Here is a 72089-nt window from a genome sequence, read left to right as displayed (position 1 = left end):
TTCTGGTTCCCAAGAGAGTGATGGCACAAGACTTAGAAAGCAACAAAAAGGCACTTAAAACAACCGCATTAATAACGTGTTAAGATAGGCAGAATTATAAATGCATGACAACCCAAAATGTGATAACATGACAATTCCCACTCCCTCTTAGCCTATGCCTTCAGGATACTTTTCTGCTGAGGTTGGCAAAAATGAAAGCCCTAAAAAGCCTCCTCGTGCTTTCTCCCAGTCTTCCCAGTCAGACTACAGGATCTAAGAGGTGTTCCCAAGCCATGTCATTCTCACTTTGCTCCCCATCTTCCTCCATAGCCACCCGATATATACTTGCGGTAGCCTTATCAATTTGACCTCATCTTGAGGTAACTCAACACTGTGTAGTCGTTTTAATATCAATGCCCCAACAATATATCCCAACAATATCAAAAAAGTAACCCTTGCTATTACTAACACTGCTCCTGACACATATCTCACAACACCCATCATTTGTGCCGTAGTCCAGTTCTATGCTGTTACTATAGCATCCTTCACTGCTACTACTACTGCTCCTTCAGTTACTGTCCCTACAGCGACTGCCGGGAGAATAGCGATTGCCTGGAATCTGTCTCCTGCTCTTTGTGGTGGTTCATTTCTTTACTATCAAATGAGGGGAGACAAACTTATCACACAACTCAGAGTTCTACTTAAACTAAGTCTAATCACGTATTAATAATGGAGCAGGTCAATACAACGCACACATATAAAGTGAATTGATTGAGTGCCCTACAATAATGATGGCTGGTCGACGAATCGCCCTCAGATGATTCGTTGAGAGCCCAGAGACAAAAGTACAACGATCCTTTTTATAGCTAAAATTGCACCCCTTTCAACCTACATGATGAACAGATGTAAAGAATGGGTCACAAGGTTAAGATTTGTATGAAAGATACTTATAATTCACAGCAGACAGTCTCTACTGTAAAAACAGTTCTCTCTCCCTGGTACCATATAGAACAGAAACATTAACTCAAGCACTGGAATGGGGGTCTCTATAGGTTTTATCACCCAAAAGACATTGTAAATCTCCTGTTAGTGTTATCTCCCAGAGGCCCATACTCAGTAGAACACACACAGAGATGAGTGATCTTAACAACTCCCTTTTCTGTTGCATGAAACAACCATTTGATGCAATAATAGCAGTATAACAATCTTGTAACTTCCACCGTATCTTTGATTATCTTCGCTTCACTTAGGACTGAACCTTTCAGAGACTCCCTACCTGTCTCCCAGTTCATTCCCTGGTCCTTAGCCACCAACATCTCCAATGACCTCATGTGTTCTGCTACAGTTGGTACCTGTGGATAGTACTTTCCTGTGCATAAGTTAGGTACTCATCCCAAGGCCAATCTACACTCTACCAGTTTGTGAACACCCTTGTTACGGTGTAGAATTTGGGTCCCAACGGTTGATAAGCAGCCACCTTCTGACACTTTGCGTTTACCGTCACTCGGTCCCAAGGTATGTCAAGTATTTACTATCTGTCAGAAATGGGGGAGAAATTAGTGGCGTTGGAAGAGTATCCAGCCGGACAGCATCCAGCCGAAAACTCTGAGTCACATGTTTCTTAATCACACTCTGCAGGAGATGTGACGCTATTATTACAGCAAACCGTGGCCTCCTGTATACAGGGATCTGTGGCTATTCTTTCAAGTGTTATGCCTTTTGTGACAAACTCAATACTAAAAGTTGACAACAGTGTATGAAATGACAACACTGTCTCTACTACTTTCACCATGATCTGGGTATGTGTAACGTTCAATTCATCTTCATAATAGTCCCTATATTGTACACAACTAGCTGTCCTCCCTTTCCTACGAGCTATTTCCTGTAACAATATACATAGAGGAGTTATCGTTCCCCAGAGACTCTAGTACCCACTTCCTTAATTTACTTGACACACAAACTTCCGCCCCAGTCATATTAAATTCTGCTCTCCCAATTCTGCTCTCCATTAATGCCTTGGTTTTGGGGACTCCATAGAATGCACTGATATCGGTCCTGCCAGAATTTGCAACTAAAACTCTGTAGGTCTGACCCTTGACCCCTCCACCTACACTGATGGATGTTGGTCTTTGTCACTAGTTCTGCCCCTAAATGAGTCTATAAGTATGCCTTCATCTGCTCATACGCATCTTCTTCCCCTTACACTTAACAGTAAGAGTAGTTTGGTTCCCATATTCCCCCTTAGGATGTTGTCCAGAGTATAATTACCCCAACAAACTCTTTCCCCAGGTTCGTGGTCTACTGGTGTCTAAAACTTTCCCTGACACTTCACTCCCCTATTTTCTGTACTAAAGGGCATTACTGGTGAATAAAACCTCATTTTACGAGAGAGCACTTCCCCCTCACTATCCTTTGCTACTCCATCGTCAGCAATGCTATAAACCTCCTGAAATGTTTTGAGTTCTGGTAACATTAGTTAGTTATCGACTGAGCTTCAGCTGATCTAGAACCCTGGCACATGACTTCCATCTGTGGCAACAGAGAAAATCTAGTTTTGTTCTTAAAACTCTCAGTATTATTATGTTCCTTCCACACTCCTGTCTGTAATAAAACCACACCTCGTTCAGAACAATCTACGTCCAATGTACTAGTTCTGTTATCAAGTGGCTCCACCCATATCACCATACCTTTGTGATGAGTGACCTGTCTAGTATCCGTAGCGTTAGTACCGACTTTACCCCAATGCATTCTCGTGTCTTCATATTTAGCAACCCATTCTATGCTAATAGATTGACTACCTTCTTTACAAGGTTAAGTAACCATCAAAGCAACAGACACCAAAACTTCGGTTAAAATTAGCTCCCAGACCCAATCCAACTGCTTGTCTACAGTTGACTCTTCCTCTCTCACTTTAGCTCCGCTTCAACTATCATGGCGACTTCTACCTCACCCATTATGCTGTGGGATATCGTTTCACGTGAGAAGTGTGAACCCAACTAGGAGAGGTTGTGGTCTTTACCGCTGCGGGTGCATGGTCCTGACCAACACCGTCCCAGCACCCCCGCCTGGTGGATCTTGATGCACACTCGCTCTCCAGGAGTCAGCCTGTGCTCTCGGTTATTTCCTGGCGACCTGCTCCTCGTGTGCTGATTTCACCTGGGATGCAACACATGGGTCATTTTCTAACAGCAGGATAACATACATTTCCCCATTATTGCCAAATCCCTAATTTGTGACTTTACTAATACCGGTAATCCCCGCCGCTTGCGGCCTATACGGGCAATGAAAAGCATGGGAGATTCCCAAAGCCTTATACGTACCACTTGTAGCACTTTAGAAGTGAAATGCGTTCCTTGATCAGAATCTAATGTCCGAAATAAGCCCCGTCTCGGTATCACTTCCCTTAACAAAGTTTGTGCCACAAAGTTCGCTGAAGTTGCAAATACTTCTGTCCATCTTGAAAATCTGTCCACCACCACCATGCATGGGTCTTCCCCTGATCCGACGGAGTGGCCCAATAAAGTCTATCTGCAATGATGTAAGGGGCGGCAGGGTAGCCTAGTGGTTAGAGCGTTGGACTAGTAACCGGAAGGTTGCAAGTTCAACCCCCAAGCTGACAAGGTACAAATCTGTCGTTCTGCCCCCGAACAGGCAGTTCGGCCTAGGCCGTCATTGAAAATAAGAATTTGTTCTTAACTGACTTGCCTGGTTAAATAAAGGTAAAATAAAAACATTTTTAAAAAATGGTCCTTCTGGCAGGGGTTGCTGTCGGGTAGGAGTAGGCAATATTATGTTGTGCACATATCACACCTTTTAACCCAGTCCCGAAATGTTCCTAACACGCCCTTTCCCCACCATGTCGTCTTGAACTGAGAGGACATATTCACTGCCGATTGATGGGTTGGTCCATGATATATTCCAGGAAGAGTAACCTGTATCCCGCTTGGAGCCATGGGTCTTCCAGTGGTAGTGTTTATACCACAACCCTTCAGTGTCTACTTGGCACCTGTATCCCGCTTGGAGCCACGGGCCTTCCAGTGGTAGTGTTATACCACAACCCTTCAGTGTCTACTAACCACTCCCACATTTTTTTCTTGTTAGTTTGCTGCTGTAAATCTTTTAGACTTAAAATCCCAGCCTTCGTATTCACAATATTTACATGTGGTTCTTGAACACTTTCTCTCACCAAGGCTGCCTGCCGCCTTAGCCATTTCGTCTGCTCTACGATTACCTATGGCGATTTCATCTGTACGACTACTGTGAGCTTCACATTTCACTACTAATTTACTGGGTAACTGACATGCTTCTAATAATGCCTCAACCTCCAGTCCATTTTTTTTATTGGTGTTCCCTTCGCTGTTAACATGCGCCGTTGTGACCACAATGTACCGACATCATGAACTACCACAAATGCATGTCGAGTCTGTGTATATTGTAATTCTCCCCTTCCGACAATCTACAGGCCTCGGCCAATGCTTGTAACTCTGTTGGCCAGCCTTCACCATTCCCCTTTCATCACACACAGCGTACCCCGTTACTCTCTTCCCTTCCGTGGTCATGTAACTAGAGCCATCTGTATACAATACTTGTCCCGATTCCAATACTGTCTTGCAAATCAGGCCTAGGTTTTGGAGTAATTTGATCTGGGTCACATGTATGCGATTCACCCTCCCCAGGCAATGGCATTAACGAAGCTGGATTCAAAGCACCAATCTTGTGAAATTGTAGATTTTTCCCATTTAACGTTAACTCTCATTTTGTCCATCTTGTACTAGTAACATGCTGTGCTTTTGTGCTGTTCACTATGGTTGCTACTGAATGTGGAACATACAAAATCTACTTTTTTTTGGACCCATTTTGTAATCGAAGCCGTGTTATGCAATACAATTTCTGTCGCCTGTACTGACCCAAGGCACGGTGAAATTCCTCGTCCCACCGAGTCCAGCGATTTACTCCAGTACATTACCGGTCTTTCCCTACCCCCATGATTTTGCATAACCACCGCGCTAAAATGTCCTTCCTGTTCATGAAAAAAATTGTTTGGTAATCCCAATGCTGGCGCTTGACACAATTGCTACTTAGGCTCGACAAATGCCTCACACTCTTGACTCCACTCTATCCTTTCATGGCGGCCCTTCCCCCCTTTCGTCAACTCTGTGTCTCAGCAATTTCAGAGAATGGCAGAATAAAATGTGTAACAAAATTCAAAACTCCTAAAGTTTTCCTGAGTGTGTGAGGAGTGTTTGGCCATGCCAAACAATGTGTTGTTTCTACCCGATTCCGGGTAATGTGTTTCGTGCCTTTAGAAATCGAAACCCCCAAATATGTTACCTCTTGCTTTGCTAGTTGTGCTTTCTTATATGATGCTTTATGAACCTGCTCTGCCAAATAGCCTACCAATGTGGTGAGGTCTCTCATATGAGGTTCATCTTTTGACGCTAATAACAAATAATTTATGTATTGTACTAACACAGAACCTTCATATCGACACCCTTTTAATGATGGTTTCAATGCAGAATGATACCAAGTGGGACTATTTGTAAATCCCATCGGCGCCCTTGCCCACGTATATTGCTCCCCCTGGCAACAGAACCCGAACCAGTGTTGTGACTCCTCAGCCACCGGCACAGACCAAAATCATTTTTTTATGTATAACACACTGTAGCATTCTGAGTGAGGGAATGGATGCCAAATCTGCTACCACCGGTGTGCTTTTCACTGCATGTTTATGCTGCGAAAATCCACAGTAATTCTTCATTTTTAGTCCTTTTTCACTGGGTGTAAAGGGCTGTTACATCGAGCTGGTCCACGGATCACTATGCCACATTCAAGTAATAGTGGAAGGTCTTCTGTCACCGATTTCTCCGCCTCTGGTTTAGTAGGGTATTGCTTCATTGGTTCTTTCCTCAACCACAACAGGCTTGCAACTTTTGAGTAGACCACAATCTCATGCCTCTTTTGCCGCGATTGGATGGTCCTGAAACAACAATTGTTCGGCTTTCGCCGTTCTTACTGCCAATTTTAATTTGGTAACTTTCAAAATCTATTCTCCCGGGCACCTTGCAAAGATTATCCAAACCCAAAATCGTTTCTATTCCCGTAGCCATGTAAAATGATCCTGGTATTGTTATTGGTCCTAGGTTTAATGACATAGGTAATAGCTGTATCGCCTTAGATGGTGCCCCTGTTAACCCACTGAATGTGATACTTTTCCCTGTCGTAAATTTAGACAATCTTTTCAGCTTAAGGAATCAGTGATATTTGAGTGCCTGTATCTATTAGAAAGTTGTGTGAGACGTGACCTCCTACGGCTCCTTTCACATAAAAAAACGTAACCTCTATGAACCACTATTGATCGAACGGAGGCCATGCACTGCTATGTAAAATGTTCCTGTCCGGCTGCCTTCAAGACAGACGCAAAGACTTGTATACTGGCATTTCCAGGTTCCAGTACCACCAACACTCATTTTTCCTATGTCCGATAGCACCACACATAAAACCGGGAGCTAACCCCTGTGCCCTACCATAGGTTCCATAGGTTCGCTACCCTTTCCTGTTTCCTTATCTTTCCTTGGCCATCGAACCCACTGTTAGTGACTTTCACTGTGGCAGCATTAACCACTCATACAGCTGCAGAGTAAACTGAATTAGACTCTACTCTCAACACTGCTTGTACTATTTCATCCCAATGAGAATGCTGGTCTACTACCCTTGCAATAGCCGCTTTGATAACAGGTTTCAAACCTGCCGTCAAAGCTGGTGTATCAATTCCTACATTTTGATCATATCTATCCCCCATTGTCAGGTTAGTACGCAAACCATCATCCATCCGATCCACATAATCGCATGTTTTCTGCACAAAACTATGCACAATATTGGCATGTTGGAAACTTTAACTCCTTACTACATCGCACAGTTCATGCTTGATCTGATTTATCTCTACAGAAACTGCACATCGAGCTCAGGAAAAAAAACAGAATGAAAATTAATTCAAATAACTGACATAGTTCAATTAGTTGTTAAATTTTTTTTTTCAAAAGCTCAGCACTACCTAGAAGGCTAAATAAACCCTTGATCACCAGAATAGAGTAGATATTAATGCTCCAATCTAATGTTAGATGACATCAGTAAAGTTTTTTTTTTTTTTCCATCTCTGCTTCTCTCGCTCAGCATAGACGTTTGGGGATCGGGGAGAAATGCAATAATAGATTTTTTTAAACAGGAACGGTTTTCTGTGCAAAATGTCCAAATTACATCAGTTTGACTGGTTTTAAGGAAAATAAAATCTGTTAACAATTTTTTAAATAAGATTTCAGTTCAGCTTGGATGCATATTTTATGTAGTTGAAATACTATTAGCTTTTATGATGCTGATAAAGATGGCACCGCCAACTCTGCTGACGGTCCCTAACTGCGCATTCATTCTCTCAAGATACTGAAAGAAAATAAATCCCAATTCCCCACTCCTGTTACCGAGTCAAAATGTAAATTTTGTGTTTAATTTTACTGCAAAAAAATGCTGAATTCTGCAGGAGTTAATTTTTAAAATTTATTTCACCTTTATTTAACCAGGTAGGCAAGTTGAGGACAAGTTCTCATTTACAATTGCGACCTGGCCAAGATAAAGCAAAGCAGTTCGACACATACAATGACACAGAGTTACACATGGGATAAAACAAACATACAGTCAATAATACAGTAGAAACCAGTCTATATACGATGTGAGCAAATGAGGTGAGATAAGGGAGGTAAAGGCAAAAAAAAGGCCATGGTGGCAAAGTAAATACAATATTGCAAGTAAAACACTGGAATGGTAGATTTGCAGTGGAAGAAGTTAACATTGAACTTAGGGTATGTGAGAGGTTATAGACCTACAGTCAGTATCCATATTTCAGGAGGCATGAGGACTGCAGATGTGACCAGGGCAATAAATTGCAATGTCCGTACTGTGAGACGCCTAAGACAGCGCTACAGGGAGACAGGACGGACAGCTGATCGTTCTTGCAGTGGCAGACCATGTGTAACACCTGCACAGGATCGGTACATCCGAACATTATACCTGCAGGACAGGTACAGGATGGCAACAACTTCCCGAGTCAGGAAACCACAATCCCTTCATCAGTGCTCAGACTGTCCGCACTAGGCTGAGAGAGGCTGGACTGAGGGCTTGTAGGCCTGTTGTAAGGAAGGTCCCTCACTAGACATCACCGGCAACAACGTCGCCTATGGGCACAAACCCACCATCGCTGGACCACACAGGACTGGCAAAAAGTGCTCTTCACTGACGAGTCACGGATTTGTCTCACCAGGGGTGATGGTCAGATTCACATTTATCGTCGAAGGAATAAGCGTTACACCGAGGCCTGTACTCTGGAACGGGATCGATTTTGAGGTGGAGGGTCCGTCATGGTCTGGGGCGGTGTGTCACAGCATCATCGGACTGAGCTTGTTGTCATTGCAGTTAATTTAAATGCTGTGCGTTATGGTGAAGACATCCTCCTCCCTCATGTGGTACCCTTCCTGCAGGCTCATCCTGACATGACCCTCCAGCACGACAATGCCACCAGCCATACTGCTCGCTCTGTGCATGATTTCCTGCAAGACAGGAATGTCAGTGTTCTGCCATGGCCAGTGAAGAGCCCGGATCTCAATCCCATTGAGCACGTCTGGGACCTGTTGGATCAGAGGGTGAGGGCTAGGGCCATTCCCCTCCCCCAGAAATGTCTAGGAACTTGCAGGGACTTGGGCCTTGGAGGAAGAGTGGGGTAACATCTTACAGGAAGAACTGGCAAATCTGGTGCTGTTCATGAGGAGGAGATGCACTGCAGTACTTAATGCAGCTGGTGGCCACACCAGACACTGACTGTTACTTTTGACTCCCCCTTTGTTCATGGACCCATTATTCAATTTGTTAGTCACATGTCTGTGAAACTTGTTCAGTTTGTCTCAGTTGTTGAATCTTATGTTCATACAAATGGTTTATGTCTGTTTTTTATATTTGCCAAAAAAGTTTTGCTTTGTCATTATGGGGTATTTTGTGTGTGTGTGTGTGTGTGTGGAAGATAAGGCTGTAACAAAATGTGTAGAAAGTCTAGAGGTCTGAACACTTTCCGAAAGCACTTTAGATGTGAATTGCACAAGAGTTATAAGTCTATGGAATATTTATTTTTTTGTTATTTTTGTTTTCTCATCCACACTGACTGTTTGTTCTTTTACGTTCTACAGAGTGAAGACACAGAACAACAAATCATCAGAGAAACATTTCATCTGGTATCTAAAAGGGATGAGAACGTCTGCAATTTCCTAGAAGGTGGAATGTAAGAGATTTAAGAAGTCATAAACTGTCCACAAGTACTGAAAACAATATATGTTGGGCTTTGTCTTAACATTTCCTGCTCATGTAACAATGAAATGCATAACCTTTCAATGTCATGTACATATGTACAACTGATACAAACCAACGATTTGATCTTACGATGTGGGCTGCTCAACAAAACGCTCCACGAGTTGAATCAGCTTTTCATGATGCAACATCCACATGACATTGCACTGCATGGGAGAGCTAAGGGGTAGAGGGAGAGGGGTATCAGATGGTGGCCAGCTGTGGGGGGAGAGAAATTGGATCATCATGAATAGTTAAATATTATTTAATTATTCATGAAGCAGGCTATTGCATTATGGAACCTCCTCTCACATAACAGAATAATACAATTGGGGTGTGATCATTGGTGCACACTAGCAAAATGTTTTGCATCGAGAATGAGCCTGTCTTATTGGACAAGTTCAGGTTAGTCTGTTTTGGCCTGTGCTTTTTTCTTTTGGGTTCCTAGTAAATAAACCCCTGGGATCCCTGGTATATGATTGTTGCTACTGTTTATGCTCATCAGCAAGTATGATGTCGCTCAAGCAGATCCAGGTCAACATGTTTTTACCAGGCCTTACAACGATTGTTCAAGGCTTCTGCACTTGGCCTGGACTCAACTTGCGCTAGACACGTGACCCTTTTACTTGTTCATCATACCAGCATGTTTGGCTGTGTTTCACATCATGGAATGTGTGTGTTGAGTAATTAACATGACACTGGACTATCCCATGCATTGATTGGTGCCGTGTGAGTGTGTGCCCCTTGTCGTGTGGACTGTTGTTCCGATGTAGAGGTGAAGTACTAAGTCTCTGTTAACCAACCTTGGCTCACTTCCACATGCATGCCAGTCTTCACAGATCCCAGGCAACCACACACCAACTGGGGTTTATTTACTAGGCTCCAAACTCATGCAAACGGGTTGGACAGGACCTACCTGAATTTGCCCAATAAGAAACAAGTTTTCATTGCGAAGGTTTTGTTACGGTTTGCACTAATGAGTACACCCCTGTTCAGAGTTTTGATTGTCCCTTCATTTTACTTTTGTTTCATTAGGTTGATCGGTGGGTCAGAGAACAAGCTCATCTACAGACACTATGCTACGCTCTACTTCGTATTCTGCGTCGATTCCTCGGAGAGTGAGCTTGGCATCCTTGACCTTATCCAGGTAATGTTTCCAAAGTCTTAGGGGAATTGTATTTGAAAAAAAGGATATTGTTCAACTACGACCATTTGGTACCACAATTGTAGATAGTCTACCGTCCACTGGAAACAATTACACTGTTCAGTGAATGTGATCGTCTCTCCACAGGTGTTTGTGGAAACTCTGGACAAATGCTTTGAGAATGTTTGTGAACTTGACTTAATTTTCCACGTGGACAAGGTAGAGAATTATTTTATCAACTATATCCTATTATTTCATCCATCCTTTTTATATTCACTATACCAAGGATGTAAGTCAACCTTGCCCCAAACAGCAGCATTAAATGCTCACAATGAATGTCTGACTTCCCATAGAAACTCACTGTTATAGTGTCATTTGTTTTACTATAAGGCTGTCTGAATTCATCTCCCGTCAAATCAAAGTTGGTCGCGTACACAGTCCAGCGAAATGCTTGTATGCCGCAAAATCCTTGTAGAAACAGGGCGGCTGTGTCCATCAGCGTCATCTTAATGATAACCCTGTGACAATGCTTCAGCCCTGATGGCACTTGTCACAAGAAAATCTATTGTGATTGTCTAGCCAAGTCTGTGGCAGCGAAGCAGGATATTACACTACTTTCTGCACAGGTTGCATTATTTCACACACAGAGATGCCATTGATATTCATGTGTACAGAGGACCGCGTTTGTGTAAACCTTTTCTCTACAACGGGTTACAAAAATGTGAACGGCACAGAAAATAACCCCCTAAAACATCTCTAAATGGGTGAAAGCAATAGGATGTTATCTCAGTCTGAGAAGAGACTATAAATAGAACATTTTGGATTGAACCTGTAGGTACACACAATATACTGGCAGAGATGGTGATGGGAGGAATGGTGCTGAAGTTAACATGAATGAGATCATCACACAGGTGGACGCCCAAAACAAAATGGAGAAATCGGAGGTAAGAGTGGCAGTAATTCGTTCTGACTTCTCATACTCAGGTATGTGTAGGCATGTGCGTATGCTGGAACCTGCATGCCCCTCCAGTGCCCTTGTGATGCTCTTGACTCTTGAGTGTTTGTGCTCTCTTGGCCCTCCGCTACTGCACTGCTGAACCACACAGAATTACATTTATCTTCCTTCCTTCCCCTAAGTTATAATCATCATCACAGACACGATGGTCTTCTCTGGAATCTAAATTTACACATTGTCAAACGCATCTGCGGAATCTTGATCCTTAACAATCACACACTCATGAGATGCATTGCTCATCCCACTCTACAGGCTGGATATCTCGTGTTGACGTATTTGTAAACGGGGAGATGGTGGAAATGTTTTTATGGTTCGTTGTGGTCAGAGAGCGATGTTGAATTAACGACATTCGATGTTCAAGTTTAGATATTAAGGCCTAGACATTTATTTTTTCTCAGATCTCTTTGAATACAATTTCTAAATTTCATCATTCATGAAAACCGATGTTACAGCCATAGATAATTTTATGGAGTTGTTGCCATTTACCAATTCCAGAACAATGCCATTATGACTGACTGGGTGTATTCTGATCCATCTAAATACAAGACCCCTGTGTATTTTGAAATTGACACACAAAATATTCCAGTTAAATAAATGGATATGAAGCCAAATATTTAAAAGCCACAAATGTTTATCAAAGTTATTTTGAGGAGTTCTTTTAGGTTTTGTTTTGCTTACTGCTAAATGTAAAGTTACATGGTGTGACTCAAAGTCCCTACGGATGTGTAACTTGCTGTTAACATCAGATGTGCTCCGTCTTTTCCTTCTTGGACCCTACCCTAGACCGCAGTGTGTTTATAGTCACGATCATTCAAACTTCAACGCTAATTCAGAGCCATAAATAATGACGTAAACAAAATAAATTCCTAGTAGAGTGTAAAGAAAAAAAATGATAAAAGTCCATACAAATTGGTGAAGAATGATCGGCTGTATTTAGTTCACTTTCACATGCTCATCAATATGAAACATCAGAGAGTGTTGCTATGCCTTTGGAGGTGTTGAGGCCTCTCTCAGTGCAGTCTATCAATGCCGGTCTACGGCAGGTCTTATCCTTTCTATTTATATAAACTGTAATTTCTTTGATCTGCTTTAACAACATTCCTCATTCCTCTTTTCCCCTGACCCTTTCTAGTTCTTTCCATTCTTCTCTCTTTACAGACATTTATCTTTCAGTCTCCCAGGCAGGACAGGTAGACACAGGTACTGCTAAATTTCCAACAAGTACTGTAACCCAAATTTATTTACACTATCCGTAGTTCTCCATAGGCTGACCACTTAATAACAAAATGACATCACTAACATCTAAATCTTTTTACAGCATACCCTAAAATATATCAATGGTACTTAAAGGAGCATTGACACCACAAATGACTTGGCTATTTCGGTTAACATGTTTCAATTATCATTTGAAACTTCCATGTATTTCATTGCGATGTTTTTAATTAAAGGCCCAATGCAACTGTTTTATCTCAATATTAAACCATTTCTGGGTAACATAAGTACCTTACTGTGATTTTAAAAAAAAATATATATATTTCATATATATTAAAATGGTCAAAAAATAAATGGGTTCTTAGTAAAAGAGCAATTTATCAAGAATTTTATGGGGGAGGGAAAACCTGAAAAATAACTTATTGGTGGAGGTTTGGCCTTTTTCTTATTGGTCTATCAATTAATTTACCAAACCGCAAAGGGCAGTATCATAATTTTCACCATTTCACAGTATTATTCTAACCTCAAAGAAATATAATATACACTACCGGTCAAAGTTTTAGAACACCTACTCATTCAAGGGTTTTCTTTATTTGTACTATTTTTCTACATAGCAGAATAATAGTGAATAAAATCAAAACTATGAAATGACACATGGAATCATGTAAGGAACCAAAAAGTGTTCAATAAATCCAAAAATATTTGAGGTTCTTCAAAGTAGCCACCCTTCGCCTTGATGACAGCTTTGCACTCTCTTGGCATTCTCTCAACCAGCTTCACCTGGAATGCTTTTCCAACAGTCTTGAAGGAGTTCAACATATGCGGAGCACTTGTTGGCTGCTTTTCCTTCCTCTGTGGTCCGACTCATCCCAAACCCATCAGTTTGGTTGAGGTCGGGGATTGTGGAGGCCAGGTCATCTGATGCAGCACTCCACGTCACTCTCCTCCATGGAAAAATAGCTTTACACAGCCTGGAGGTGTGTTGGGTCATTGTCCTGTTGAAAAACAAATGATAATCCCACTAAGCGCAAACCAGATGGGATGGTGTATCACTGCAGATATGCTGTGGTAGCCATGCTGGTTAAGTGAGATGGTCCTGTGATGCAGTATTACATCAATTCCCCCACATGAATGTCATTAGGTTATACTATGGAAATAATTCTCACATTGAATAGCTGTCGCTATACACTTCTGTACATTTTAATAATCAAACATTAGATTGAACATTGTCATATTTTACAAACACTGAACCTTGTCACCCCCCATTACCAACAAGTAAGTCCTGTTAACCTTGTCACCCCCGATACAACTAGTAGTCCTTATCTCAGCATGTTTCCACTGTGTTGTTACAATTCGAATATATTACAGTGCAGTGCTTTCGGAAAGTATTCAAACCACTTTTCACTTTTTGCTACATTGCAGCCTTTTTCTAAAACATACTTTAAAAAAAAATCCTCAATCTACACACTATCGCATAATTACAAAGCAAAAACAGGTGTTTAGAAAAATTCAGCAAATTTATTACTTTTTTTTTTAAAGAAAAATGTACTATTTCAGTTAACTGTTCAGACTCTAGTTTGTTAAAGCACTTTTGGCAGTGATTACAGGCTTGTCGTCTTGGCACACCTGTATTTGGGGGTTTCTCCCATTCTTCTCTGAAGATCTACTCAAGCTCTGTCAAGTTGGATGGGGAGCGTCGATGCACAGCCACTGGGTCTCTCCATAGACGTTAGATCGGGTTCAAGTCCGGGCTCTGGCTGGGCCCACACAAGGACATTCAGACTTGTCCCTTCGCCCCAGTCTGAGGTCCAGAGCGCTCTGGAGCGGGTTTTCATCAACAATCTCTCTGTACTTTGCTCTGTTCATCTTTCCCTCGATCCTGACTAGTCTCCCAGTCCCCGCCGCTGAAAGACATCCCCACAGCTTGATGCTGCCACCCCAATGCTTCACCATAGGGATGTTACCAGGTTTCTCCAAGCGTGACGTTTGGCATTCAGGCCAAGAAGTTCAATCTTGGTTTCATCAGACCAGAGGATCTTGTTTCTCATGGTCTGAGAGTCCTTTAGTTGCCTTTTTGAAAACGCCAAGCGGGCTGTCAGGTGCCTTTACTGAGGAGTGGGTTCCGTCTGGCCACTCTAACATAAAAGCCCTGATTTGTGGAGTACTGCAGAGATGGTTGTCCTTCTGGAAAGTTTTCCCATCTCCACAGAGGAACTCTGGAGCGACCATCTGGTTCTTGGTCACCTCCCTGATCAGGGCCCCTTCTACCCCGATTGCTCAGTTTGGCTGGGTAGCCAGGTCTAGTAAGAGTCTTGGTGGTTCCAAACTTCCATTTAAGAATGATGGAGCCACTTTGTTCTTGGGGACCTTCAATGCTGCAAATGTTTTGGTACCCTTCCCCAGATTTGGAGCACTCTGGGAGAAGGGGAATTATAATTATTATATATAGCCCAAGGGGCACAATGGCCGCTAGCCTGCAAAAAAGGCATGTTTGTTTTTTAGGGGCGTTTCGGCCACACACGGGATACCACCGGGAAATTTGAGGCATTATAAAATGCTTGTCAAATTGTGAATGAGAGACTGAAGTGTGTACAGCCTGTGCCAAAAACAAAGCAGAGGTCATGCCTTTCAAACAACCTTACAATGTATTAAAATCAAAACATATACCCCAAATGCTTGTAGAACTAAAGTTACCTAATTTGAAATTTAGCATATAGGGATACCTATTTCTTTGTTAACCACTCAACACAGAATAGCCGCATGTACGCCTCCCTCATCGTTTGGAGAAAATATCTTTCTATTTTATTCAGCTTTGTTCAGTGTATTCTTCATAATATAAAATAATGCCACGAATTCTAAAAGCAAACCTTGTCTGCTAAATGAACTAGTGTATCCCACAGCCATATGGCATAGCCAGATCAGGACCTAACATAAGGACAAATCAGAGTTTGGAATTCTGTTCTTCTGGAAATAGACTACATTTTCTTCATATCATGTTTCTTTAGACCGTCTAAAATAATGGATTTATTGTTAAGGTGTAGGATATATTACATGGATTGATTAAACTTTTTAAAGTATATGTTCTGCATCAGTGGCTTGTAGGCTGTGTGGAAGCCAGGAGATGCTAATTGTGTTTGTGTTAAAGGTCAATTACTGTGAGAACAGAAGTTATTTGCTTGACAATCACCAGCTGATAAAATTTTGTGACCGCCACAGCCCTAATATAGACTGGTGTGTGCCTTTCCTGACAGACTAGCTAGATCTACTGTCTCTATTGTATTATGACAGACAAGGTAGATCTACTGTCGCTATTATATTATGACAGACCAGATAGATCTACTGTCTCTATTGTATTATGACAGACCAGCTAGATCTACTGTCTCTATTATATTATGACAGACCAGCTAGATCTACTGTCTCTATGTCTCTATTATATTATGACAGACCAGCTAGAGCTACTGTCTCTGTTATATTATGACAGACCAGCTAGATCTGCTGTCTCTATTATTTTATGACCGACCAGCTAGATCTACTGTCTCTATTATATTATAATAGACCAGCTATATCGACTGTCTCTATTATATTATGACAGACCAGCTATATCTACTGTCTCTATTATATTATGACAGACCAGCTGTATCTACTGTCTCTATTATATTATGACAGACAAGGTAGATCTAACTGTCTCTATTATATTATGACAGACCAGCTAGATCTACTGTCTCCATTATATTATGGCAGACCAGCTAGATCTACTGTCTCTATTATATTATGACAGACCAGCTAGATCTACTGTCTCTATTATATTTTGACAGACCAGGTAGATCTACTCTCTCTATTATATTATGACAGCCTAGATAGATCTACTGTCTCTATTATATTTTGACAGACCAGGTAGATCTACTGTCTCTATTATATAATGACAGACCAGCTAGATCTACTGTCTCTATTATATTATGACAGACCAGCTATATCGACTGTCTCTATTATATTATGACAGACCAGCTATATCTACTGTCTCTATTATTTTATGACAGACCAGCTAGATCTACTGTCTCTATTGTACTATGAAGGACCAGCTAGATCTACTGTCTCTATTATATTATGACAGACCAGCTAGATCTACTGTCTCTATTATATAATGACAGACCAGCTAGATCTACTGTCTCTATTATATTATGACAGACCAGCTGTATCTACTGTCTCTATTATATTATGACAGACAAGGTAGATCAACTGTCTCTATTATATTATGACAGACCAGCTAGATCTACTGTCTCTATTATATTTTGACAGACCAGCTAGATCTACTGTCTCTATTATATTATGATAGACCAGCTAGATCTACTGTCTCTATTATATTATGACAGACCAGCTAGATCTACTGTCTCTATTATATTATGACAGACAGTAGATCTACTGTCTCTATTATATTATGACAGACCAGATAGATCTACTGTCTCTATTATATTATGACAGACCAGCTAGATCTAATGTCTCTATGTCTCTATTATATTATGACAGACCAGCTAGATCTACTGTCTCTATTATATTATGACAGACCAGCTAGATCTACTGTCTCTATTATTTTATGACAGACCAGCTAGATCTACTGTCTCTATTGTACTATGAAGGACCAGCTAGATCTACTGTCTCTATTATATTATGACAGACCAGCTAGATCTACTGTCTCTATTATATTATGACAGACCAGCTAGATCTACTGTCTCTATTATATTATGACAGACCAGCCAGATCTACTGTCTCTATTATATTTTGACAAACCAGGTAGATCTACTGTCTGTATTATAATATGACAGACTAGCTAGATCTACTGTCTCTATTATATTATGACAGACCAGCTAGATCTACTGTCTCTATTATATTATGACAGACCAGCTAGATCTACTGTCTCTATTATATTATGACAGACCAGCTAGATCTACTGTCCCTATTATATTTTGACAGACCAGGTAGATCTACTCTCTCTATTATATTATGACAGACCAGCTAGATCTACTGTCTCTATTATATTATGACAGACCAGCTAGATCTACTGTCTCTATTATATTATGACAGACCAGCTAGATCTACTGTCTCTATGTCTATTATATTATGACAGACCAGCTAGATCTACTGTCTCTATTATATTATGACAGACCAGCTAGATCTACTGTCTCTATTATATTATGACAGACCAGCTAGATCTACTGTCTCTATTATTTATAGCTAGATCTACTGTCTCTATTATTAGACCAGACTAGACCAGCTAGATCTACTGTCTCTATTATATTATGACAGACCAGCTAGATCTACTGTCTCTATTATATTATGACAGACCAGCTAGATCTACTGTCTCTATTATATTATGACAGACCAGCTAGATCTACTGTCTGTATTATAATATGACAGACTAGCTAGATCTACTGTCTCTATTGTATTATGACAGACAAGGTAGATCTACTGTCGCTATTATATTATGACAGACCAGATAGATCTACTGTCTCTATTGTATTATGACAGACCAGCTAGATCTACTGTCTCTATTATATTATGACAGACCAGCTAGATCTACTGTCTCTATTATATTATGACAGACCAGCTAGATCTACTGTCTCTATTATATTATGACAGACCAGCTAGATCTACTGTCTCTATTGTATTATGACAGACCAGCTAGATCTAATGTCTCTATGTCTCTATTATATTGTGACAGACCAGCTAGATCTACTGTCTCTATTATATTATGACAGACCAGCTAGATCTACTGTCTCTATTATATTATGACAGACCAGCTAGATCTACTGTCTCTATTATATTATGACAGACCAGCTAGATCTACTGTCTCTATTATATTATGACAGACCAGCTAGATCTACTGTCTCTATTATATTATGACAGACCAGCTGTATCTACTGTCTCTATTATATTATGACAGACAAGGTAGATCAACTGTCTCTATTATATTATGACAGACCAGCTAGATCTACTGTCTCTATTATATTATGACAGACCAGCTAGATCTACTGTCTCTATTATATTATGACAGACCAGCTAGATCTACTGTCTCTATTATATTATGACAGACCAGCTAGATCTACTGGCTCGATTATATTATGACAGATCAGCTAGATCTACCTCCTCTATTATATTATGACAGACCAGCTAGATCTACTGTCTCTCTTATATTATGACAGACCAGCTAGATCTACTGTCTCTATTATATTATTGACAGACCAGGTAGATCTACTGTCTCTATTATATTATGACAGACCAGCTAGATCTACTGTCTCTATTATATTTATGACAGACCAGCTAGATCTACTGTCTCTATTATATTATGACAGACCAGCTAGATCTACTGTCTCTATTATATTATGACAGACCAGCTAGATCTACTGTCTCTATTATATTATGACAGACCAGCTAGATCTACTGTCTCTATGTCTCTATTATATTATGACAGACCAGCTAGATCTACTGTCTCTATTATATTATGACAGACCAGCTAGATCTACTGTCTCTATGTCTCTATTATATTATGACAGACCAGCTAGAGCTACTGTCTCTGTTATATTATGACAGACCAGCTAGATCTACTGTCTCTATTATTTTATGACCGACCAGCTAGATCTACTGTCTCTATTATATTATGACAGACCAGCTAGATCTACTGTCTCTATTATATTATGACAGACCAGCTAGATCTACTGTCTCTATTATATTATGACAGACCAGCTAGATCTACTGTCTCTATTATATTATGACAGACCAGCTAGACTACTGTCTCTATTATATTATGACAGACTCTACTGTCTCTATTATATTATGACAGACCAGCTAGATCTACTGTCTCTATTATATTATGACAGACCAGCTAGATCTACTGTCTCTATTATATTATGACAGACCAGCTAGATCTACTGTCTCTATTATATTTTGACAGACCAGCTAGATCTACTGTCTCTATTATATTATGACAGACCAGCTAGATCTACTGTCTCTATTATATTTTGACAGACCAGGTAGATCTACTGTCTCTATTATATTATGACAGACCAGCTAGATCTACTGTCTCTATTATATTATGACAGACCAGCTAGATCTACTGTCTCTATTATATTATGACAGACCAGCTAGATCTACTGTCTCTATTATTTTCTGACAGACCAGCTAGATCTACTGTCTCTATTGTACTATGACCGACCAGCTAGATCTACTGTCTCTATTATATTATGACAGACCAGCTAGATCTACTGTCTCTATTATTTTATGACCGACCAGCTAGATCTCCTGTCTCTATTGTACTATGACAGACCAGCTAGATCTACTGTCTCTATTATATTATGACAGACCAGCTAGATCTACTGTCTCTATTATATTATGACAGACCAGCTAGATCTACTGTCTCTATTATATTATGACAGACCAGCTAGATCTACTGTCTCTATTATATTATGACAGACCAGGTAGATCTACTGTCTCTATTATATTATGACAGACCAGCTAGATCTACTGTCTCTATTATATTATGACAGACCAGCTAGATCTACTGTCTCTATGTCTCTATTATATTATGACAGACCAGCTAGATCTACTGTCTCTATTATATTATGACAGACCAGCTAGATCTACTGTCTCTATTATATTATGACAGACCAGCTAGATCTACTGTCTCTATTACATTATGACAGACCAGCCAGATCTACCGTCTCCATTATATTATGACAGACCAGCTAGATCTACTGTCTCTATTATATTATGACAGACCAGCTAGATCTACTGTCTCTATTATATTATGACAGACCAGCTAGATCTACTGTCTCTATTATATTATGACAGACCAGCTAGATCTACTCTCTATGTCTCTATTATATTATGACAGACCAGCTAGATCTACTGTCTCTATTATATTATGACAGACCAGCTAGATCTACTGTCTCTATTATATTATGACAGACCAGCTAGATCTACTGTCTCTATTATATTATGACAGACCAGCTAGATCTACTGTCTCTATTATATTATGACAGACCAGCTAGATCTACTGTCTCTATTATATTTTGACAGACCAGGTAGATCTACTGTCTCTATTATATTATGACAGACCAGCTAGATCTACTGTCTCTATTATATTTTGACAGACCAGCTAGATCTACTGTCTCTATTATATTATGACAGACCAGCTAGATCTACTGTCTCTATTATATTATGACAGACCAGGTAGATCTACTGTCTCTATTATAATATGACAGACCAGCTAGATCTACTGTCTCTATTATATTATGACAGACCAGCTAGATCTACTGTCTCTATTATATTATGACAGACCAGCTAGATCTACTGTCTCTATTATATTATGACAGACCAGCTAGATCTACTGTCTCTATTATATTATGACAGACCAGCTAGATCTACTGTCTCTATGTCTCTATTATATTATGACAGACCAGCTAGATCTACTGTCTCTATTATATTATGACAGACCAGCTAGATCTACTGTCTCTATTATATTATGACAGACCAGCTAGATCTACTGTCTCTATTATATTATGACAGACCAGCTAGATCTACTGTCTCTATTATATTATGACAGACCAGTTAGATCTACTGTCTCTATTATATTATGACAGACCAGCTAGATCTACTGTCTCTATTATATTATGACAGACCAGCTAGATCTACTGTCTCTATTATATTATGACAGACCAGCTAGATCTACTGTCTCTATTATATTTTGACAGACCAGGTAGATCTACTCTCTCTATTATATTATGACAGACCAGATAGATCTACTGTCTCTATTATATTTTGACAGACCAGCTAGATCTACTGTCTCTATTATATTATGACAGACCAGCTAGATCTACTGTCTCTATTATATTATGACAGACCAGCTAGATCTACTGTCTCTATTATATTATGACAGACCAGCTAGATCTACTGTCTCTATTATATTATGACAGACTAGCTAGATCTACTGTCTCTATTGTATTATGACAGACCAGCTAGATCTACTGTCTCTATTATATTATGACAGACCAGCTAGATCTACTGTCTCTATTATATTATGACAGACCAGCTAGATCTACTGTCTCTATTATATTATGACAGACCAGCTAGATCTACTGTCTCTATTATATTATGACAGACCAGGTAGATCTACTGTCTCTATTATATTATGACAGACCAGCTAGATCTACTGTCTCTATTATATTTTGACAGACCAGCTAGATCTACTGTCTCTATTATATTATGACAGACCAGCTAGATCTACTGTCTCTATTATATTATGACAGACCAGCTAGATCTACTGTCTCTATTATATTATGACAGACCAGCTAGATCTACTGTCTCTATTATATTATGACAGACCAGCTAGATCTACTGTCTCTATTATATTATGACAGACCAGCTAGATCTAATGTCTCTATGTCTCTATTATATTATGACAGACCAGCTAGATCTACTGTCTCTATTATATTATGACAGACCAGCTAGATCTACTGTCTCTATTATATTATGACAGACAGACCAGCTAGATCTACTGTCTCAAATATATTATGACAGACCAGCTAGATCTACTGTCTGTATTATATTATGACAGACCAGCTAGATCTACTGTCTCTATTATATTATGACAGACCAGCTAGATCTACTGTCTCTATTATATTTTGACAGACCAGCTAGATCTACTGTCTCTATTATATTATGACAGACCAGCTAGATCTACTGTCTCTATTATATTTTGACAGACCAGCTAGATCTACTGTCTCTATTATATTATGACAGACCAGCTAGATCTACTGTCTCTATTATATTATGACAGACCAGCTATCTACTGTCTCTATTATATTATGACAGACCAGCTAGATCTACTGTCTCTATTATATTATGACAGACCAGCTAGATCTACTGTCTCTATTATATTTTGATATGACAGACCAGCTAGATCTACTGTCTCTATTATATTATGACAGACCAGGTAGATCTACTGTCTCTATTATATTATGACAGACCAGCTAGATCTACTGTCTCTATTATATTATGACAGACCAGCTAGATCTACTGTCTCTATTCTCTATTATATTATGACAGACCAGCTAGATCTACTGTCTCTGTTATATTATGACAGACCAGCTAGATCTACTGTCTCTATTATATTATGTCTCTATTATATAATGACAGACCAGTTAGATCTACTGTCTCTATTATATTATGACAGACCAGCTATATCTACTGTCTCTATTATATTATGACAGACCAGCTAGATCTACTGTCTCTATTATATTATGACAGACCAGCTAGATCTACTGTCTCTATTATATTATGACAGACCAGCTAGATCTACTGTCTCTATTATATTATGACAGACCAGCTAGATCTACTGTCTCTATTATATTATGACAGACCAGCTAGATCTACTGTCTCTATTATATTATGACAGACCAGCCAGATCTACTGTCTCTATTATATTTTGACAAACCAGGTAGATCTACTGTCTGTATTATAATATGACAGACTAGCTAGATCTACTGTCTCTATTGTATTATGACAGACAAGGTAGATCTACTGTCGCTATTATATTATGACAGACCAGCTAGATCTACTGTCTCTATTATATTATGACAGACCAGCTAGATCTACTGTCTCTATGTCTCTATTATATTGACAGACCAGCTAGATCTACTGTCTCTATTATATTATGACAGACCAGCTAGATCTACTGTCTCTATTATATTATGACAGACCAGCTAGATCTACTGTCTCTATTATATTATGACAGACCAGCTATATCTACTGTCTCTATTATATTATGACAGACCAGCTAGATCTACTGTCTCTATTATATTATGACAGACCAGCTAGATCTACTGTCTCTATTATATTATGACAGACCAGCTAGATCTACTGTCTCTATTATATTATGACAGACCAGCTAGATCTACTGTCTCTATTATATTATGACAGACCAGCTAGATCTACTGTCTCTATGTCTCTATTATATTATGACAGACCAGCTAGATCTACTGTCTCTATTATATTATGACAGACCAGCTAGATCTACTGTCTCTATTATATTATGACAGACCAGCTAGATCTACTGTCTCTATTATATTATGACAGACCAGCTAGATCTACTGTCTATTATATTATGACAGACCAGCTAGATCTACTGTCTCTATTATATTATGACAGACCAGCTAGATCTACTGTCTCTATTGTATTATGACAGACCAGCTAGATCTACTGTCCAGCTAGATCTACTGTCTATTATATTTTGACAGACCAGGTAGATCTACTGTGTCTATTATATTATGACAGACCAGCTTGATCTACTTTCTCTAGTATATTATGACAGGCCAGGTATATCTACTGTCTCTATTGTATTATGACAGACCAGCTAGATCTACTGTCTCTATTATATCATGACAGACCAGCTAGATCTACTGTCTCTATTGTATTATGTCAGACCAGCTAGATCTACTGTCTCTATTATATTATGACAGACCAGCTAGATCTACTGTCTCTATTATATTATGACAGACCAGCTAGATCTACTGTCTCTATTATATTATGACAGACCAGCTAGATCTACTGTCTCTATTATATTATGACAGACCAGCTAGATCTACTGTCTCTATTATATTATGACAGACCAGCTAGATCTACTGTCTCTATGTCTATATTATATTATGACAGACCAGCTAGATCTACTGTCTCTGTTATATTATGACAGACCAGCTAGATCTACTGTCTCTATTATATTATGACAGACCAGACCAGCTAGATCTACTGTCGCTATTATATTATGACAGGCCAGCTAGATCTACTGTCTCTATTATATTATGACAGACCAGCTAGATCTACTGTCTCTATTATATTATGACAGACCAGCTAGATCTACTGTCTCTATTATATTATGACAGACCAGCTAGATCTACTGTCTCTATTATATTATGACAGACCAGCTAGATCTACTGTCTCTATTATATTATGACAGACCAGCTAGATCTACTGTCTCTATTATATTTTGACAGACCAGGTAGATCTACTGTCTCTATTATATTATGACAGACCAGCTAGATCTACTGTCTCTATTATATTATGACAGACCAGCTAGATCTACTGTCTCTATTATATTTTGACAGACCAGCTAGATCTACTGTCTCTATTATATTATGACAGACCAGCTAGATCTACTGTCTCTATTATATTATGACAGACCAGCTAGATCTACTGTCTCTATTATATTATGACAGACCAGCTAGATCTACTGTCTCTATTATATTATGACAGACCAGCTAGATCTACTGTCTCTATTATATTATGACAGACCAGCTAGATCTACTGTCTCTATTATATTATGACAGACCAGCTAGATCTACTGTCTCTATTATATTATGACAGACCAGCTAGATCTACTGTCTCTATTATATTATGACAGACCAGCTAGATCTACTGTCTCTATGTCTCTATTATATTATGACAGACCAGCTAGATCTACTGTCTCTATTATATTATGACAGACCAGCTAGATCTACTGTCTCTATTATATTATGACAGACCAGCTAGATCTACTGTCTCTATTATATTATGACAGACCAGCTAGATCTACTGTCTCTATTATATTATGACAGACCAGCTAGATCTACTGTCTCTATGTCTCTATTATATTATGACAGACCAGCTAGATCTACTGTCTCTATTATATTATGACAGACCAGCTAGATCTACTGTCTCTATTATATTATGACAGACCAGCTAGATCTACTGTCTCTATTATATTATATTATGACAGACCAGCTAGATCTACTGTCTCTAGATTATATTATGACAGACCAGCTAGATCTACTGTCTCTATTATATTATGACAGACCAGCTAGATCTACTGTCTCTATTATATTATGACAGACCAGCTAGATCTACTGTCTCTATTATATTATGACAGACCAGGTAGATCTACTGTCTCTATTATATTATGACAGACCAGACTGTCTCTAGATCTACTGTCTCTATTATATTATGACAGACCAGCTAGATCTACTGTCTCTATTATATTATGACAGACCAGCTAGATCTACTGTCTCTATTATATTATGACAGACCAGCTAGATCTACTGTCTCTATTATATTATGACAGACCAGCTAGATCTACTGTCTCTATTATATTATGACAGACCAGCTAGATCTACTGTCTCTATTATATTATGACAGACCAGCTAGATCTACTGTCTCTATTATATTATGACAGACCAGCTAGATCTACTGTCTCTATTATATTATGACAGACCAGCTAGATCTACTGTCTCTATTATATTATGACAGACCAGCTAGATCTACTGTCTCTATTATATTATGACAGACCAGCTAGATCTACTGTCTCTATTATATTATGACAGACCAGCTAGATCTACTGTCTCTATTATATTATGACAGACCAGCTAGATCTACTGTCTCTATTATATTATGACAGACCAGCTAGATCTACTGTCTCTATTATATTATGACAGACCAGCTAGATCTACTGTCTCTATTATATTATGACAGACCAGCTAGATCTACTGTCTCTATTATATTTTGACAGACCAGCTAGATCTACTGTCTCTATTATATTATGACAGACCAGCTAGATCTACTGTCTCTATTATATTGACAGACCAGCTGTCTCTATTATGTTTATGACAGACCAGCTAGATCTACTGTCTCTATTATATTATGACAGACCAGCTAGATCTACTGTCTCTATTATATTATGACAGACCAGCTAGATCTACTGTCTCTATTATATCATGACAGACCAGCTAGATCTACTGTCTCTATTATATTATGACAGACCAGCTAGATCTACTGTCTCTATTATATTTTGACAGACCAGCTAGATCTACTGTCTCTATTATATTATGACAGACCAGCTAGATCTACTGTCTCTATTATATTATGACAGACAAGCTAGATCTACTGTCTCTATTATATTATGACAGACCAGCTAGATCTACTGTCGCTATTATATTATAACAGACCAGCTAGATCCACTGTCTCTATTATATTATGACAGACAGCTAGATCTACTGTCTCTATTATATTATGACAGACCAGCTAGATCTACTGTCTCTATGTCTCTATTATATTATGACAGACCAGCTAGATCTACTGTCTCTATTATATTATGACAGACCAGCTAGATCTACTGTCTCTATTATATTATGACAGACCAGCTAGATCTACTGTCTCTATTATATTATGACAGACCAGCTAGATCTACTGTCTCTATTATATTATGACAGACCAGCTAGATCCACTGTCTCTATTATATTATGACAGACCAGCTAGATCTACTGTCTCTATTATATTATGACAGACCAGCTAGATCTACTGTCTCTATTATATTATGACAGACCAGCTAGATCTACTGTCTCTATTATATTATGACAGACCAGCTAGATCTACTGTCTCTATTATATTATGACAGACCAGCTAGATCTACTGTCTCTAGACCAGATCTACTGTCTCTATTATATTATGACAGACCAGCTAGATCTACTGTCTCTATTATTTTATGACCGACTAGCTAGATCTACTGTCTCTATTATATTATGACAGACCAGCTGTATCGACTGTCTCTATTATTTTATGACAGACCAGCTATATCTACCGTCTCTATTATATTATGACAGACCAGCTAGATCTACTGTCTCTATTATATTATGACAGACCAGATAGATCTACTGTCTCTATTCTAATTTGACAGACCAGGCAGATCTACTATCTCTATTATATTATGACAGACCAGCTAGATCTACTGTCTCTATTATAATATGACAGACCAGCTAGATCTACTGTCTCTATTATATTATGACAGACCAGCTAGATCTACTGTCTCTATTATATTATGACAGACCAGCTAGATCTACTGTCTCTATTATATTATGACAGACCAGCTAGATCTACTGTCTCTATTATATTATGACAGACCAGCTAGATCTACTGTCTCTATTATATTATGACAGACCAGCGAGATCTACTGTCTATGACAGACCAGCTCTACTGTCTCTATTATATTATGACAGACCAGCTAGATCTACTGTCTCTATTATATTATGACAGACCAGCTAGATCTACTGTCTCTATTATATTATGACAGACCAGCTAGATCTACTGTCTCTATTATATTATGACAGACCAGCTAGATCTACTGTCTCTATTATATTATGACAGACCAGCTAGATCTACTGTCTCTATTATATTATGACAGACCAGCTAGATCTACTGTCTCTATTATATTATGACAGACCAGCTAGATCTACTGTCTCTATTATTATATTATGACAGACCAGCTAGATCTACTGTCTCTATTATATTATGACAGACCAGCTAGATCTACTGTCTCTATTATATTATGACAGACCAGCTAGATCTACTGTCTCTATTATATTTGACAGACCAGCTAGATCTACTGTCTCTATTATATTATGACAGACCAGCTAGATCTACTGTCTCTATTATATTATGACAGACCAGCTAGATCTACTGTCTCTATTCTATTATATTATGACAGACCAGCTAGATCTACTGTCTCTATTATATTATGACAGACCAGCTAGATCTACTGTCTCTATTATTTTATGACAGACCAGCTAGATCTACTGTCTCTATTATATTATGACAGACCAGCTAGATCTACTGTCTCTATTATATTATGACAGACCAGCTAGATCTACTGTCTCTATTATATTATGACAGACCAGCTAGATCTACTGTCTCTATTATATTATGACAGACCAGCTAGATCTACTGTCTCTATTATATTATGACAGACCAGCTAGATCTACTGTCTCTATTATATTATGACAGACCAGCTAGATCTACTGTCTCTATTATATTATGACAGACCAGCTAGATCTACTGTCTCTATTATATTATGACAGACCAGCTAGATCTACTGTCTCTATTATATTATGACAGACCAGCTAGATCTACTGTCTCTATTATATTATGACAGACCAGCTAGATCTACTGTCTCTATTATATTATGACAGACCAGCTAGATCTACTGTCTCTATTATATTTATGACAGACCAGCTAGATCTCTGTCTCTATTATATTATGACAGACCAGCTAGATCTACTGTCTCTATTATTATTTATGACAGACCAGCTAGATCTACTGTCTCTATTATATTATGACAGACCAGCTAGATCTACTGTCTCTATTATATTATGACAGACCAGCTAGATCTACTGTCTCTATTATATTATGACAGACCAGCTAGATCTACTGTCTCTATTATATTATGACAGACCAGCTAGATCTACTGTCTCTATTATATTATGACAGACCAGCTAGATCTACTGTCTCTATTATATTATGACAGACCAGCTAGATCTACTGTCTCTATTATATTATGACAGACCAGCTAGATCTACTGTCTCTATTATATTATGACAGACCAGCTCTATTATATTATGACAGACCAGCTAGATCTACTGTCTCTATTATATTATGACAGACCAGCTAGATCTACTGTCTCTATTATATTATGACAGACCAGCTAGATCTACTGTCTCTATTATATTATGACAGACCAGCTAGATCTACTGTCTCTATTATATATGACAGACCAGCTAGATCTACTGTCTCTATTATATTATGACAGACCAGCTAGATCTACTGTCTCTATTATATTATGACAGACCAGCTAGATCTACTGTCTCTATTATATCTATTATATTATGACAGACCAGCTAGATCTACTGTCTCTATTATATTATGACAGACCAGCTAGATCTACTGTCTCTATTATTTTATGACAGACCAGCTAGATCTACTGTCTCTATTATATTATGACAGACCAGCTAGATCTACTGTCTCTATTATATCTACTGACAGACCAGCTATATCTACTGTCTCTATTATATTATGACAGACCAGCTAGATCTACTGTCTCTATTATATTATGACAGACCAGCTAGATCTACTGTCTCTATTATATTATGACAGACCAGCTAGATCTACTGTCTCTATTATATTATGACAGACCAGCTAGATCTACTGTCTCTATTATATTATGACAGACCAGCTAGATCTACTGTCTCTATTATATTATGACAGACCAGCTAGATCTACTGTCTCTATTATTCTCTATTATGACAGACCAGCTAGATCTACTGTCTCTATTATATTATGACAGACCAGCTAGATCTACTGTCTCTATTATTATTTATGACAGACCAGCTAGATCTACTGTCTCTATTATATTATGACATGACAGACCAGCTAGATCTACTGTCTCTATTATATTATGACAGACCAGCTAGATCTACTGTCTCTATTATATTATGACAGACCAGCTAGATCTACTGTCTCTATTATATTATGACAGACCAGCTAGATCTACTGTCTCTATTATATTATGACAGACCAGCTAGATCTACTGTCTCTATTATATTATGACAGACCAGCTAGATCTACTGTCTCTATTATATTATGACAGACCAGCTAGATCTACTGTCTCTATTATATTATGACAGACCAGCTAGATCTACTGTCTCTATTATATTATGACAGACCAGCTAGATCTACTGTCTCTATTATATTTTGACAGACCAGCTAGTCTACTGTCTCTATTATATTATGACAGACCAGCTAGATCTACTGTCTCTATTATATTTTGACAGACCAGGTAGATCTACTGTCTCTATTATATTATGACAGACCAGCTAGATCTACTGTCTCTATTATATTATGACAGACCAGCTAGATCTACTGTCTCTATTATATTATGACAGACCAGCTATATCGACCCTCTCTATTATATTATGACAGACCAGCTAGAGCTACTGTCTCTGTTATATTATGACAGACCAGCTAGATCTACTGTCTCTATTATTTTATGATCGACCAGCTATATCGACTGTCTCTATTATATTATGACAGACCAGCTAGAGCTACTGTCTCTATTATATTATGACAGACCAGCTAGATCTACTGTCTCTATTATATTATGACAGACCAGCTAGATCTACTGTCTCTATTATATTATGACAGACCAGCTAGATCTACTGTCTCTATTATATTATGACAGACCAGCTAGATCTACTGTCTCTATTATATTATGACAGACCAGCTAGATCTACTGTCTCTATGTCTCTATTATATTATGATAGACCAGCTAGATCTACTGTCTCTGTTATATTATGACAGACCAGCTAGATCTACTGTCTCTATTATTTTATGACCGACCAGCTAGATCTACTGTCTCTATTATATTATGACAGACCAGCTATATCGACTGTCTCTATTATATTATGACAGACCAGCTATATCTACTGCCTCTATTATATTATGACAGACCAGCTATATCTACTGTCTCTATTATATTATGACAGACAAGGTAGATCTACTGTCTCTATTATATTATGACAGACCAGCTAGATCTACTGTCTCTATTATATTTTGACAGACCAGCTAGATCTACTGTCTCTATTATAATATGACAGACCAGATAGATCTACTGTCTCTATTGTATTATGACAGACCAGCTAGATCTACTGTCTCTATTATTTTATGACAGACCAGCTAGATCTACTGTCTCTATTATATTATGACAGACCAGCTGATCTACTGTCTCTATTATATTATGACAGACCAGCTAGATCTACTGTCTCTTTGTCTCTATTATATTATGACAGACCAGCTAGATCTACTGTCTCTGGTATATTATGACAGACCAGCTAGATCTACCGTCTCTATTATATTATGACAGACCAGCTAGATCTACTGTATCTATTATTTTATGACGGACCAGCTAGATCTACTGTCTCTATTATAATATGACAGACCAGATATATCTACTGTCTCTATTGTATTATGACAGACCAGCTAGATCTACTGTCTCTATTATATTTTGACAGACCAGGTAGATCTACTGTCTCTATTATATAATGACAGACCAGCTAGATCTACTGTCTCTATTATATTATGACAGACCAGCTAGATCTACTGTCTCTATTGTATTATGACAGATCAGCTAGATCTACTGTCTCTATTATATTATGACAGACCAGCTAGATCTACTGTCTCTATTATATTATGACAGACCAGGTAGATATACTGTCTCTATTATATAATGACAGACCAGCTAGATCTACGGTCTCTATTATACTATGAGAGACCAGCTAGATCTACTGTCTCTATTATATTTTGACAGACCAGGTTGAACTACTGTCTCTATTACAGTTACTCACCCCTGCACCTTGAAGACTGCTGCCCTATATAGACATGGAACACAGGTCACTTTAATAATGGAACACAGGTCACTTTAATAATGGAACACTGGTCACTTTAATATGGAACACTGATCACTTTAATAATGGAACACTGGTCACTTTAATAATGGAACACAGGTCACTTTAATAATGGAACACAGGTCACTTTAATAATGGAACACAGGTCACTTTAATAATGGAACACTGGGCACTTTAATAATGGAACACTGGTCACTTTAACAAATGAACACAGGTCACTTTAATAATGGAACACAGGTCACTTTAATAATGGAACACTGGTCACTTTAATAATGTTTACATACTGTTTTGCACACTTTATATGTTTATACTGTATTATAGTCACTTTAGTAATGTTTACATCCTGTTTTACCCACTTTTATATGTGTATACTCTATTCAAGTCTCTTTAGTAATGTTTACATACTGTTTTATCTACTTCATATGTATGTAATGTGTTCTAGTCAAGGCCTATCCTATTTAACTATTGCTGTACATACAGTATACAGTTATGTCCATGTTTCCTTCAGATATACTACATATTCTATTCATCAACTGTCCACAATGTCTCTATCTATATATATATATATATATATATATATATATATATATATATATATATATATATATATATTTTATACACTCCGGCAATATATATATATATATATACATACACTCCAGCAACTCGACATTGCTCTTTATTTCTTAATTCCATTCTTTTACTTTAAGATTTGTGAATATTTTAGTGAATTGTTAGATATTACTGCACTGTTGGAGCTAGGAACACAAGTAATGCGCCACGCCCACAATAACCTCTGCTAAATATGTGTATGAGACCAATAGAATGTGAATTTATGTCACAATCAAACCAGAAACATAACACTTTTTCTGCAAGGACATTTTGGTTTTGATGTGATTTGATTGGTGTGAAACCAAATCCATACTGGCCTCCCTTGTTGTTTTTTGCTGCGCCAGAACAACGCATAGTTGAGCTCAGCTCAACGCTGATCATTTCTTCATTTTATTATCAACTGAGGCGGAATGCTCTGCGACAACATGTCATACTCATTTTGACCAGACAGCATCAGATACATGAGCTACACATACTGAGACAGAGGGGCGTTGTTTCTGCTCTGATGATTTAAAGGACAATTAAGAAAACACAAGACAAAAGAACAATCTGAGATACAAAAAATATTTTGTGGCTACACTGGCATGGAATCATCAAACTGTCAGAGTAGTTAACAATATAAATCATCTTCACATACGAATGCGATACAGATTTTCAGTGAATCATCATTTTTTGTCAAAGTGAAAGTAGTTTCTGAACTGTAATCAAGAGAGGACACAAATGTCATCAGACCATTCTAATTGATATCATTTCCATTTAAGGCTTTTCTCAATGCCCTCCCAGTCAATAAAACCCAAGAGGGTGTCAGGATCTTCATAGCCCTCAAATTGTCTTTGTCTTAGCACCCTGGGTACACTGGGTAAACTGGGTACACTGGGTACACTGTAGATGTCTGGACAAACCTGCCTTGTATCACACGTAGTGCGACCCTTCTCTGTCCACCACTGAAGGAACTTCCTGGGGTCAGTGATGTCCAGTCCAGATTGAAGAGAGGTCTCTCTCTTTTTCACATCTGTCTCGTGTCTCTTTATTTCAGTCAGACGTCTCTCCATTTTGATATTGACAAGACCATCACTGCTGTCTATCTCTCTCATCGCCTGCACTTCTCTCTGCTTCAGCTTGTTGATTACTTCCTCAAATTGGGTTCTGATTTTTTTCCTTGACTTGGCTGGATTTCTCAACTGTCTTAAAGATGCTTCTTTGTTGACTTTCTCTTTTATGTTGCACTTTGTTCAAGTCTTCTTTCAGTATAGCTAATGCTGAGACCACTTCTGTCATCAGATCCTCCTGTGCCTCTCTCATAGGTCTGAATGTGTGTTCTCTGTGGTCTCTCCCTTCCTTACAGACCAGACAGATCAGCTTACTGTCTGTCACACAGAACAGCTTCATAGCTTCTCCGTGCTCAGGACACTCATCTCCTTTCTCAGCTGTGGATCTTTGTCCTCCCGTGTTCTCCTGTCTACTCTGCTCCAGTCTCAGCTGGTCCGCCATGTTCCGAACCAGTCTGTTGATCTGGAAGTTTCTCTGCATGATCAGAGCTCTACACTCAGGGCAGCGGGGTCGGAGTCCAGCCTCCCGGCTCTGTTCAAGACATCTCTTACAGAAGGTGTGCTGGCAGCTGAGAGACACAGGGTCAGTGAAGATCTCTGTACAGATGGCGCAGTAGAGGTGGTCGGACAGGGCAGAGGAAGATGTAGCCATTCTGGAGCTGACTGTGTCACGTTCACTGTTCACAGAAAGAGAATGAGAGAGAGAAAGAGAAAGTGAAAGTGTGTGCTTTAGATAGAGTCTTTATGACTACACCCTCTGTTTGACTTAGGGGGTGGACACTTTAAAGACACAGTCAAGATAATATTTGATTTGAAGCCCTCAATAAAAATCTCTTAAGGGACTTTGAATCATTTAGCAAGATGGGCAAAATATTTTTCACTTCTGAAATGAAATGGCAATTTTACCAAAGGGAGGTGTCATGGTATGAAATGACAAATGACAATAAAGTGGTAAGAACATAAATGAACATGTGTCTTTGTGTTGGATAATATACTTTCTTCTGTCCTGCGGTCAGGCAGGAGAACTATACTGTATCTCCCTTCATTGCCCCTCTCTCTATACATGTGGAACAGTGGAGGCTGTTGAGGGGAGGACGGCTCATAATAACGTCTGGAACAGAGTGAATGGAATGACATGAAACACATAGAAACCATGTGTTTTATCCCAGTCCACTCAGTCCTCTCCAGGCATTACCAAAAACCCTGTCCTCCCCAATTAAGCTGCAACCAACCACCTGTGATGTGGAAACTAATGTGGAGAGAATTCCAGGATAAAGAACTGAGACGTTAGAGGCGATGAGAGAGAGAAGGAGTAAAGATCTGCTCACTAAAAGAGCACAAAGGACCAGGTGTAATTGAAGAGGGTGTATTTCCCTCAATCTCAGAGCGTAGGACAGGAAAACACCTTGGAGGCTCCTCGTTCAATAGAGACCCAGTGGAAAGTGTTTGGTGCTGTAAAGACATTTGCTGATGAAGCTGTGTGAGACAGTGGAGAAGGATGAGACTGTTTCCTCCTTCACCTTGCTTCCACTTACAGAAAACACAGACAGTTCTGTGTCCCTGTCTGGTCTGTCTGTGTTCCTGTATCTACCACACAGGGTCTGGCTAGAGGGAGGACTGGTGTTGGGGAAGGCTGCTCTCTGTGTTCCTGTATCTACCACACAGGGTCTGGCTAGAGGGAGGACTGGTGTTGGGGAAGGCTGCTCTCTCTGTTCCTGTATCTACCACACAGGGTCTGGCTAGAGGGAGGACTGGTGTTGGGGAAGGCTGCTCTCTGTGTTCCTGTATCTACCACACAGGGTCTGGCTAGAGGGAGGACTGGTGTTGGGGAAGGCTGCTCTCTGTGTTCCTGTATCTACCACACAGGGTCTGGCTAGAGGGAGGACTGGTGTTGGGGAAGGCTGCTCTCTGTGTTCCTGTATCTACCACACAGGTTCTGGCTAGAGGGAGGACTGGTGTTGGGGAAGGCTGCTCTCTGTGTTCCTGTATCTACCACACAGGGTCTGGCTAGAGGGAGGACTGGTGTTGGGGAAGGCTGTTCTCTGTGTGTATGCAGTGCACACGGGAAAGTATTCAAACCCCTTGACTTATTCCACATTTTGTTACATTACAGCCTTATTCTAAAACGGATTAAATAACTTTTGTTCCTCATTCATCATCACACAATACCCAATAATGACAAAGCGAAAACAGGTTTTTAGAAATGTTTACAAATGTATAAAACCTTAAAAACAGAAATATCTAATTTACATAAGTATTAAGACCCTTTGCTATGAGACTTGAAATTGAGCTCAGGTGCATCCTGTTTCCATTGATCATCCTTGATGTTTCTACAACTTGATTGGTGTCAACCTGTGGTGAATTGATTGGATTGGACATGATTTGGAAAGGCACACACCTGTCTTTATAAGGTCCCACAGTTGAGAGTGCATGTCAGAGCACAAATAAAGCCATGAAGTCGAAGGAATTGTCCGGAGAGCTCCGAGACAGGATTGTGTCGAGGCACAGATTTGGGGAAAGGTACCAAAAAATGTCTGCAGCATTGAAGGCCCCAAGAACACAGTGGTCTCCATCATTCTTAAATGGAAGACGTTTGGAACCACCAAGACACTTCCTAGAGCTGGCTGCCTGGCTAAACTGAGCAATCGGGGGAGAAGGGAGCTACTTGGTACTTCCTTGGTCAGGAAGGGCAGTCAGGGAGGTGAACAAGAACCTGATGGTCGCTCTGACAGAGCTCCAGAGTTCCTCTGTGGAGATGGGAGAACCTGCCAGCTTAACGTCTGGCTGGAGCTTGAGGTCAAATCTGGCTTAAAGTCTGGCTAAAGCTCCAGCTCAAGTTTGGCTTAAAGTGTGGCTAGAGTTTAAGTCTGACTTAAAGTCTAGCTTTGGTTCAAGTTTGGCTTAAAGTCTGGCTAGAGTTCAAGTCTGGCTTAACATCTGGCTGGAGCTAGAGCACAAGTTTGGCATAAAGTCTGACTAGAGCTATGGCTCAAGTCTGGCTTCAAGTCTGGCTGGAGCTAGAGCTCAAGTCTGGCTAAAGCTCTAGCTCAAGTTTGGCTTAAAATCTGGCTAGAGTTCAAGTCTGGCTTAAAGTCTGGCTAGAGTTCAGGTCTGGCTTAAAGTCTGGCTAGAGTTCAAGTCTGGCTTAAAATCTGGCTAGAGTTCATGTCTGGCTTAAAGTCTGGCTAGAGCTAAAGTCTGACTAGAGCTGTTCTTAATTGTTCAGTGATGATCCAGATGTCAGATTCCTACTGGTTGTTATGATGGTGAATTGTCATGTATTCATCTACATATAGATGAGATTGTAACAATACTGAGTACTTCCATATTTTGTATAATAATTTGACTGTTAACAATGAGCTTTAACTACAAAAAGAGAGTTGCAGCAAAGTTCCATGTTGAAGTACTGAAGCTTCTCTCATTCCTCTTCAATGTTTTCAACCTGTAGGCCTGTTGGCAGAAGACTGGCTGTGTTTACATGGTACCTTACTCCCTATGTCAGTGTTTATTACATGGTACCCTACTCCCTATGTCAGTGTTTATTACATGGCACCCTACTCCCTATGTCAGTGTTTATTACATGATACCCTACTCCATATGTCAGTGTTTATTACATGATACCCTACTCCATATGTCAGTGTTTCCTACATGATACCCTACTCCCTATGTCAGTGTTTATTACATGGTACCCTACTCCCTATGTCAGTGTTTATTACATGGTACCCTACTCCCTATGTCAGTGTTTATTACATGGTACCCTACTCCCTATGTCAGTGTTTATTACATGATACCCTACTCCATATGTCAGTGTTTATTACATGATACCCTACTCCATATGTCAGTGTTTATTACATGGTACCCTACTCCCTATGTCAGTGTTTATTACATGATACCCTACTCCCTATGTCAGTGTTTATTAGATGGTACCCTACTCCCTATGTCAGTGTTTATTACATGGTACCCTACTCCCTATGTCAGTGTTTATTACATGATACCCTACTCCCTATGTCAGTGTTTATTACATGGTACCCTACTCCCTATGTCAGTGTTTCCTACATGATACCCTACTCCCTATGTCAGTGTTTCCTACATGGTACCTTACTCCCTATGTCAGTGTTTATTACATGGCACCCTACTCCCTATGTCAGTGTTTATTAGATGGTACCCTACTCCCTATGTCAGTGTTTATTACATGGTACCCTACTCCCTATGTCAGTGTTTATTACATGGTACCCTACTCCCTATGTCAGTGTTTATTACATGGTACCCTACTCCATATGTCAGTGTTTCCCAACGCCGGTCCTCAAGTCCTCGACTATCACCAACAGCACATAAAATTCCTGACTTAACATGTCAAGGGCTTCATGATTAGTTAACTTGTAGAATCGGGTCTGTTTCAGCCACGGACTCCTTCTCCCAAGGTTGTGTTCAATCAAGTCAAATCGAATGCGATTTGTCACTTGCACCGAATACAACCGTGAAATGCTTACTCAAGAGTCCCTAACTAACAACGCAGTTAAAATATATATATATATATATATATATATATAATATAATATAATATATATATTCAAATAAGAAATAAACCTAACAAGTAATTAAAGAGCAACAGAAAACAATAGCGAGTCTATATACAGGGGGGTACCGGTACAGAGTCAATGTGCGGGGGCACCAGTTAGTTGAGCTAATATGTACATGTCGGTAGAGTAATTAAAGTGGCTATGCATAGATAATATAATAACAGAGAGTAGCAGCGGTGTAAAAGATGGGGGGGGCGACAACAAATAGTCTGGGTAGCCATTTGACTAGATGTTCAGGAGTCTTATGGCTTGGTGGTAGAAGCTGTTCACAAGCCTCTTGGACGTAGACTTGGCGGTCCGGTACCGCTTGCCGTGCGGTAGCAGAGAGAACAGTCTATGACTGGGGTGGCTGGAGTCTTTGACAGTTTTTAGGGCCTTCGTCTGACACCGCCCGGTATAGAGTTTTTTATTTTTTATTTTGTATTCCACCTTTATTTAACCAGGTAGGCTAGTTGAGAACAAGTTCTCATTTGCAACTGCGACCTGGCCAAGATAAAGCAAAGCAGTTCGACACATACAACACAGAGTTACACATGGAATAAACAAAGATTCAATAAAAAATACAGTGGAAAAATCTATATACAGCATGTACAAAGGAGGTAGGATAAGAGAGGTAAGGCAATAAATAGGCCATGGTGGCGAAGTAATTACAATATAGCAAATAAACACTGGAACGGTAGCATGTACAGAAGATGGATGTGCAAGTAGAGATACTTGGGTGCAAAGGAGCAAGATAAATAAATAAATACCCGTATGGGGATGAGGTAGATTGGATGGGCTAATTCCAGATGAGCTATGTACAGGTTCAGTGATCTGTGAGCTGCTCTGACAGCTGGTGCTTAAAGCTAGTGAGGGAGGTAAGAGTCTCCAGCATCAGAGATTTTTGCAGTTTGTTCCAGTCATTGGCAGCAGGCTATTTTATAGATGACATCACCGAAGTCGAGGATCGGTAGGATGGTCAGTTTTACGAGGGTATGTTTGGCTGCTTGAGTGAAGGAGGCTTTGTTGCGAAATAGGAAGTCGATTCTAGATTTAATTTTAGATTGGAGATGCTTAATGTGAGACTGGAATGAGAGTTTACAGTCTAGCTAGACACCTTGGTATTTGTAGTTGTCCACATATTCTAAGTGAGAACCATCCAGACGGGCGGGCAGGTCCGGGCATTTATCAGTGATCGGTTGAAGAGCATGCACTTAGTTTTACTTGCATTTAAGAGCAGTTGGAGGCCACGGAAGGAGAGTTGTATGGCATTGAAGCTCGTCTGGAGGTTAGTTAACCGAGTCTTCAAAGAAGGGCCAGATTTATACAGAATGGTGTTGTCTGCATAGAGGTGGATCAGAGAACCACTAGCAGCAAGAGTGACATCATTGATGTATACAGAGAAGAGAGTTGGCCCGAGAATTGAACCCTGTGGCACCCCCATAGAGACTGCAAGAGGTCCGGACAACAGGCCCTCCGATTTGACACACTGAACTCTATCAGAGAAGTAGTTGGTGAACCAGGCGAGGCAATCATTTGAGAAACCAAGGCTGTTGAGTCTGTCAATAAGAATGTGGTAATTGACAGAGTTGAAAGCCTTGGCCAGGTCGATGAATACGACACAGTAACGTCTCTTATTGATAGCGGTTATGATATTGTTTAGCACCTTGAGCGTTGCTGAGGTGCACCCATGACCAGCTCTGAAACCAGATTGCATAGAAGGTACGGTAGGATTCGAAGTGGTCGGTAATCTGTTTGTTGACTGGGCTTTCGAAGACCTTAGAAAGGCCGGGTAGGATAGATATAGGTCTGTAGCAATTTGGGTCTAGAGTGTCCCCCCCTTTAAAGAGGGGTATGACCGTGGCATCTTTCCAATCTTTGAGAATCTCAGCCAATACGAAAGAGAGTTTGAACAGGCTAGTATTAGGGGTTGCAACAATTTCTGCAGATAATTTTAAAGGGAGTGGGTCCAGAATGTCTAGCCCGGCTGATTTGTAGGGGTCCAGGTTTTGCAGTTCTTTAAGAACATCAGCTATCTGAATTTGGGAGAAATGGGGAGGTTTGGGGGAGTTGCTGAGGGGAGTGGAGGGCTGTTGACCGAGGCAGGCGTAGCCAGGTGGAAAGCGTGGCCAGCCGTAGAAACATGCTTATTGAAATTCTCAATTATAGTGTATTTATCGGTGGTGACAGTGTTTCCTAGCCTCATTGTAGTGGGCCGCTGGGAGGAGGAGCTCTTATTCTCCATGGACTTTACAGTGTCCCAGAACTTTTTTGAGTTTGCAGGATGCACATTTCTACTTGAAAAAGCTAGCCTTAGCTTTCCTAACTGCCTGTTTAAATGTAAATTCTGCTAATGCAGAATGCCACAGGATGTTTTTGTGCTGGTCAAGGGCAGTTAGGTCTGGAGAGAACCAAGGGCTATATCTGTTCCTGGTTCTACATTTTTTGAAAGTGGCTTACTTAAGATGGTGAGGAAACCACTTTTATAGAATGACCAGGCATCCTCTACTGACGGGATGAGGTCAATATCCATCTAGCATACCCTGGTCAGGTTGATTAGGAAGGCCTGCTCGCTGAAGTGTTTTAGGAAGCGTTTGACAGTGGTGAGGGGTGGTCGTTTGACTGCAGACCAGTTACGGATGCAGGCAAGAATCGCTGAGACCTTGGTTGAAAACAGCAGAGGTGTATTTGGAGGGCAAGTTGGTTAGGATAATGATATCTATGAGGGTGACCGTGTTTACGGATTTGGGGTTGTACCTGATGGGTTCAGTGATAATTTGTGTGAGATTGAGGGCATCAAACTTAGATTGTAGGATGGCCGGGGTGTTATGCATGTCCCAGTTTAGGTCACCTAGCGTCACCATCTCTGAAGATAGATGGAGGGCAATCAAATCACGTATGGTGTCCAGAGCACAGCTGGGCCAGAGGGTGGTCTATAGCAAGCGGCAACGGTGAGAAACTTGTTTCTGGAAAGGTGGATTTTTAAAAGTAGAAGCTGTTTTTTGTTACAAGACTTTCCCAAACATTAACCCTACACAGCCCTATGAGAATAGGGTGCCATGTAGGAAGGACAGACATAACTGATAAATAGTTTTCATCCACAGAGTAATATTCTTGACCAATGCCAGATCGCCATCCTCAGGTGAAAAAAAGAACTACACAAGAATGCAAGCCTCATCATCGCATCACTGTCCTGTACTAATCAGTCCATTACAGTGCCATCTACTGGTAGTAATGGGAAGTGCAGCCTAAAATGATTAGTTGTGCCTTCTTAGATCACACCACTAGGGGGTGGTATTTTCCTTCATACTGAAGACAACACTTATCCAGCAATGAAGAAACCCATAAGGAAAAGATGAACTTGCACCAAGAGTGGATCTAATTGTTTTACCATCACATCCTCCCACCTCATCTCCTTCTCAGAGCATATTGGATCAGAAGATTCATTGACTGGTTCCTCCCCTTGGAGTGGGATGTCCTCCTCCAAGGCATTTTGAGAAGGAAGCAAGGAGAGAGGGTGCAAGGAAATGAGGAGAGATAAATTGATCTATGCTGATGATCATGATCATGATGCTGATCTATGGTCATGGGTGTATTTTATCCCCTCATGGTTTCAGTAAAGGTTTGGGGAAGGTAAACTGATCCTAGATCTGTGCCTGTGGGTATCAGAGACACCTCCATGTTATCGCATTAGCAAGACACAGCTTAGTATACATTCCCTACATAGTGCACTACTTTTGACCAGGGCTCATAGGGCTAATAGGGCTCTGGTCTAAAGCAGTACACTATATAGGGAATAGGGTGCCATAGGGCTCTGGTCTAAAGCAGTACACTATATAGGGAATAGGGTGCCATAGGGCTCTGGTCTAAAGTAGTGCACTATATAGGGAATCGGGTGCCATTTGGGATGCCCTATGGTGATCATGTAGGTGATATTTGTATTGATGGGTCATTCCTCCAATTTGGTTCTTTTTGAGAAGTGTAAAGAAATGTATTACAATAATAATGCTGATTTCTCCACATTTTACATCCTGTAATTATGTTTAAATTCATACAAAACATAGTTTCCCTATATTGAAACGAGAGTTCAGTTCACGTAACAGGTTGACCTTAAAATGAGGGACACATGTAAACGAATCGCTAATCATATTAAATAAACAATACTCTTTAGAAATTATTTTGTCAAAGCAACAAAATTAGTAGGTCTTTACAATGATGCTGGATTAAGTGGTTAAAAACCTTCTAAGAAGGGACACAGGGACATGTCAAAACGCTGAATTTGATTTTTTTTGTCACTTTATCAAGCATTTATTCAAAATTATATGTCTTGAATTCTCCATGTGGTCTATATTAAATTATATGTCTTGAATTCTTGTCACGAGTCCGACTGTTTCCTTTTCCCGGGCGGGTATTAGCTGCCACTGATTGTTTTTTCCTCCCCTCCTTGTATGTTTAGTGGTAGCACCTGTGTAGGGTTAATTAGTTTGTCTTTATTAGACAGCCGGCCCGCCTGGTTGTTGTGCGGGATTATTTCATTGTAACCTTCGGCTCTGTTGTGTTTTGTATGTTACTTTTGTGAGCACCCTGTGGTGTGTTAAGCTTAAAAAGACGCACAGTATTGAAATTCTGTTTCCTGCAGTTGACTCCACACCCACGGTCTATATTAAATTATATGTCTTGAATTCTCCATGTGGTCTATATTAAATTATATGTCTTGAATTCTCCATGTGGTCTATATTAAATTATATGTCTTGAATTCTCCATGTGGTCTATATTAAATTATATTCCTTTAAGTATTACAGGCTTTTACAGTTCAATACTGGTGCACAATTTCTACCAAAAAGGTCGACTTTCGTCAATAACTCAGAAATAACAGCTGCAAACTGTATAACTGATCAATGCCATACTAGCATAACCACACCCCACCAAAAAATACAACAAATAATATACGTATATAGACTGAAAAGAAATATAAACGCATCATGCAACAATTTCCAACATTTTACTAGAAAGGAAAACAGTGTAACGGAGACGCAGGGAGTCAGGAAGCAGGTGCAGTAGGTGAGTTTAACAGGAACATGGAGGGAACTCAGAAACAGGAGCAGTAATACTACCTAATGGGTTGATACAACAGAGTGCTGGATACAGAGGAAGTGAAAAGGAAGTGATGAAGTCCAGGTGTTTATCATGATGATTGTGGTCTGTGGAATGTTGTCCCGAATGCCTCTTCAATGTCTGTACTAAATTGCTGGATATTGGCGGGAACTGAAATGCGCTGCAGTACATTTGTAAAACATTTATGAAAAATTAAACCCTGATACACTGTATCTTGATGACATAAGTTGTTAACCTCCTTAGTCACTAAATGTTAGAATCAACTTTGACATGATTTCCTTCCTCTCCGGCAACTAAGCTAGGAAGGACGCCTGTATCTTTGTAGTGACTGAGTGTATTGATGCACCATCCAAAGTGTAATTAATACTTTCACTATGCTCAAAGGGATATTCAATATCTGCTTATTGTTTTTAACCAATTCACCAATAGGTGCCCTTCTTTGCAAGGTATTGAAAAACCTCTTTGGTTTTTGAATCTGTGGTTGAAATTCATTGCTCTACTGATGGACCTTACAGATAATTGTTTGTGTCGGGTACAGAGATGAGGTAGTCATTCAAACATCATGTTAAACAGTATTATTGCACACATACTGAGTCCACACAACTTAATATGGGACTTGTTCATTCCATTCTTCTACTTTAAGATTTGTGTATATTTTTGTGAATTGTTAGATAATACTGCATTGTTGGAGCTATGAACACAAGTAATTCGCCACGCCCACAATATCCTCTGCTAAATATGTGTATGAGACCAATAGAATGTCATTTTATGTCACAATCAGAACAGAAACATAACACTTTTTCTGCAATGACATTTTTATTTTTATTTTCTTTTGATGTGATTTGATTGGTGTGAAGCCATATCCAAACTGGCCTCCCTTGTTGTTTTTTTGCTGCACCAGAACCACCCATAGTTGAGCTCAGCTCAACGCTGATAATTTCATCATTTTATTATCAACTGAGGGGGAATGCTCTGCGACAACATGTCATACTCATTTTGACCAGACAGCATCAGATACATGAGCTACACATACTGAGACAGAGGGGCGTTGTTTCTGCTCTGATGATTTAAAGGACAATTAAGAAAACACAAGACAAAAGAACAATCTGAGACAGTAAAAATATGTTGTGGCTACACTGGCATGGAATCATCCAACTGTCAGAGTAGTTAACCATATAAATCATCTTCACATACGAATGCGATACAGATTTTCAGTGAATCATATTATTTGACAAAGTGAAAGTAGTGTCTGAACTGTAATCAAGAGAGGACACAATGTTCATCAGCCCAATCTAATTGATATAATTTCCATTTAAGGCTTTTCTCAATGCCCTCCCAGTCAATAAAACCCAAGAGGGTGTCAGGATCTTCATAGCCCTCAAATTGTCTTGGTCTTAGCACCCTGGAGAAATTGGGTAAACTGGATAAACTGGGTACATTGTAGATGTCTGGACAAACCTGCCTTGTATCACACGTAGTGCGACCCTTCTCTGTCCACCACTGAAGGAACTTCTTGGGGTCAGTGATGTTCAGTCCAGATTGAAGAGAGGTCTCTCTCTTTTTCACATCTGTCTCGTGTCTCTTTATTTCAGTCAGACGTCTCTCCATTTTGATATTGACAAGACCATCACTGCTGACTATCTCTCTCATCGCCTGCACTTCTCTCTGCTTCAGCTTGTTGATTACTTCCTCAAATTGGGTTCTGATTTTTTCCTTGACTTGGCTGGATTTCTCAACTGTCTTAAAGATGCTTCTTTGTTGACTTTCTCTTTTATGTTGCACTTTGTTCAAGTCTTCTTTCAGTATAGCTAATGCTGAGACCACTTCTGTCATCAGATCCTCCTGTGCCACTCTCATAGGTCTCTCTACTTCCGGCGCCGACAGAGATGGCCGCCTCGCTTCGCGTTCCTAGGAAACTATGCAGTTTTTTGTTTTTTTACGTGTTATTTCTTACACTAGTACCCCAGGTCATCTTAGGTTTCTTTACATACAGCCGACAAGAACTACTGAATATAAGATCAGCGTCAACTCACCATCAGTACGACCAAGAATATGTTTTTCGCGATGCGGATCCTGAGTTCTGCCTTACAACCAGTGTAACCGAGTGGATCACATGCAGCGACCAAAAAAAAAAAAAACGACTCAGAAAAAGAGGGAAACGAAGCGGTCTTCTGGTCAGACTCCGGAGACGGGCACATCGTGCACCACTCCCCAGCATTCTTCTTGCCAATGTCCAGTCTCTTGACAACAAGGTTGATGAAATCCGAGCAAGGGTAGCATTCCAGAGGGACATCAGAGACTGTAACGTTCTCTGCTTCACGGAAACATGGCTCACTGGAGAGACGCAATCCGAAGCGGTGCAGCCAGCGGGTTTCTCCACGCATCGCGCCGACAGAAACAAACATCTCTCTGGTAAGAAGACGGGCGGGGGCGTATGCCTTATGGCCAACGTGACATGGTGTGATGAAGGAAACATACAGGAACTCAAATCCTTCTGTTCACCTGATTTAGAATTCCTCACAATCAAATGTAGACCGCATTATCTACCAAGAGAATTCTCTTCGATTATAATCACCGCCGTATATATCCCCCCCCAAGCAGACACATCGATGGCTCTGAACGAACTTTATTTAACTCTCTGCAAACTGGAAACGATTTATCCGGAGGCTGTATTCATTGTAGCTGGGGATTTTAACAAGGCTAATCTGAAAACAAGACTCCCTAAATTTTATCAGCATATTGATTGCGCAACCAGGGGTGGAAAGACCCTGGATCATTGTTACTCTAACTTCCGCGACGCATATAAGGCCCTGCCCCGCCCCCCTTTCGGAAAAGCTGACCACGACTCCATTTTGTTGATCCCTGCCTACAGACAGAAACTAAAACAAGAAGCTCCCACGCTGAGGTCTGTCCAACGCTGGTCCGACCAAGCTGACTCCACACTCCAAGACTGCTTCCATCACGTGGACTGGGAGATGTTTCGTATTGCGTCAGACAACAACATTGACGAATACGCTGATACGGTGTGCGAGTTCATTAGAACGTGCGTTGAAGATGTCGTTCCCATAGCAACGATTAAAACATTCCCTAACCAGAAACCGTGGATTGATGGCAGCATTCGTGTGAAACTGAAGGCACGAACCACTGCTTTTAATCAGGGCAAGGTGTCTGGTAACATGACTGAATACAAACAATGCAGCTATTCCCTCCGCAAGGCTATCAAACAAGCTAAGCGCCAGTACAGAGACAAAGTAGAATCTCAATTCAACGGCTCAGACACAAGAGGTATGTGGCAGGGTCTACAGTCAATCACGGACTACAGGAAGAAACCCAGCCCAGTCTCGGACCAGGATGTCTTGCTCCCAGGCAGACTAAATAACTTTTTGCCCGCTTTGAGGACAATATAGTGCCACTGACACGGCCTGCAACGGAATCATGCGGTCTCTCCTTCACTGCAGCCGAAGTGAGTAAGACATTTAAACGTGTTAACCCTCGCAAGGCTGCAGGCCCAGACGGCATCCCCAGCCGCGCCCTCAGAGCATGCGCAGACCAGCTGGCCGGTGTGTTTACGGACATATTCAACCAATCCCTATACCAGTCTGCTGTTCCCACATGCTTCAAGAGGGCCACCATTGTTCCTGTTCCCAAGAAAGCTAAGGTAACTGAGCTAAACGACTACCGCCCCCGTAGCACTCACATCCGTCATCATGAAGTGCTTTGAGAGACTAGTCAAGGACCATATCACCTCCACCCTACCTGACACCCTTGACCCACTCCAATTTGCTTACCGCCCAAATAGGTCCACAGACGATGCAATCTCAACCACACTGCACACTGCCCTAACCCATCTGGACAAGAGGAATACCTATGTGAGAATGCTGTTCATCGACTACAGCTCGGCATTCAACACCATAGTACCCTCCAAGCTCGTCATCAAGCTCGAGACCCTGGGTCTCGACCCCGCCCTGTGCAACTGGGTACTGGACTTCCTGACGGGCCGCCCCCAGGTGGTGAGGGTAGGCAACAACATCTCCTCCCCGCTGATCCTCAACACTGGGGCCCCACAAGGGTGCGTTCTGAGCCCCCTCCTGTACTCCCTGTTCACCCACGACTGCGTGGCCATGCACGCCTCCAACTCAATCATCAAGTTTGCGGACGACACAACAGTGGTAGGCTTGATTACCAACAACGACGAGACGGCCTACAGGGAGGAGGTGAGGGCCCTCGGAGTGTGGTGTCAGGAAAATAACCTCACACTCAACGTCAACAAAACTAAGGAGATGATTGTGGACTTCAGGAAACAGCAGAGGGAACACCCCCCATCCACATCGATGGAACAGTAGTGGAGAGGGTAGCAAGTTTTAAGTTCCTCGGCATACACATCACAGACAAACTGAATTGGTCCACTCACACAGACAGCATCGTGAGGAAGGCGCAGCAGCGCCTCTTCAACCTCAGGAGGCTGAAGAAATTCGGCTTGTCACCAAAAGCACTCACAAACTTCTACAGATGCACAATCGAGAGCATCCTGGCGGGCTGTATCACCGCCTGGTATGGCAACTGCACCGCCCTCAACCGTAAGGCTCTCCAGAGGGTAGTGAGGTCTGCACAACGCATCACCGGGGGCAAACTACCTGCCCTCCAGGACACCTACACCACCCGATGCTACAGGAAGGCCATAAAGATCATCAAGGACATCAACCACCCGAGCCACTGCCTGTTCACCCCGCTGTCATCCAGAAGGCGAGGTCAGTACAGGTGCATCAAAGCTGGGACCGAGAGACTGAAAAACAGCTTCTATCTCAAGGCCATCAGACTGTTAAACAGCCACCACTAACATTGAGTGGCTACTGCCAACACACTGTCAATGACACTGACTCTACTCCAGCCACTTTAATCATGGGAATTGATGGGAAATTATGTAAATATATCACTAGCCACTTTAAACAATGCTACCTTATATAATGTTACTTACCCTACATTGTTCATCTCATATGCATACGTTGATACTGTACTCTATATCATCGACTGCATCCTTATGTAATACATGTATCACTAGCCACTTTAACTATGCCACTTGGTTTACATACTTATCTCATATGTATATACTGTACTCGATATCATCTACTGTATCTTGCCTATGCTGCTCTGTACCATCACTCATTCATATATCCTTATGTACATATTCTTTATCCCCTTACACTGTGTATAAGACAGTTTTTTTTTGGAATTGTTAGTTAGATTACTTGCTCGTTATTACTGCATTGTCGGAACTAGAAGCACAAGCATTTCGCTACACTCGCATTAACATCTGCTAACCATGTGTATGTGACAAATAAAATTTGATTTGATTTGATTTGATTTGAATGTGTGTTCTCTGTGGTCTCTCCCTTCCTTACAGACCAGACAGATCAGCTTACTGTCTGTCACACAGAACAGCTTCATAGCTTCTCCGTGCTCAGGACACTCATCTCCTTTCTCAGCTGTGGATCTTTGTCCTCCCGTGTTCTCCTGTCTACTCTGCTCCAGTCTCAGCTGGTCCGCCATGTTCCGAACCAGTCTGTTGATCTGGAAGTTTCTCTCCATGATCGGAGCTCTACACTCAGGGCAGTGGGGTCGGAGTCCAGCCTCCCGGCTCTGTTCAAGACATCTCTTACAGAAGGTGTGCTGGCAGCTGAGAGACACAGGGTCAGTGAAGATCTCTGTACAGATGGCGCAGTAGAGGTGGTCGGACAGGGCAGAGGAAGATGTAGCCATTCTGGAGCTGACTGTGTCACGTTCACTGTTCACAGAAAGAGAATGAGAGAGAGAGAAAGAGAAAGTGAAAGTGTGTGCTTTAGATAGAGTCTTTATGACTACACCCTCTGTTTGCCTTAGGGGGTGGACACTTTAAAGACACAGTCAAGATAATATTTGATTTGACGCCCGTAATAAAAATCTGAGAAATGCATTTCTCTTATCTTAAGGGACTTTGAATCATTCAGATATAAGCAAGATGCACAAAACATTTTTCACTTCTGCAATGAAATGTTAATTTTACCAAAGGGAGGTGAAATGGTATGAAGGGGCAAATGACAACAAAGTGGTAAGAACATAAATGAACATGTGTCTTTGTTTTGGAGAATGTACTGTGACCATATTGTACTGAGACGATACTGTACTGGGTCTATACTGTACTGTGACTATACTGTACTGTATTGTATATACTGCACTGTAATGTATTGCCAACCTAAAACCAGAGGTCTGGGTCCTCTCCTGAAACCAGAGGTCTGGGTCCTCTCCTGACACCAGAGGGCTGGGTCCTCTCCTGAAACCAGAGGGCTGGGTCCTCTCCTGAAACCAGAGGGCTAGGTCCTCTCCTGAATAAGAGGGCACGGTTCTCTCCTGAAACCAGAGGGCTGGGTCCTCTCCTGAAACCAGAGGGCTGGGTCCTCTCCTGAAGCCAGAGGGCTGGTCCTCTCCTGAAGCCAGAGGGCTGGTCCTCTCCTGAAGCCAGAGGGCTGGTCCTCTCCTGAAGCCAGAGGGCTGGGACCTCTCCTGAAGCCAGAGGGCTGGGTCCTCTCCTGAAGCCAGAGGGCTGGGACCTCTCCTGAAGCCAGAGGGCTGGGACCTCTCCTGAAGCCAGAGGGCTGGTCCCTCTCCTGATGCCAGAGGGCTGGTCCCTCTCCTGATGCCAGAGGGCTGGTCCCTCTCCTGATGCCAGAGGGCTGGTCCCTCTCCCCGATGCCAGAGGGCTGGTCCTCTCCTGATGCCAAAGAGCTGGGTCCTCTCCTGAAACCAGAGGTCTGGGTCCTCTCCTGACACCAGAGGGCTGGGTCCTCTCCTGAAACCAGAGGGCTGGGTCCTCTCCTGAAACCAGAGATCTGGGTCCTCTCCTGAAACCAGAGGGCTACGTCCTCTCCTGAATAAGAGGGCACGGTTCTCTCCTGAAACCAGAGGGCTGGGTACTCTCCTGAAACCAGAGGGCTGGGTCCTCTCCTGAAGGCAGAGGGCTGAGTCCTCTTCTGAAACCAGAGGGCTGGTCCTCTCCTGAAGCCAGAGGGCTGGGACCTCTCCTGAAGCCAGAGGGCTGGGTCCTCTCCTGAACCCAGAGGGCTGGGACCTCTCCTGAAACCAGAGATCCGGGTCCCCTCCTGAAACCAGAGGGCTGGGTCCTCTCCTGAATAAGAGGGCACGGTTCTCTCCTGAAACCAGAGGGCTGGGACCTCTCCTGAAACCAGAGATCTGGGTCCCCTCCTGAAACCAGAGGGCTGGGTCCTCTCCTGAATAAGAGGGCTGGGTCCTCTCCTGAAACCAGAGGGCTGGGTCCTCTCCTGAAACCAGAGGGCTGGGTCCTCTCCTGAAACCAGAGGGCTGGGTCCTCTCCTGAAACCAGAGGGCTGGGTCCTCTCCTGATGCCAGAGGGCTGGGTCCTCTCCTGATGCCAGAGGTCTGGGTCCTCTCCTGAAGCCAGAGGGTTGGGTCCTCTCCTGAAACCAGAGGGCTGGGTCCTCTCCTGAAGCCAGAGGGCTGGGACCTCTAATGAAACCAGAGGGCTCGGTCCTCTCCTGAAACCAGAGGGCTGGGCCCTCTCCTGAAACCAGAGGGCTGGGCCCCCTCCTGAAACCAGAGGGCTGGGCCCTCTCCTGAAACCAGAGGGCTGGGACCTCTCCTGAAACCAGAGGGCTGGGGCCTCTCCTGAAACCAGAGGGCTGGGGCCTCTCCTGAAACCAGAGGGCTGGGTCCTCTCCTGAAACCAGAGGGCTGGGTCCTCTCCTGAAACCAGAGGGCTGGGTCCTCTCCTGAAACCAGAGGGCTGGGTCCTCTCCTGAAACCAGAGGGCTGGGTCCTCTCCTGAAACCAGAGGGCTGGGTCCTCTCCTGAAACCAGAGGGCTGGGTCCTCTCCTGAAACCAGAGGGCTGGGTCCTCTCCTGAAACCAGAGGGCTGGGTCCTCTCCTGAAACCAGAGGGCTGGGTCCTCTCCTGAAACCAGAGGGCTGGGTCCTCTCCTGAAGGCAGAGGGCTGGGTCCTCTCCTGAAGGCAGAGGGCTGGGTCCTCTCCTGAAGGCAGAGGGCTGGTCCTCTCCTGAAGGCAGAGGGCTGGTCCGCTCCTGAAGCCAGAGGGCTGGGACCTCTCCTGAAGGCAGAGGGCTGGGTCCTCTCCTGAAGCCAGAGGGCTGGGTCCTCTCCTGAAGCCAGAGGGCTTGGACCTCTCTTGAAGCCAGAGGGCTGGTCCGCTCCTGAAGCCAGAGGGCTGGGACCTCTCCTGAAGCCAGAGGGCTGGGTCCTCTCCTGAAGCCAGAGGGCTGGGTCCTCTCCTGAAGCCAGAGGGCTTGGACCTCTCTTGAAGCCAGAGGGCTGGTCCCTCTCCTGATGCCAGAGGGCTGGTCCCTCTCCTGATGCCAGAGGGCTGGATCCTCTCCTGAAACCAGAGGGCTGGGTCCTCTCCTGAAACCAGAGGGCTGGGTCCTCTCCTGAAACCAGAGGGCTGGGTCCTCTCCTGAAGGCAGAGGGCTGAGTCCTCTTCTGAAACCAGAGGGCTGGTCCTCTCCTGAAGCCAGAGGGCTGGGACCTCTCCTGAAGCCAGAGGGCTGGGTCCTCTCCTGAACCCAGAGGGCTGGGACCTCTCCTGAAACCAGAGATCTGGGTCCCCTCCTGAAACCAGAGGGCTGGGTCCTCTCCTGAATAAGAGGGCACGGTTCTCTCCTGAAACCAGAGGGCTGGGACCTCTCCTGAAACCAGAGATCTGGGTCCCCTCCTGAAACCAGAGGGCTGGGTCCTCTCCTGAAACCAGAGGGCTGGGTCCTCTCCTGAAGGCAGAGGGCTGGGTCCTCTCCTGAAGGCAGAGGGCTGGGTCCTCTCCTGAAGGCAGAGGGCTGGTCCTCTCCTGAAGGCAGAGGGCTGGTCCGCTCCTGAAGCCAGAGGGCTGGGACATCTCCTGAAGGCAGAGGGCTGGGTCCTCTCCTGAAGCCAGAGGGCTGGGTCCTCTCCTGAAGCCAGAGGGCTTGGACCTCTCTTGAAGCCAGAGGGCTGGTCCGCTCCTGAAGCCAGAGGGCTGGGACCTCTCCTGAAGGCAGAGGGCTGGGTCCTCTCCTGAAACCAGAGGGCTGGGCCCCCTCCTGAAACCAGAGGGCTGGGCCCTCTCCTGAAACCAGAGGGCTGGGACCTCTCCTGAAACCAGAGGGCTGGGGCCTCTCCTGAAACCAGAGGGCTGGGGCCTCTCCTGAAACCAGAGGGCTGGGTCCTCTCCTGAAACCAGAGGGCTGGGTCCTCTCCTGAAACCAGAGGGCTGGGTCCTCTCCTGAAACCAGAGGGCTGGGTCCTCTCCTGAAACCAGAGGGCTGGGTCCTCTCCTGAAACCAGAGGGCTGGGTCCTCTCCTGAAACCAGAGGGCTGGGTCCTCTCCTGAAACCAGAGGGCTGGGTCCTCTCCTGAAACCAGAGGGCTGGGTCCTCTCCTGAAACCAGAGGGCTGGGTCCTCTCCTGAAACCAGAGGGCTGGGTCCTCTCCTGAAACCAGAGGGCTGGGTCCTCTCCTGAAGGCAGAGGGCTGGGTCCTCTCCTGAAACCAGAGGGCTGGGTCCTCTCCTGAAACCAGAGGGCTGGGTCCTCTCCTGAAGGCAGAGGGCTGGGTCCTCTCCTGAAGGCAGAGGGCTGGGTCCTCTCCTGAAGGCAGAGGGCTGGTCCTCTCCTGAAGGCAGAGGGCTGGTCCGCTCCTGAAGCCAGAGGGCTGGGTCCTCTCCTGAAGCCAGAGGGCTTGGACCTCTCCTGAAGCCAGAGGGCTGGTCCCTCTCCTGATGCCAGAGGGCTGGTCCTCTCTCCTGATGCCAGAGGGCTGGGTCCTCTCCTGAAACCAGAGGGCTGGGTCCTCTCCTGAAACCAGAGGGCTGGGTCCTCTCCTGAAACCAGAGGGCTGGGTCCTCTCCTGAAACCAGAGGGCTGGGTCCTCTCCTGAAGGCAGAGGGCTGGGTCCTCTCCTGAAACCAGAGGGCTGGGTCCTCTCCTGAAACCAGAGGGCTGGGTCCTCTCCTGAACCCAGAGGGCTCGGTCCTCTCCTGAACCCAGAGGGCTGGGTCCTCTCCTGAAACCAGAGGGCTGGGTCCTCTCCTAAAACCAGAGGGCTGGGTCCTCTCCTGAAACCAGAGGGCTCGGTTCTGTTCTGAAGCCAGAGGTCTGGGTTCTCTCCTGAAGCCAGAGGTCTGGGTTCTCTCCTGAAGCCAGAGGTCTGGGTCCTCTCCTGAAACCAGAGGGCTGGGTCCTCTCCTGAAACCAGAGGGCTGGGTCCTCTCCTGAAGACAGAGGGCTGGGTCCTCTCCTGAAGACAGAGGGCTGGGTCCTCTCCTGAAGACAGAGGGCTGGGTCCTCTCCTGAAGACAGAGGGCTGGGTCCTCTCCTGAAACCAGAGGGCTGGGTCCTCTCCTGAAACCAGAGGGCTGGGTCCTCTCCTGAAGGCAGAGGGCTGGGTCCTCTCCTGAAACCAGAGGGCTGGGTCCTCTCCTGAAACCAGAGGGCTGGGTCCTCTCCTGAAGGCAGAGGGCTGGGTCCTCTCCTGAAGGCAGAGGGCTGGGTCCTCTCCTGAAGGCAGAGGGCTGGTCCTCTCCTGAAGGCAGAGGGCTGGTCCGCTCCTGAAGCCAGAGGGCTGGGACCTCTCCTGAAGGCAGAGGGCTGGGTCCTCTCCTGAAGCCAGAGGGCTGGGTCCTCTCCTGAAGCCAGAGGGCTTGGACCTCTCTTGAAGCCAGAGGGCTGGTCCCTCTCCTGATGCCAGAGGGCTGGTCCCTCTCCTGATGCCAGAGGGCTGGGTCCTCTCCTGAAACCAGAGGGCTGGGTCCTCTCCTGAAACCAGAGGGCTGGGTCCTCTCCTGAAACCAGAGGGCTGGGTCCTCTCCTGAAGGCAGAGGGCTGGGTCCTCTCCTGAAACCAGAGGGCTGGGTCCTCTCCTGAAACCAGAGGGCTGGGTCCTCTCCTGAACCCAGAGGGCTCGGTCCTCTCCTGAACCCAGAGGGCTGGGTCCTCTCCTGAAACCAGAGGGCTGGGTCCTCTCCTAAAACCAGAGGGCTGGGTCCTCTCCTGAAACCAGAGGGCTCGGTTCTGTTCTGAAGCCAGAGGTCTGGGTTCTCTCCTGAAGCCAGAGGTCTGGGTTCTCTCCTGAAGCCAGAGGTCTGGGTCCTCTCCTGAAACCAGAGGGCTGGGTCCTCTCCTGAAACCAGAGGGCTGGGTCCTCTCCTGAAGACAGAGGGCTGGGTCCTCTCCTGAAGACAGAGGGCTGGGTCCTCTCCTGAAGACAGAGGGCTGGGTCCTCTCCTGAAGACAGAGGGCTGGGTCCTCTCCTGAAGACAGAGGGCTGGGTCCTCTCCTGAAGACAGAGGGCTGGGTCCTCTCCTGAAGCCAGAGGGCTGGGACCTCTCCTGAAGCCAGAGGGCTGGTCCCTCTCCTGATGCCAGAGGGCTGGGTCCTCTCCTGATGCCAGAGGGCTGGTCCTCTCCTGATGCCAGAGGTCTTGTCCTCTCCTGATGCCAAAGAGCTGGGTCCTCTCCTGATGCCAGAGGGCTGGGTCCTCTCCTGATGCCAGAGGTCTGAGTCCTCTCCTGAAACCAGAGGGCTGGGTCCTCTCCTGAAGCCAGAGGGCTGGGTCCTCTCCTGAAGCCAGAGGGCTGGGACCTCTCCTGAAACCAGAGGGCTGGGTCCTCTCCTGAAACGAGATGGCTGGGTCTTCTCCTGAAACCAGAGGGCTGGGTCCTCTCATAAAACCAGAGGGCTGGGTCCTCTACTGAAACCAGAGGGCTGGGTCCTCTCCTGAAACCAGAGGGCTGGGTCCTCTCCTGAAGCCAGAGGGCTGGGTCCTCTCCTGAAGCCAGAGGGCTGGGTCCTCTCCTGAAGCCAGAGGGCTGGGTCCTCCCTGAAGCCAGAGGGCTGGCTCCTGAAGCCAGAGGGCTGGGTCCTCTCCTGAAGCCAGAGGGCTGGGTCCTCTCCTGAAGCCAGAGGGCTGGGTCCTCTCCTGAAGCCAGAGGGCTGGGTCCTCCTCTCCTAAAACCAGAGGGCTGGTCCTCCCCTGAATACAGAGGGCTGAGTCCTCTCCTGAAGCCAGAGGGCTGGGTACTCTCCTGAACCCAGAGGGCTGGGACCTCTCCTGAAACCAGAGGGCTCGGTCCTCTCCTGAAACCAGAGGGCTGGGTTCTCTCCTGAAACCAGAGGGCTGGGTCCTCTCATAAAACCAGAGGGCTGGGTCCTCTCATGACACCAGAGGGCTGGGTCCTCTCCTGAAGCCAGAGTGCTGGGTCCTCTCCTGAAACCAGAGGGCTGGGTCCTCTCCTGAACCCAGAGGGCTGGGACCTCTCCTGAAACCAGAGATCTGGGTCCCCTCCTGAAACCAGAGGGCTGGGTCCTCTCCTGAATAAGAGGGCACGGTTCTCTCCTGAAACCAGAGGGCTGGGACCTCTCCTGAAACCAGAGATCTGGGTCCCCTCCTGAAACCAGAGGGCTGGGTCCTCTCCTGAAACCAGAGGGCTGGGTCCTCTCCTGAAGGCAGAGGGCTGGGTCCTCTCCTGAAGGCAGAGGGCTGGGTCCTCTCCTGAAGGCAGAGGGCTGGTCCTCTCCTGAAGGCAGAGGGCTGGTCCGCTCCTGAAGCCAGAGGGCTGGGACATCTCCTGAAGGCAGAGGGCTGGGTCCTCTCCTGAAGCCAGAGGGCTGGGTCCTCTCCTGAAGCCAGAGGGCTTGGACCTCTCTTGAAGCCAGAGGGCTGGTCCGCTCCTGAAGCCAGAGGGCTGGGACCTCTCCTGAAGGCAGAGGGCTGGGTCCTCTCCTGAAACCAGAGGGCTGGGCCCCCTCCTGAAACCAGAGGGCTGGGCCCTCTCCTGAAACCAGAGGGCTGGGACCTCTCCTGAAACCAGAGGGCTGGGGCCTCTCCTGAAACTAGAGGGCTGGGGCCTCTCCTGAAACCAGAGGGCTGGGTCCTCTCCTGAAACCAGAGGGCTGGGTCCTCTCCTGAAACCAGAGGGCTGGGTCCTCTCCTGAAACCAGAGGGCTGGGTCCTCTCCTGAAACCAGAGGGCTGGGTCCTCTCCTGAAACCAGAGGGCTGGGTCCTCTCCTGAAACCAGAGGGCTGGGTCCTCTCCTGAAACCAGAGGGCTGGGTCCTCTCCTGAAACCAGAGGGCTGGGTCCTCTCCTGAAACCAGAGGGCTGGGTCCTCTCCTGAAACCAGAGGGCTGGGTCCTCTCCTGAAACCAGAGGGCTGGGTCCTCTCCTGAAGGCAGAGGGCTGGGTCCTCTCCTGAAGGCAGAGGGCTGGGTCCTCTCCTGAAGGCAGAGGGCTGGTCCTCTCCTGAAGGCAGAGGGCTGGTCCGCTCCTGAAGCCAGAGGGCTGGGACCTCTCCTGAAGGCAGAGGGCTGGGTCCTCTACTGAAGCCAGAGGGCTGGGTCCTCTCCTGAAGCCAGATGGCTTGGACCTCTCTTGAAGCCAGAGGGCTGGTCCGCTCCTGAAGCCAGAGGGCTGGGACCTCTCCTGAAGGCAGAGGGCTGGGTCCTCTCCTGAAGCCAGAGGGCTGGGTCCTCTCCTGAAGCCAGAGGGCTTGGACCTCTCTTGAAGCCAGAGGGCTGGTCCCTCTCCTGATGCCAGAGGGCTGGTCCCTCTCCTGATGCCAGAGGGCTGGGTCCTCTCCTGAAACCAGAGGGCTGGGTCCTCTCCTGAAACCAGAGGGCTGGGTCCTCTCCTGAAACCAGAGGGCTGGGTCCTCTCCTGAAGGCAGAGGGCTGGGTCCTCTCCTGAAACCAGAGGGCTGGGTCCTCTCCTGAAACCAGAGGGCTGGGTCCTCTCCTGAACCCAGAGGGCTGGGTCTCGGTCCTCTCCTGAACCCAGAGGGCTGGGTCCTCTCCTGAAACCAGAGGGCTGGGTCCTCTCCTAAAACCAGAGGGCTGGGTCCTCCTGAAACCAGAGGGCTCGGTTCTGTTCTGAAGCCAGAGGTCTGGGTTCTCTCCTGAAGCCAGAGGTCTGGGTTCTCTCCTGAAGCCAGAGGTCTGGGTCCTCTCCTGAAACCAGAGGGCTGGGTCCTCTCCTGAAACCAGAGGGCTGGGTCCTCTCCTGAAGACAGAGGGCTGGGTCCTCTCCTGAAGACAGAGGGCTGGGTCCTCTCCTGAAGACAGAGGGCTGGGTCCTCTCCTGAAGACAGAGGGCTGGGTCCTCTCCTGAAGACAGAGGGCTGGGTCCTCTCCTGAAGACAGAGGGCTGGGTCCTCTCCTGAAGCCAGAGGGCTGGGACCTCTCCTGAAGCCAGAGGGCTGGTCCCTCTCCTGATGCCAGAGGGCTGGGTCCTCTCCTGATGCCAGAGGGCTGGTCCTCTCCTGATGCCAGAGGTCTTGTCCTCTCCTGATGCCAAAGAGCTGGGTCCTCTCCTGATGCCAGAGGGCTGGGTCCTCTCCTGAGCCAGAGGTCTGAGTCCTCTCCTGAAACCAGAGGTCTGGGTCCTCTCCTGAAGCCAGAGGGCTGGGTCCTCTCCTGAAGCCAGAGGGCTGGGACCTCTCCTGAAACCAGAGGGCTGGGTCCTCTCCTGAAACGAGATGGCTGGGTCTTCTCCTGAAACCAGAGGGCTGGGTCCTCTCATAAAACCAGAGGGCTGGGTCCTCTACTGAAACCAGAGGGCTGGGTCCTCTCCTGAAACCAGAGGGCTGGGTCCTCTCCTGAAGCCAGAGGGCTGGGTCCTCTCCTGAAGCCAGAGGGCTGGGTCCTCTCCTGAAGCCAGAGGGCTGGGTCCTCTCCTGAAGCCAGAGGGCTGGGTCCTCTCCTGAAGCCAGAGGGCTGGGTCCTCTCCTGAAGCCAGAGGGCTGGGTCCTCTCCTGAAGCCAGAGGGCTGGGTCCTCCTCTCCTAAAACCAGAGGGCTGGTCCTCCCCTGAATACAGAGGGCTGAGTCCTCTCCTGAAGCCAGAGGGCTGGGTACTCTCCTGAACCCAGAGGGCTGGGACCTCTCCTGAAACCAGAGGGCTCGGTCCTCTCCTGAAACCAGAGGGCTGGGTTCTCTCCTGAAACCAGAGGGCTGGGTCCTCTCATAAAACCAGAGGGCTGGGTCCTCTCATGACACCAGAGGGCTGGGTCCTCTCCTGAAGCCAGAGTGCTGGGTCCTCTCCTGAAACCAGAGGGCTGGGTCCTCTCCTGAGGCCAGAGGGCTGGGTCCTCTCCTGAAGACAGAGGGCTGGGTCCTCTCCTGAAGCCAGAGGGCTGGGTCCTCTCCTGAAGCCAGAGGGCTGGTCCCTCTCCTGATGCCAGAGGGCTGGGTCCTCTCCTGATGCCAGAGGGCTGGGTCCTCTCCTGATGCCTGAGGGCTGGTCCTCTCCTGATGCCAGAGGGCTGGTCATCTCCTGATGCCAGAGGTCTTGTCCTCTCCTGATGCCAAAGAGCTGGGTCCTCTCCTGATGCCAGAGGGCTGGGTCCTCTCCTGATGCCAGAGGTCTGAGTCCTCTCCTGAAACCAGAGGGCTGGGTCCTCTCCTGAAACCAGAGGGCTGGGTCCTCTCCTGAAGCCAGAGGGCTGGGACCTCTCCTGAAACCAGAGGGCTGGGTCCTCTCCTAAAACCAGAGGGCTGGGTCCTCTCCTGAAACCAGAGGGCTGGGTCCTCTCCTGAAACCAGAGGGCTGGGTCCTCTCCTTAAACCAGAGGGCTGGGTCCTCTCCTGAACCCAGAGGGCTGGGTCCTCTCCTGAACCCAGAGGGCTGGGTCCTCTCCTGAAACCAGATGGCTGGGTCCTCTCCTAAAACCAGAGGGCTGGGTCCTCTCCTGAAACCAGAGGGCTCGGTTCTGTTCTGCAGCCAGAGGTCTGGGTTCTCTCCTGAAGCCAGAGGGCTGGGTCCTCTCCTGAAACCAGAGGGCTGGGTACTCTCCTGAAGCCAGAGGGCTGGGTCCTCTCCTGAAGACAGAGGGCTGGGTCCTCTTCTGAAGGCAGAGGGGTGGGTCCTCTCCTAAAACCAGAGGGCTGGTCCTCCCCTGAATACAGAGGGCTGAGTCCTCTCCTGAAGCCAGAGGGCTGCGTCCTCTCCTGAAGCCAGAGGGCCGGTCCATCTCCTGATGCCAGAGGGCTGGGTCCTCTCCTGAAACCAGAGGGCTGGGTCCTCTCCTAAAACCAGAGGGCTGGGTTCTCTCCTGAAACCACAGGGCTCGGTTCTGTTCTGAAGCCAGAGGGCTGGGTCCTCTCCTGAAGCCAGAGGGCTGGGTCCTCTCCTGAAACCAGAGGGCTGGGTCCTCTCCTAAAACCAGAGGGCTGGGTTCTCTCCTGAAACCAGAGGGCTCGGTTCTGTTCTGAAGCCAGAGGTCTGGGTTCTCTCCTGAAGCCAGAGGGCTGGGTCCTCTCTTGAAACCAGAGGGCTGGGTCCTCTCCAGAAGCCAGAGGGCTGGGTCCTCTCCTGAAGCCAGAGGGCTGGGTCCTCTCCTGAAGACAGAGGGCTGGGTCCTCTTCTGAAGGCAGAGGGGTGGGTCCTCTCCTAAAACCAGAGGGCTGGTCCTCCCCTGAATACAGAGGGCTGAGTCCTCTCCTGAAACCAGAGTGCTGGGTCCTCTCCTAAAACCAGAGGGCTTGGTCCTCTCCTGAAACCAGAGGGCTGGGTCCTCTCCTGAAACCAGAGGGCTAGGTCCTCTCCTGAAACCAGAGGGCTGGGTCCTCTCCTGAAACCAGAGGGCTGGGTCCTCTCCTGAAACCAGAGGGCTGGGTCCTCTCCTGAACCCAGAGGGCTGGGTACTCTCCTGAATCCAGAGGGCTGGGACCTCTCCTGAAACCAGAGGGCTCGGTCCTCTCCTGAAACCAGAGGGCTGGGTCCTCTCCTGAAACCAGAGGGCTGGGTCCTCTCCTGAAGCCAGAGGGCTGGGTCCTCTCCTGAGACCAGAGGGCTCGGTTCTGTTCTGAAGCCAGAGGTCTGGGTTCAGAACAGAAGCCAGAGGGCTGGGTCCTCTCCTGAAGCCAGAGGGCTGGGACCTCTCCTGAAGCCAGAGGGCTGGTCCCTCTCCTGATGCCAGAGGGCTGGGTCCTCTCCTGATGCCAGAGGTCTGGTCCTCTCCTGATGCCAGAGGTCTTGTCCTCTCCTGATGCCAAAGAGCTGGGTCCTCTCCTGATGCCAGAGGGCTGGGTCCTCTCCTAAAACCAGAGGGCTGGGTTCTCTCCTGAAACCAGAGGGCTCGGTTCTGTTCTGAAGCCAGAGGTCTGGGTTCAGAACAGAAGCCAGAGGGCTGGGTCCTCTCCTGAAGCCAGAGGGCTGGGACCTCTCCTGAAGCCAGAGGGCTGGTCCCTCTCCTGATGCCAGAGGGCTGGGTCCTCTCCTGATGCCAGAGGTCTGGGTCCTCTCCTGAAACCAGAGGGCTGGGTCCTCTCCTGAAGCCAGAGGGCTGGGACCTCTCCTGAAACCATAGGGCTCGGTCCTCTCCTGAAACCAGAGGGCTCGGTTCTGTTCTGCAGCCAGAGGTATGGGTTCTCTCCTGAAGCCAGAGGGGTGGGTCCTCTCCTAAAACCAGAGGGCTGGTCCTCCCCTGAATACAGAGGGCTGAGTCCTCTCCTGAAGCCAGAGGGCTGCGTCCTCTCCTGAAGCCAGAGGGCCGGTCCCTCTCCTGATGCCAGAGGGCTGGGTCCTCTCCTGAAACCAGAGGGCTGGGTCCTCTCCTAAAACCAGAGGGCTGGGTTCTCTCCTGAAACCAGAGGGCTCGGTTCTGTTCTGAAGCCAGAGGTCTGGGTTCTCTCCTGAAGCCAGAGGTCTGGGTCCTCTCTTGAAACCAGAGGGCTGGGTCCTCTCCTGAAGCCAGAGGGATGGGTCCTCTCCTGAAACCAGAGGGCTGGGTCCTCTCCTAAAACCAGAGGGCTGGGTTCTCTCCTGAAAGCAGAGGGCTCGGTTCTGTTCTGAAGCCAGAGGTCTGGGTTCTCTCCTGAAGCCAGAGGGCTGGGTCCTCTCTTGACACCAGAGGGCTGGGTCCTCTCCAGAAGCCAGAGGGCTGGGTCCTCTCCTGAAGCCAGAGGGCTGGGTCCTCTCCTGAAGACAGAGGGCTGGGTCCTCTTCTGAAGGCAGAGGGGTGGGTCCTCTCCTAAAACCAGAGGGCTGGTCCTCCCCTGAATACAGAGGGCTGAGTCCTCTCCTGAAACCAGAGGGCTGGGTCCTCTCCTAAAACCAGAGGGCTTGGTCCTCTCCTGAAACCAGAGGGCTGGGTTCAGAACAGAAGCCAGAGGGCTGGGTCCTCTCCTGAAGCCAGAGGGCTGGGACCTCTCCTGAAGCCAGAGGGCTGGTCCCTCTCCTGATGCCAGAGGGCTGGGTCCTCTCCTGATGCCAGAGGTCTGGTCCTCTCCTGATGCCAGAGGTCTTGTCCTCTCCTGATGCCAAAGAGCTGGGTCCTCTCCTGATGCCAGAGGGCTGGGTCCTCTCCTAAAACCAGAGGGCTGGGTTCTCTCCTGAAACCAGAGGGCTCGGTTCTGTTCTGAAGCCAGAGGTCTGGGTTCAGAACAGAAGCCAGAGGGCTGGGTCCTCTCCTGAAGCCAGAGGGCTGGGACCTCTCCTGAAGCCAGAGGGCTGGTCCCTCTCCTGATGCCAGAGGGCTGGGTCCTCTCCTGATGCCAGAGGTCTGGGTCCTCTCCTGAAACCAGAGGGCTGGGTCCTCTCCTGAAGCCAGAGGGCTGGGACCTCTCCTGAAACCATAGGGCTCGGTCCTCTCCTGAAACCAGAGGGCTCGGTTCTGTTCTGCAGCCAGAGGTATGGGTTCTCTCCTGAAGCCAGAGGGGTGGGTCCTCTCCTAAAACCAGAGGGCTGGTCCTCCCCTGAATACAGAGGGCTGAGTCCTCTCCTGAAGCCAGAGGGCTGCGTCCTCTCCTGAAGCCAGAGGGCCGGTCCTCTCCTGATGCCAGAGGGCTGGGTCCTCTCCTGAAACCAGAGGGCTGGGTCCTCTCCTAAAACCAGAGGGCTGGGTTCTCTCCTGAAACCAGAGGGCTCGGTTCTGTTCTGAAGCCAGAGGTCTGGGTTCTCTCCTGAAGCCAGAGGTCTGGGTCCTCTCTTGAAACCAGAGGGCTGGGTCCTCTCCTGAAGCCAGAGGGCTGGGTCCTCTCCTGAAACCAGAGGGCTGGGTCCTCTCCTAAAACCAGAGGGCTGGGTTCTCTCCTGAAACCAGAGGGCTCGGTTCTGTTCTGAAGCCAGAGGTCTGGGTTCTCTCCTGAAGCCAGAGGGCTGGGTCCTCTCTTGACACCAGAGGGCTGGGTCCTCTCCAGAAGCCAGAGGGCTGGGTCCTCTCCTGAAGCCAGAGGGCTGGGTCCTCTCCTGAAGACAGAGGGCTGGGTCCTCTTCTGAAGGCAGAGGGGTGGGTCCTCTCCTAAAACCAGAGGGCTGGTCCTCCCCTGAATACAGAGGGCTGAGTCCTCTCCTGAAACCAGAGGGCTGGGTCCTCTCCTAAAACCAGAGGGCTTGGTCCTCTCCTGAAACCAGAGGGCTGGGTCCTCTCCTGAAACCAGAGGGCTAGGTCCTCTCCTGAAACCAGAGGGCTGGGTCCTCTCCTGAAACCAGAGGGCTGGGTCCTCTCCTGAAACCAGAGGGCTGGGTCCTCTCCTGAACCCAGAGGGCTGGGTACTCTCCTGAACCCAGAGGGCTGGGACCTCTCCTGAAACCAGAGGGCTCGGTCCTCTCCTGAAACCAGAGGGCTGGGTCCTCTCCTGAAACCAGAGGGCTGGGTCCTCTCCTGAAGCCAGAGGGCTGGGTCCTCTCCTGAAACCAGAGGGCTCGGTTCTGTTCTGAAGCCAGAGGTCTGGGTTCAGAACAGAAGCCAGAGGGCTGGGTCCTCTCCTGAAGCCAGAGGGCTGGGACCTCTCCTGAAGCCAGAGGGCTGGTCCCTCTCCTGATGCCAGAGGGCTGGGTCCTCTCCTGATGCCAGAGGGCTGGTCCTCTCCTGATGCCAGAGGTCTTGTCCTCTCCTGATGCCAAAGAGCTGGGTCCTCTCCTGATGCCAGAGGGCTGGGTCCTCTCCTAAAACCAGAGGGCTGGGTTCTCTCCTGAAACCAGAGGGCTCGGTTCTGTTCTGAAGCCAGAGGTCTGGGTTCTCTCCTGAAGCCAGAGGGCTGGGTCCTCTCTTGAAACCAGAGGGCTGGGTCCTCTCCAGAAGCCAGAGGGCTGGGTCCTCTCCTGAAGCCAGAGGGCTGGGTCCTCTCCTGAAGACAGAGGGCTGGGTCCTCTTCTGAAGGCAGAGGGGTGGGTCCTCTCCTAAAACCAGAGGGCTGGTCCTCCCTGAATACAGAGGGCTGAGTCCTCTCGTGAAGCCAGAGGGCTGAGTCCTCTCCTGAAACCAGAGGGCTGGGTCCTCTCCTAAAACCAGAGGGCTTGGTCCTCTCCTGAAACCAGAGGGCTGGGTCCTCTCCTGAAACCAGAGGGCTAGGTCCTCTCCTGAAACCAGAGGGCTGGGTCCTCTCCTGAACCCAGAGGGCTGGGTACTCTCCTGAACCCAGAGGGCTGGGACCTCTCCTGAAACCAGAGGGCTCGGTCCTCTCCTGAAACCAGAGGGCTGGGACCTCTCCTGAAACCAGAGGGCTGGGTCCTCTCCTGAAGCCAGAGGGCTGGGTCCTCTCCTGAAACCAGAGGGCTCGGTTCTGTTCTGAAGCCAGAGGTCTGGGTTCAGAACAGAAGCCAGAGGGCTGGGTCCTCTCCTGAAGCCAGAGGGCTGGGACCTCTCCTGAAGCCAGAGGGCTGGTCCTCTCCTGATGCCAGAGGGCTGGGTCCTCTCCTGATGCCAGAGGGCTGGTCCTCTCCTGATGCCAGAGGTCTTGTCCTCTCCTGATGCCAAAGAGCTGGGTCCTCTCCTGATGCCAGAGGGCTGGGTCCTCTCCTGATGCCAGAGGTCTGGGTCCTCTCCTGAAACCAGAGGGCTGGGTCCTCTCCTGAAGCCAGAGGGCTGGGACCTATCCTGAAACCATAGGGCTTGGTCCTCTCCTGAAACCAGAGGGCTGGGTCTTCTCCTGAAACCAGAGGGCTGGGTCCTCTCATAAAACCAGAGGGCTGGGTCCTCTCCTGAAACCAGAGGGCTGGGTCCTCTCCTAAAACCAGAGGGCTGGGTCCTCTCCTGAAACCAGAGGGCTGGGGCCTCTCCTGAAACCAGAGGGCTGGGGCCTCTACTGAAACCAGAGGGCTGGGTCCTCTCCTGAAACCAGAGGGCTGGGTCCTCTCCTGAAACCAGAGGGCTGGGTCCTCTCCTGAACCCAGAGGGCTGGGTCCTCTCCTGAACCCAGAGGGCTGGGTCCTCTCCTAAAACCAGAGGGCTGGGTCCTCTCTTGAAACCAGAGGGCTGGGTTCTGTTCTGAAGCCAGAGGTCTGGGTTCTCTCCTGAAGACAGAGGGCTGGGTCCTCTCCTGAAGACAGAGGGCTGGGTCCTCTCCTGAAGACAGAGGGCTGGGTCCTCTCCTGAAGGCAGAGGGGTGGGTCCTCTCCTAAAACCAGAGGGCTGGTCCTCCCCTGAATACAGAGGGCTGAGTCCTCTCCTGAAGCCAGAGGGCTGGGTCCTCTCCTGAAGCCAGAGGGCCGGTCCCTCTCCTGATGCCAGAGGGCCGGTCCCTCTCCTGAAACCAGAGGGCTGGGTCCTCTCCTAAAACCAGAGGTCTGGGTACTCTCCTGAAACCAGAGGGCTCAGTCTGTTCTGAAGCCAGAGGTCTGGGTTCTCTCCTGAAGCCAGAGGGCTGGGTCCTCTCCTGAAACCAGAGTGCTCGGTCCTCTCCTAAAACCAGAGGGCTGGTCCTCCCCTGAATACAGAGGGCTGAGTCCTCTCCTGAAGCCAGAGGGCTGGGTCCTCTCCTGAAGCCAGAGGGCCGGTCCCTCTCCTGATGCCAGAGGGCCGGTCCTCTCCTGAAACCAGAGGGCTGGGTCCTCTCCTAAAACCAGAGGTCTGGGTACTCTCCTGAAACCAGAGGGCTCAGTCTGTTCTGAAGCCAGAGGTCTGGGTTCTCTCCTGAAGCCAGAGGGCTGGGTCCTCTCCTGAAACCAGAGTGCTCGGTCCTCTCCTGAAACCAGAGGGCTGGGTCCTCCCCTGAAACCAGAGGGCTGGGTCCTCTCCTGAAGCCAGAGGGCTGGGTCCTCTCCTGAAACCAGAGGGCTAGGTCCTCTCCTGAAACCAGAGGGCTGGGTCCTCTCCTGAACCCAGAGGGCTGGGTACTCTCCTGAACCCAGAGGGCTGGGACCTCTCCTGAAACCAGAGGGCTCGGTCCTCTCCTGAAACCAGAGGGCTGGGACCTCTCCTGAAACCAGAGGGCTGGGTCCTCTCCTGAAGCCAGAGGGCTGGGTCCTCTCCTGAAACCAGAGGGCTCGGTTCTGTTCTGAAGCCAGAGGTCTGGGTTCAGAACAGAAGCCAGAGGGCTGGGTCCTCTCCTGAAGCCAGAGGGCTGGGACCTCTCCTGAAGCCAGAGGGCTGGTCCCTCTCCTGATGCCAGAGGGCTGGGTCCTCTCCTGATGCCAGAGGGCTGGTCCTCTCCTGATGCCAGAGGTCTTGTCCTCTCCTGATGCCAAAGAGCTGGGTCCTCTCCTGATGCCAGAGGGCTGGGTCCTCTCCTGATGCCAGAGGTCTGGGTCCTCTCCTGAAACCAGAGGGCTGGGTCCTCTCCTGAAGCCAGAGGGCTGGGACCTATCCTGAAACCATAGGGCTCGGTCCTCTCCTGAAACCAGAGGGCTGGGTCTTCTCCTGAAACCAGAGGGCTGGGTCCTCTCATAAAACCAGAGGGCTGGGTCCTCTCCTGAAACCAGAGGGCTGGGTCCTCTCCTAAAACCAGAGGGCTGGGTCCTCTCCTGAAACCAGAGGGCTGGGGCCTCTCCTGAAACCAGAGGGCTGGGGCCTCTACTGAAACCAGAGGGCTGGGTCCTCTCCTGAAACCAGAGGGCTGGGTCCTCTCCTGAAACCAGAGGGCTGGGTCCTCTCCTGAACCCAGAGGGCTGGGTCCTCTCCTGAACCCAGAGGGCTGGGTCCTCTCCTAAAACCAGAGGGCTGGGTCCTCTCTTGAAACCAGAGGGCTGGGTTCTGTTCTGAAGCCAGAGGTCTGGGTTCTCTCCTGAAGACAGAGGGCTGGGTCCTCTCCTGAAGACAGAGGGCTGGGTCCTCTCCTGAAGACAGAGGGCTGGGTCCTCTCCTGAAGGCAGAGGGGTGGGTCCTCTCCTAAAACCAGAGGGCTGGTCCTCCCCTGAATACAGAGGGCTGAGTCCTCTCCTGAAGCCAGAGGGCTGGGTCCTCTCCTGAAGCCAGAGGGCCGGTCCCTCTCCTGATGCCAGAGGGCCGGTCCCTCTCCTGAAACCAGAGGGCTGGGTCCTCTCCTAAAACCAGAGGTCTGGGTACTCTCCTGAAACCAGAGGGCTCAGTCTGTTCTGAAGCCAGAGGTCTGGGTTCTCTCCTGAAGCCAGAGGGCTGTGTCCTCTCCTGAAACCAGAGTGCTCGGTCCTCTCCTAAAACCAGAGGGCTGGTCCTCCCCTGAATACAGAGGGCTGAGTCCTCTCCTGAAGCCAGAGGGCTGGGTCCTCTCCTGAAGCCAGAGGGCCGGTCCCTCTCCTGATGCCAGAGGGCCGGTCCCTCTCCTGAAACCAGAGGGCTGGGTCCTCTCCTAAAACCAGAGGTCTGGGTACTCTCCTGAAACCAGAGGGCTCAGTCTGTTCTGAAGCCAGAGGTCTGGGTTCTCTCCTGAAGCCAGAGGGCTGGGTCCTCTCCTGAAACCAGAGTGCTCGGTCCTCTCCTGAAACCAGAGGGCTGGGTCCTCCCCTGAAACCAGAGGGCTGGGTCCTCTCCTGAAGCCAGAGGGCTGGGTCCTCTCCTGAAGACAGAGGGCTGGGTCCTCTTCTGAAGGCAGAGGGGTGGGTCCTCTCCTAAAACCAGAGGGCTGTTCCTCCCCTGAATACAGAGGGCTGAGTCCTCTCCTGAAGCCAGAGGGCTGCGTCCTATCCTGAAGCCAGAGGGCCGGTCCCTCTCCTGATGCCAGAGGGCTGGGTCCTCTCCTGAAACCAGAGGGCTGGGTCCTCTCCTAAAACCAGAGGGCTGGGTTCTCTCCTGAAACCAGAGGGCTCGGTTCTGTTCTGAAGCCAGAGGTCTGGGTTCTCTCCTGAAGCCAGAGGTCTGGGTCTTCTCTTGAAACCAGAGGGCTGGGTCATCTCCTGAAGCCAGAGGGCTGGGTCCTCTCCTGAAACCAGAGGGCTGGGTCCTCTCCTAAAACCAGAGGGCTGGGTTCTCTCCTGAAACCAGAGGGCTCGGTTCTGTTCTGAAGCCAGAGGTCTGGGTTCTCTCCTGAAGCCAGAGGGCTGGGTCCTCTCTTGAAACCAGAGGGCTGGGTCCTCTCCTGAAGCCAGAGGGCTGGGTCCTCTCCTGAAACCAGAGTGCTCGGTCCTCTCCTGAAACCAGAGGGCTGGGTCCTCTCCTGAAGCCAGAGGGCTGGGTCCTCTCCTGAAGCCAGAGGTCTGGGTTCAGAACAGAAGCCAGAGGGCTGGGTCCTCTCCTGAAGCCAGAGGGCTGGGACCTCTCCTGAAGCCAGAGGGCTGGTCCTCTCCCTGATGCCAGAGGGCTGGGTCCTCTCCTGATGCCAGAGGGCTGGTCCTCTCCTGATGCCAGAGGTCTTGTCCTCTCCTGATGCCAAAGAGCTGGGTCCTCTCCTGATGCCAGAGGGCTGGGTCCTCTCCTGATGCCAGAGGTCTGGGTCCTCTCCTGAAACCAGAGGGCTGGGTCCTCTCCTGAAACCAGAGGGCTGGGTCCTCTCCTGAAACCAGAGGGCTGGGTCCTCTCCTGAAGCCAGAGGGCTGGGTCCTCTCCTGAAGCCAGAGGGCTGGGACCTCTCCTGAAACCATAGGGCTCGGTCCTCTCCTGAAACCAGAGGGCTGGGTCTTCTCCTGAAACCAGAGGGCTGGGTCCTCTCCTAAAACCAGAGGGCTGGGTTCTCTCCTGAAACCAGAGGGCTCGGTTCTGTTCTGAAGCCAGAGGTCTGGGTTCTCTCCTGAAGCCAGAGGTCTGGGTCCTCTCTTGAAACCAGAGGGCTGGGTCCTCTCCTGAAGCCAGAGGGCTGGGTCCTCTCCTGAAACCAGAGGGCTGGGTCCTCTCCTAAAACCAGAGGGCTGGGTTCTCTCCTGAAACCAGAGGGCTCGGTTCTGTTCTGAAGCCAGAGGTCTGGGTTCTCTCCTGAAGCCAGAGGGCTGGGTCCTCTCTTGAAACCAGAGGGCTGGGTCCTCTCCTGAAGCCAGAGGGCTGGGTCCTCTCCTGAAACCAGAGTGCTCGGTCCTCTCCTGAAACCAGAGGGCTGGGTCCTCTCCTGAAGCCAGAGGGCTGGGTCCTCTCCTGAAGCCAGAGGTCTGGGTTCAGAACAGAAGCCAGAGGGCTGGGTCCTCTCCTGAAGCCAGAGGGCTGGGACCTCTCCTGAAGCCAGAGGGCTGGTCCCTCTCCTAATGCCAGAGGGCTGGGTCCTCTCCTGATGCCAGAGGGCTGGTCCTCTCCTGATGCCAGAGGTCTTGTCCTCTCCTGATGCCAAAGAGCTGGGTCCTCTCCTGATGCCAGAGGGCTGGGTCCTCTCCTGATGCCAGAGGTCTGGGTCCTCTCCTGAAACCAGAGGGCTGGGTCCTCTCCTGAAACCAGAGGGCTGGGTCCTCTCCTGAAACCAGAGGGCTGGGTCCTCTCCTGAAGCCAGAGGGCTGGGTCCTCTCCTGAAGCCAGAGGGCTGGTCCTCCCCTGAATACAGAGGGCTGAGTCCTCTCCTGAAGCCAGAGGGCTGCGTCCTCTCCTGAAGCCAGAGGGCCGGTCCCTCTCCTGATGCCAGAGGGCTGGGTCCTCTCCTGAAACCAGAGGGCTGGGTCCTCTCCTAAAACCAGAGGGCTGGGTTCTCTCCTGAAACCAGAGGGCTCGGTTCTGTTCTGAAGCCAGAGGTCTGGGTTCTCTCCTGAAGCCAGAGGTCTGGGTCCTCTCTTGAAACCAGAGGGCTGGGTCCTCTCCTGAAGCCAGAGGGCTGGGTCCTCTCCTGAAACCAGAGGGCTGGGTCCTCTCCTAAAACCAGAGGGCTGGGTTCTCTCCTGAAACCAGAGGGCTCGGTTCTGTTCTGAAGCCAGAGGTCTGGGTTCTCTCCTGAAGCCAGAGGGCTGGGTCCTCTCTTGAAACCAGAGGGCTGGGTCCTCTCCTGAAGCCAGAGGGCTGGGTCCTCTCCTGAAACCAGAGTGCTCGGTCCTCTCCTGAAACCAGAGGGCTGGGTCCTCTCCTGAAGCCAGAGGGCTGGGTCCTCTCCTGAAGCCAGAGGTCTGGGTTCAGAACAGAAGCCAGAGGGCTGGGTCCTCTCCTGAAGCCAGAGGGCTGGGACCTCTCCTGAAGCCAGAGGGCTGGTCCCTCTCCTGATGCCAGGGTGCTGGGTCCTCTCCTGATGCCAGAGGGCTGGTCCTCTCCTGATGCCAGAGGTCTTGTCCTCTCCTGATGCCAAAGAGCTGGGTCCTCTCCTGATGCCAGAGGGCTGGGTCCTCTCCTGATGCCAGAGGTCTGGGTCCTCTCCTGAAACCAGAGGGCTGGGTCCTCTCCTGAAACCAGAGGGCTGGGTCCTCTCCTGAAACCAGAGGGCTGGGTCCTCTCCTGAAGCCAGAGGGCTGGGTCCTCTCCTGAAGCCAGAGGGCTGGGACCTCTCCTGAAACCATAGGGCTCGGTCCTCTCCTGAAACCAGAGGGCTGGGTCTTCTCCTGAAACCAGAGGGCTGGGTCCTCTCATAAAACCAGAGGGCTGGGTCCTCTCCTGAAACCAGAGGGCTGGGTCCTCTCCTAAAACCAGAGGGCTGGGTCCTCTCCTGAACCCAGAGGGCTGGGTCCTCTCCTGAAACCAGAGGGCTGGGTCCTCTCCTGAAACCAGAGGGCTGGGTCCTCTCCTGAAGCCAGAGGGCTGGGTCCTCTCCTGAAACCAGAGGGCTGGGTCCTCTCCTGAAGCCAGAGGGCTGGGTCCTCTCCTGAAGCCAGAGGGCTGGGTCCTCTCCTGAAGACAGAGGGCTGGGTCCTCTCCTGAAGGCAGAGGGGTGGGTCCTCTCCTAAAACCAGAGGGCTGGTCCTCCCCTGAATACAGAGGGCTGAGTCCTCTCCTGAAGCCAGAGTGCTGAGTCCTCTCCTGAAGCCAGAGGGCCGGTCCCTCTCCTGATGCCAGAGGGCTGGGTCCTCTCCTGAAACCAGAATGCTGGGTCCTCTCCTGAAACCAGAGGGCTGGGTCCTCTCCTGAAACCAGAGGGCTGGGTCCTCTCCTGAAACCAGAGGGCTGGGTCCTCTCCTGAAACCAGAGGGCTGGGTCCTCTCCTGAAGCCAGAGGGCTGGGTCCTCTCCTGAAGGCAGAGGGCTGGGCCCTCTCCTGAAGCCAGAGGGCTGGGTCCTCTCCTGAAGCCAGAGGGCTGGTCCTCTCCTGATTCCAGAGGGCTGGGTCCTCTCCTGATGCCAGAGGGCTGGGTCCTCTCCTGATGCCAGAGGTCTGGTCCTCTCCTGATGCCAAAGAGCTGGGTCCTCTCCTGATGCCAAAGAGCTGGGTCCTCTCCTGATGCCAGAGGGCTGGGTCCTCTCCTGATGCCAGAGGTCTGGGTCCTATCCTGAAACCAGAGGGCTGGGTCCTCTCCTGAAACCAGAGGGCTGGGTCCTCTCCTGAAGCCAGAGGGATGGGACCTCTCCTGAAACCAGAGGGCTCGGTCCTCTCCTGAAACCAGAGGGCTGGGTCTTCTCCTGAAACCAGAGTTCTGGGTCCTCTCATAAAACCAGAGGGCTGGGTCCTCTCCTGAAACCAGAGGGCTGGGTCCTCTCCTGAAACCAGAGGGCTGGGTCCTCTCCTGAAACCAGAGGGCTGGGGCCTCTCCTGAAACCAGAGGGCTGGGTCCTCTCCTGAAACCAGAAGGCTGGTCCTCTCCTGAAGCCAGAGGGCTGGGTCCTCTCCTGAAGCCAGAGGGCTGGGTCCTCTCCTGATGCCAGAGGGCCGGTCCCTCTCCTGATGCCAGAGGGCCGGTCCCTCTCCTGATGCCAGAGGGCCGGGTCCTCTCCTGATGCCAGAGGGCTGGTCCTCTCCTGATGCCAAAGAGCTGGGTCCTCTCCTGATGCCAAAGAGCTGGGTCCTCTCCTGATGCCATAGGGATGGGTCCTCTCCTGAAACCAGAGGGCTGGGTCCTTTCCTGAAACAGGAGGTCTGGGTCCTCTCCTGAAACCAGAGGGCTGGGTCTTGGTGTAAAGCTGGATAATACAGGGGATTCAGACAGGTATTGCTCTACTTTGTTCATGCTTTAGCAAAAGGTTTAGTAGTGTTCTTCTTTAGTTTCTAAAACAGAGCAGAATACAAATATCCATAGAAAGTTTAAGCCTTTCGTGGACAACATTTCAGTCCACAGGCGGTGTGAACGGTTCCTTGGAGAACCAAAACACTGCAGCCCCCAGTAGTGCAGCCCGCATTCAGCCACCAGTAGTGCAGCCCTCATTCAATCCCCAGGAATGCAGCCCTCATTCAGCCCCCAGTAGTACAGCACTCATTCAATCCCCAGTAGTGCAGCCCTCATTCAGTCCCCAGTAGTGCAGCCCTCATTCAATCCCCAGTAGTGCAGCCCTCATTCAGTCCCCAGTAGTGCAGCCCTCATTCAGTCCCCAGTAGTGCAGCCCTCATTCAGTCCCCAGTAGTGCAGCCCTCATTCAGTCCCCAGTAGTGCAGCCCTCATTCAGTCCCCAGTAGTGCAGCCCTCATTCAGTCCCTAGTAGTGCAGCCCTCATTCAGTCCCCAGTAGTGCAGCCCTCATTCAGTCCCCAGTAGTGCAGCCCTCATTCAGTCCC

General features: G+C 46.8%; 2 protein-coding genes across 2 annotated transcripts; one reads left to right on the top strand and one right to left on the bottom strand.

The window, feature by feature from the left end:
- The first annotated feature begins 9123 nt into the window (after positions 1-9123).
- Positions 9124-10888, top strand: LOC121841325 (AP-3 complex subunit sigma-1-like). The gene is made up of 3 exons (XM_042308710.1): positions 9124-9295; positions 10396-10507; positions 10652-10888. Exons 1-3 carry the CDS (start codon positions 9132-9134, stop codon positions 10871-10873), a joined length of 498 nt encoding a protein of 165 aa, XP_042164644.1. The 5' UTR covers positions 9124-9131; the 3' UTR covers positions 10874-10888.
- A 21776-nt stretch (positions 10889-32664) lies between these two features.
- On the bottom strand, positions 32665-49176 carry LOC121841344 (E3 ubiquitin-protein ligase TRIM41-like). The gene is made up of 2 exons (XM_042308879.1): positions 48739-49176; positions 32665-33959 (listed from the first exon to the last, which is right to left on the bottom strand). Exons 1-2 carry the CDS (start codon positions 49125-49127, stop codon positions 33782-33784), a joined length of 567 nt encoding a protein of 188 aa, XP_042164813.1. The 5' UTR covers positions 49128-49176; the 3' UTR covers positions 32665-33781.
- Positions 49177-72089: the final 22913 nt, after the last annotated feature.

The sequence above is a fragment of the Oncorhynchus tshawytscha genome, linkage group LG29 (genome assembly GCF_018296145.1).
Source record: "Oncorhynchus tshawytscha isolate Ot180627B linkage group LG29, Otsh_v2.0, whole genome shotgun sequence".
In the NCBI taxonomy this organism is placed as follows: domain Eukaryota; kingdom Metazoa; phylum Chordata; class Actinopteri; order Salmoniformes; family Salmonidae; genus Oncorhynchus; species Oncorhynchus tshawytscha.
The sequence above is the reverse complement of the archived record's forward strand: the minus strand, read 5'-3'. Positions and strand labels throughout refer to the sequence as shown.

Bases quoted from the DNA above. Each gene is read 5' to 3' on its own strand.
- LOC121841325 (XM_042308710.1), top strand. From the start codon at position 9,132: ATGGAATATTTATTTTTTTGTTATTTTTGTTTTCTCATCCACACTGAC. The intron at 9,296-10,395 runs GTAAGAGATTTA...TTGTTTCATTAG, and splicing joins AATTTCCTAGAAGGTGGAAT to GTTGATCGGTGGGTCAGAGA. The intron at 10,508-10,651 runs GTAATGTTTCCA...GTCTCTCCACAG, and splicing joins GCATCCTTGACCTTATCCAG to GTGTTTGTGGAAACTCTGGA.
- LOC121841344 (XM_042308879.1), bottom strand. From the start codon at position 49,127: ATGGCTACATCTTCCTCTGCCCTGTCCGACCACCTCTACTGCGCCATC. The intron at 33,960-48,738 runs ATTCAAATCAAA...CAGAGAACACAC, and splicing joins AGAGACCACAGAGAACACAC to ATTCAGACCTATGAGAGAGG.